At 41.3% G+C, this 72,089-nt stretch overlaps 2 protein-coding genes, 2 long non-coding RNA genes and 1 other non-coding gene across 5 annotated transcripts; all 5 read right to left on the reverse strand.

Moving 5' to 3' along the window:
- Window positions 1-435: 435 nt before the first annotated feature.
- LOC143522367 (uncharacterized) lies at window positions 436-6,364 on the reverse strand. Its single transcript, XM_077016101.1, has 9 exons — window positions 5,927-6,364; window positions 4,229-4,402; window positions 3,912-4,070; window positions 2,867-3,010; window positions 2,270-2,386; window positions 1,394-1,528; window positions 1,157-1,300; window positions 880-1,006; window positions 436-617 (listed from the first exon to the last, which is right to left on the reverse strand). Exons 1-9 carry the CDS (start codon window positions 6,080-6,082, stop codon window positions 436-438), a joined length of 1,338 nt encoding a protein of 445 aa, XP_076872216.1. The 5' UTR covers window positions 6,083-6,364.
- Window positions 6,365-15,214: 8,850 nt separating this feature from the next.
- Window positions 15,215-18,592, reverse strand: LOC143522513 (uncharacterized). Its single transcript, XM_077016226.1, has 3 exons — window positions 18,487-18,592; window positions 17,054-17,116; window positions 15,215-16,864 (listed from the first exon to the last, which is right to left on the reverse strand). Exons 1-3 carry the CDS (start codon window positions 18,518-18,520, stop codon window positions 15,465-15,467), a joined length of 1,497 nt encoding a protein of 498 aa, XP_076872341.1. The 5' UTR covers window positions 18,521-18,592; the 3' UTR covers window positions 15,215-15,464.
- A 9,751-nt stretch (window positions 18,593-28,343) lies between these two features.
- Window positions 28,344-29,919, reverse strand: LOC143522514 (uncharacterized). The gene is made up of 3 exons (XR_013133036.1): window positions 29,705-29,919; window positions 28,489-28,684; window positions 28,344-28,412 (listed from the first exon to the last, which is right to left on the reverse strand). It is a non-coding gene; the product is annotated as an uncharacterized LOC143522514 (long non-coding RNA).
- A 16,824-nt stretch (window positions 29,920-46,743) lies between these two features.
- LOC143523675 (small nucleolar RNA SNORD88) lies at window positions 46,744-46,834 on the reverse strand. The gene has a single exon (XR_013133421.1). It is a non-coding gene; the product is annotated as a small nucleolar RNA SNORD88 (small nucleolar RNA).
- Window positions 46,835-69,507: 22,673 nt separating this feature from the next.
- Window positions 69,508-71,660, reverse strand: LOC143523308 (uncharacterized). Its single transcript, XR_013133282.1, has 2 exons — window positions 70,202-71,660; window positions 69,508-69,959 (listed from the first exon to the last, which is right to left on the reverse strand). It is a non-coding gene; the product is annotated as an uncharacterized LOC143523308 (long non-coding RNA).
- Between the last annotated feature and the right edge of the window lie 429 nt (window positions 71,661-72,089).

A 72,089-nucleotide genomic window follows, 5' to 3' on the forward strand; every position in this document is an offset into this window, starting at 1 on the left:
GAAGGAAGTTTAGAGGCCTCAATTTTTCCTAAACTGAGCTTGTCATCATGTGGGAGTAGCGTTTCAGGCAAGCCTGCTGGTTCTCGTTTCCGAGAGTAAATATGCACTATTTACTGAAATTCGTACTATTTTATTATTCAGAACATTCCTCTATTGTTAGAATTAATATTAGTTATACATTTTTATATATTAGATATTATATTTTTATATATTATATATATATTAGACTTGCCTTTATTTAAAAATTCTGTATATTTACATATTTCAGTATAAGAATGTCTAGAAATCCAGTTTGCAATCTGCAATCTAGAAATAAACTGTACCAAAATCATACCATTGCAAGCACTGTTTTTATTATACAATAAAAAAAGAACAATAATAAAATGACAATTCTGGCGTCCACATCTGAAGCTGTGGAATTGATGTGGACGGTGCTCACGGCTTGAGGGCAGGCAGTTTGAGGGCGGGCAGTTTGGTGCTAGGCGACAGGGCCGGGAGGGGCGGAGAAAGGCCTTGGCCACGAAGCTTCAGCCTCTCGATCTTGGGTCGCCGTAACTGGATCTTCTGCTCGGTCTTGTCCTCCGAGGTCAGCTGCGTAACTGCCCTCTCTGCCATTGCTGTGGTCACAGGGTGACAACGAATCAAAAAGTAAGATACTGGAAGGGGGGAGTTTTTATATAAGCAGCCTTTGACTGTTACGCTGCTAATAATACAGCCATATAAATAGCACCTTCCAGTGTTGAAAAGACATCCTTGAATTATGCCGCTAATACAAAGTATGAGAAAGTCTTAGTATGTGTAGGATGAGAGAAATGTTAGTTGTAAGAACTACATTGGTCATAACAAAACAGCTGTCTGCCCCCATTTTTTTCCACTTACTCTTGTGGTGGGTGGAGCTCTTGGACAAGGTCCCTCTGGCTTGAGTCTGGACGGCACGCGTTTGCTTCTTGACGTGATCCTGGGCCAACCGCTGCTCATTGATCTCCCTGATCAGCAAGAAGTTCTCCTGCGTGGCGAGCAAAAGCAGACGGTCACTCCTACTCAGACACAGACTACCACGTGCAGTAACTAAAATACGTCTTAGAAAGTCGTTGGAGATCATCCCATTTAAGAAACAGGACTGGGAAGCCAACACTAAAGGAGAAGTCGGCGCTACCTCCGCGAGCTTGTCATAGCGTGATTTGTGCTTTTGTTCATTTTCAGCCAGCTTCCTGGTCAGGGATGCCACCTTCTTCTCGAGATAATCCCTCTGCCTGCGGAACTCAGACTGGACGTCTGCACTGACTTTCTCCTCCTGGCACTGTAAACAAAAACCAGACATGAATGGTCTGAGCTGTGTGTGTGTGTGTTGTGTGTTGTGTGTTGTGTGTTGTGTGTTGTGTGTTCATCTCACCACATCAGACCCTTGAACATGATGTTCATACAGCTTGCGGACAGTTTCCTTTAACTTCTTTGGTTCTTGTAATACCCTAATGCAGTTAATGATGTCCGTCTTTATCCTGCAGCCCAGGGTCTCGCCGTTCTTGACCTGGAAAATCAAAGCTATTATAGGCAGGGTTTGGTCTGCATGTGTGTGTGTATGTGTGTGTATGTGTGTGTGTGTGTGTGTGTGTGTGTGGTGGGGGGAATTGTGAAGTACTTTCTTGCATATATAACGTATTACATCAATAAAAATAACAAAGGCAAATCTCTAAGTCTGAATTAGGAAATTAACATGGAAACAAGGCCAAACACAGAAACAGAAGCACCACTCTAACTTATTGCCCTGGGTTACCCACACACACACACACACACACACACATATACACACACACATACACACACATGCACACACATATACACACATATACACACATATACACACATATACACACACACACACACACACACAAACACAAGCACACACACACACACATCCAGTATGGTCCAAATTAAGCCTGCAAAACATTTTTACAGCATGCAAGAGTCCCAAGCAAGATGAATGCAGGTGTGTGGCACCGGACACCTGGGTTTAACTGCGGTGTGACATCCTGGGAGGCGTGGCAGCACTCCCCCTGGGAGGCGTGGCTACACTCCCCCTGGGAGGCGTGGCTACACTCCCCCTGGGAGGCGTGGCAGCACTCCCCCTGGGAGGCGTGGCTACACTCCCCCTGGGAGGCGTGGCTACACTCCCCCTGGGAGGCGTGGCAGCACTCCCCCTGGGAGGCGTGGCTACACTCCCCCTGGGAGGCGTGGCTACACTCCCCCTGGGAGGCGTGGCTACACTCACCTTCTGCCTCTCTGTGTTCAATTCCTTTTCTTTGGCTTTCAGTATCCGCTTGAGTTCATCATTGCTCACATGTAGCTGGATGTTCTGCAACTTGTACTGCTTCAACGCAGCCGTCATCTAACAAAAACACCAAAAACAGCCTCATTAACACTTACTACTCATTAACACACCACGTCCCTCATTAACACTTACTACTCATTAATACACCACGTCCCTCATTAACACTTACTACTCATTAACACACCACGTCCCTCATTAACACTTACTACTCATTAATACACCACGTCCCTCATGAACACTTACTACTCATTAAAACACCACGTCCCTCATTAACACTTACTACTCATTAATACACCACGTCTGCTATATTCAAATACTATGTGTAAATTTTTGCATAAATGCATGTTAATTATTTTCTGGTTCTGTGGAAGTCATATACTGTAATGGTTTCCAATAAGGTGTCTGAAGTAAGGGTGCTTGAAGATTCTCCCAAAAAGAGAATTACTTTAATTAAATGACGTTAATTAAATGCAGTGACTCTCACAGAGACCTGGACAAGATCCATTCAGTTTGTGTATAATGAAACACAGTTCCTACCTCCCGGATCTTTTTCTCCGTCTCTTTGAGGTAAATCTCTCTCGGCTCGATTTGGGTCTTCAGATGTTTAAGGTTTTCATCCAGTTCAATCTTAGTCTTCTCCAGGTCCTGGTACTTCCATTCCAAGTCCTGAATGTGTGTTTCCTGCAGGGAACAGAACCCCCTCTCATCTACTGCCCAATACAGTACACAGCTCACTTCTGAATATCTTGTGGTTAGCTTAATAAAAGACACCACATTAGTAAACCACATTTTTGTAATGCATGTACAATATGTGCTTTTTATCCTCAAAATAAATATGCCACTGATTTACATCAATAAAACTAGATTTGCATTTCCTGAAGGAAATGCTAGAGGGTTTGAAAGATGATGCCAACGGTCACATTCTTGAAATCTTAAATCTTAAACCTGGGTTACTAAAAAATCTATTGATATATTTTATATCTAAATTCTGTGATACTATCAATAACTTTCCTCTGTATACTCCGTGCGAGCTTAAATGCAACGAAATTTCATTCTGTGTACACCTGTGTACAATGAATGACAATAAAGATTGTCTAAGTCTAAGTGCGGTGTATGTATGTGTGTGTCTGTGTGTATGTGGAGTTTGTATGAGAGGTGTGTGTGTGTGTGTGTCTGTGAGAGATGTATGTATGTATGTGTGGAGTGGGTATGAGAGAGATGTGTGTGTGTGTGTGTGTGTGTGTGTGTGTGTGTGTGTGTGTGTGTGTGTGTGTGTGTGTGTGTGTGTGTGTGTGTGTATGTATGCGTGTGTGTGGTGCCTGAACGAGCACAGAGGCAAATTGTGAAAAACCCAATTCTGATTTTGAGAAAGTTACAAAGCCAATCGACTATAAAAATCACAGCACAGGTCTCGGAGCCAAGACCTTTGGAGGTCTGTTCGTTAAGCGCTTCCGGCTGTATTAATTGCTTTTCAAGCCCTCTAGTAACAGCCAGGTCCTCAACAAATAATGGCAAACAGTTGTGGTGCACACTAAAATGTCAGTAGCTTTGCTGGCCTTGTGGTGCCTGCACGACCCCCCACCTTGTCCTGGATGATCATGTCCTTCTCCTGGATCTCCGACTTCAGGGCCACGATGTCCTTGTCCCGTGACTGGACATCCTCCTGCAGCTTCTGCTTATACTCCATTAGTTGACTGATCTCCAGGTTCTTGTTCTTGATTTTGTTCTCCAGGTCAATAATCTGCACCATTCACATCAACAGAGAGACACAGAGGCACGTCAAGCCGTGGCTCACGCAAAGAAAGGCCAGAAATTCCCCTCGGCCTTTAAAACAAAAACGAGTGGGGATGCGTGATGGAAACAATATACGAGCGCAGGGTTGTGAAAGACGCCACCAACCTTGACCTTTCTGTATGCCGCCGTGTCCACGAGATAGTAGTGCTTCTCTTCCTCCTCGCGCAGCCTGCACTCGTACTGGGCGCGCATTTCCTCCAGCTCAAAGTTGCTTTCCGCCTCCATTTGATTTTTAGTCTCCTCAAACTCGCGCTCCTGCTGCTGCAACTTGTCACGGCACTGGGGAGAAGAGAGAAACACCCTGCTGGTACCATGGCACAAACTAAGCAGTCGGCAGTCAAGGGACCCTCCAAGTGTTACACATTTTCCTAAGGGTCTGTTCTTCTTGGAGACCTTGATCTTGAATGATCACATGACAGTACTAAACTCCGAAGTAAACATACATGCTGGACGAACCTTTCGGGACCCTCAGTGTATACGATAGTTGGATTTGTAGCCCAATGAGGGCTCTATATACCAAAGCAAACACAACCAAAGTGTATATTGTCTCTGCTGCTAATTGCTCTACGGACCACTCAGCAGAACACTTGGGGCAAAGCGGAAACACTCACTCATTACCAACACAGACTTGAAAGCACTCCTGCACAGTACAATACATTACCCAGAGCTCTCTATTCAACTAAAACCACTTAGACTAACAGATGTTTATTTTCAACACTGACACAATGTGGCACACATCTCCAAAACGAATATTACAGCGTAGCATCACCTTCATGTAGTGACTTGGACATTTTTTTCAACATTACTTAATCACATTTAAAATAGTTTTATTAGATGCAGCACAATATAACAAAAAAAGATGCCTTAATTGTCAAATTTGATCAAGCCAGTCCAAATATATTCACATTTAAATTTTTTAAATGCAATTAACCTAAAACAAAAGGAAATCTTGTGATCAAGAAATGTGCTCTAGTTTCAGCACGTAGCTAGTATTTCTTTTCCGTGATCATGGTTCATCGGACCAACACGTTGTCTTGGGACCCTTAAAAAACTACCTTAAACTGTACAGACTGGGATTAAACTTCAGGAAACAATAAACAAGAATATAATGTAACCGTCCACGTATCTATTAATATCTTTTGAACAGCCCAGCGATGTTTTTGAACGGTCCAAACGCGAAGTAAACGGGATGAGAGAAAGCGCTCATTCAATTGCCATACTGTATTACCAAAACTGTGGGAAGAAGCTCCTACAAACCGATGAAAACAGCGATTTATTACAGCGCGCTTGATCACCGACCGCTTAGACAGCGAGCGGAGGAAAATGGCCACGGCTCAATCATCATCATGCGGGGAAATCCAAGTAACTACTTCATGTGATACATTATTACATTACAGATGTCACATATCCGATTACAATAACGCACCCAGCAGAGCTGCAAGCCAAACACGGAGTCTGAACGTTTTCGCAACTAGGTGGACGGTTCAAGAAAACGTGAGACGGGCCGGGTTGCCAGGTCCTACAAAAATATCCCGCCCTCCAGCAGCCTAAACTAGCCCAAAGCCAAAAGTTGTTGACGGCTGGGTGGCGAGTGTTTAAAATGGAGACAAATTAAGTATTATATCGCGATCGATTCTTTGTGTTGACTTGTAACTCCCGCGGTGGCCCAACTCAAAAGTACCCCAAAAAACCGCATCCCGCGACCCCAGAATTTTTGGCGTGAAAACCGCGAACCTGGCAACTATAGAGACGGGAGACAGACGTGGCCGTGCGGCCGAGCCGTCGGCACCACAGCGCCCTCACCTGGTCCAACTCGTGCGTCGTCTCCTCCAGCTCGGCCTCGAACATCTGCTGCATCTCCTCCAGGGCTCGGTGCTTGCTGGCCTCCAGCTGCTGCAGCTCCTTCTCGTAGGTCTGAGACCTCACCAGCACATCCCGGAACATTGTCTTGTAGTCCATAATCAACTTAAGGTTGTTTGTTCTGAATGAACAATATCAATGAACAATATCAATGAACAATATCAATGAACAATATCAATGATCGATGTTCTTACACACGTTATGGCGCGTATATGAGTCATCTGACTAGCTAGCGAACTTATATAGGTTAATCAGTTTACAGTTACCAAGGCGATAGTTACCCTAACAACGACCTCACAAATACTCGCGTGGAATCTCTACGTAATCCCTCGTTTATCACGTGAGAGACGTTCCAATTACAACTGCTAGTTAGAGTGTGAGTTAGAGTGTGTGCAGGCATGAAAAATGATCAAAACTCTCCTGGATAAACTGCTGTAAAATCCTTAGGCCTTCATGTAGAAGCTCCATTTAAATTTTTAATGGGAGAGAATCTTGTCCTTTCTGGCACGCCGGGATATCTAATCATTTGATCAATTCGTTTTAGAGTTATGAGCATTTGTTTGGCACTAGGCACAGAAAACTGCCCCATTAGCTCCCATGTTAATTTATCAAAATCCGAATTGCCTTTTTCACAATTTACCTCTGTGTTTAACTCGTCATAAATCAGTCATTTTTGGGTCAAACCACACACAATTACATGAAAATCATCAGCAAGCGGACCTCTCTCATACAATCTCTTCGGTTAAGCGATAAGTTAAATATGTCCCGAACTACGACCGTTTGTTCGGAGGGTGCAAATCACATTAAACAAGCCTTCTTCACTCAGAATAGCAGAGATTAGTTAGAGCAGAGGTGCCCAAGCTTTTGTTAACCAAGATCTACTTTTGAAGTTGATGGCATGCCGAGATCTACCAAGTCAAACACAAGGGCCGGGCAATTAAACAAGGAACCCCAATCACAGTTCAAATGTAGTTGTTTTTTTATTTGCACAGGTGGAGAATAAGCAGTAAATCCAACAAATGAGGAAATGATCAATGCATCAAAAATAGGTTGTGAAAACAGAACAAGAATCTCACAAGAACTTCACACCATCTTTATCTTAGCCACATACACGCCAAAACTACAGAAAATAGCAGTCAAAAACTCCATAAAAGGCTGGTCAGTCAAAAAACCCAAATCTAAATAAAAAACAAGTAATTCCAAGATTAACACACACACACACACACACACACACACACACACACACACACACACACACACACACACACACACACACACACACCAGGGTTGCCAACCTTTTAAGATCACTTGGAGTGAGATTTGATCTTTTGGGTGGGTGGGTAAAATGGAGACACAAATTAAGTATTATATCGCGATCGATAGTTCGCCAGTGGTTGGCGAACTAGTAACTCATTGTATCATAGATATGGATCAGAGGTAAATAAACTAGATTTTTTTCAGCGTGAGAAATCGGATGTGTGTCAAATGCGTGTGTCTCACGCTCAATGCGTGAGAGTTGGCAACCCTACACACACATACACACAATAACTCTAGAAAATATAACTTCAAAGCAGGAAGGAGGAGAAGATAAGTCCAATATTTATTGGCCTCCACAAATGCTTCTTTGAAAACTCTTTAAAACATTTCTTTCGCTTTGCCAGAACTCGGCTCACACGGTAAGACTCTACCGTGGCAGTTTTACTCCTATGACCAGGTGTCGTGAACACTGCCTGCTTTGCTGCCAGCTGTCTCCTCACTCCATTTACCTTCTCAGTTCGTACAGCTGATTTCACCGGGAAATCGTTAGTATACCTCTTGTGAACTGTGAGAAAATGTTGTTCCAAATTCCCTTTCTTCGGTATGGCCACAGTAGCATTACAGATCAGACATACCGACTTTGAATAAGTAAAAAAGTAGTAATTTTCCCACTCGGGATGAAAGTGATAATTTTTAGCTTTTTTGGCTTCTGCCATTATCTCTTCGGCTGCCACCATTCTGGTTTCTTCGTGTTCGCGCTTTAGAGTCCCTGGTTACAACCTAGCAACCGTGGCAAACCATACCCAGCATTCATCAGAAAAGCAGAAAAGGTTGTGTAAATAATTAATTTTTGTATCTTATTATTATGAAAATAGATACTGGCCTCTCATGAACGATGGTTTGATTAGTGTTTTTTTTTTTTTGTCAGAGCCTTAAATACATTGGCCAGGACGATCCCCGACCCCGAAATGGCGGAGATGCTCCGCGAGGGGGCAGTACGGATATGGAGGGAGTGACACCCTCCTCCTGCGTACATCGAATCCTGGCAGTGGGGTCAGCCTCTGAAGGCTGTATACATGTAACTGCTCTTTAACAAATTGTTAAATAGCCTGAGACTCCAAATCATAAAACATCCTCATCTGATCTGTACAAAATATTTCAACTAGCTTGTGCAAATGTCTTCAGTGATAACACCTGCTTGGCCCCATCAGCCATACTTACCACCAAAACTGCGTCCATCGCTGTAGTTGTCATATCCTCCAAAGCCGCCGCCCCCACCCTGGTGGCCATAACCAGAACCTCCACCAAATCCTCCACGTCCACCACCATAACCTGGTCCACCACCATAGTTCCCACCTGAGGACATACAAAGGAATGTGTCGGTTTTAAACTTAATTGCCCAGTTTCCGAGACTTGGACATGAAAGGCTTAAATCAGTCCACTTTTCTCAATAAAGATGGACACATCAACATGACCCCAGTACTCCCTTGTGAAAATAAATGCCCTTACCATCTCCTCCAAACCCATTGTAGCCATCACCTCCATAGCTTCTGCTGCCTCCGTAGCCTCCTGTACAAAGCAGTATAGTGTTGGTTGCGTTCTTTCTGTCTGAGGAATGCAGACGTAGGGGTGGGAAACTTGCTTTCCTACCTCTTCCAAAGTGAGACTGTATCACTATCGGCTGCAGACATGCACTCTGCTTTAATGGTAGAAGAAGAGCTCCCGTCCCCATCTGCAAACATTTCTGCAGTCATATGTGACCACAGTTACCTGCCCACCTGCTTTGGTGGTCTTGTGGACAATGCCCTGGTCTACATTTCAGGGTTTGTTGTCTGAAAAATTCTGAAAAAACTGTCCTGTGAGGTGTGCCGTGCAAGCCTTGTCAAAGCTGCTGTACCCTCATCCTTTGACCAGAGCTACCACCTGCCTCAACTTAAAAACAATGGTGGTCTGATGATCCCCTCAGATGGAACAGTGAAGGTGGTCAGAGCAGCAGAGCGTGTGATACGCCAAAAATCAACAGGTGTCAGTGTGTCCTTTGTCAACCAGTTCGTTCGGGCTGAGATTGGTTCTGAAGATGTGTTTTTACTCGGGGAGCACATTGCCGAAACCCAATTCGAAATCGAGAACCATAATTTCATGCTCCTGTCATTTGTTGTCTCTGTATTTCACAATTTAAGGCTGCACCACATCGCAAAATTAACTACCCTGGAGATACAGAGTGCCAGCACATGCAAGAAATTGTGCAAAACAGTTATTTTTTCAAATAATGTATCATGAATGGAATGTTCTTGGGGAGGGGCTTATAGAATATAATGGGGTGTAACTAGGCAGAGGGGGGACGAGCCTGGGAGAGCAGGCTCGTAATGTATGTGATGACGGGATCTATGTGACTTTGCAGTCACCGATCTTTAAACTCTGATTAAGAGGACTCAATTTAATACTGTTTTATTTCTTTCCATGAACGCAGGTTGTAAATATGTATATAGCTGTAGGTGTCTCAAATAAATGTGCAAAGGAAAATTGCACAGTAGGGGGCGAGAACGAGTCCAGAGATAGTTTGTGAGGTATAAATCAGCTCAGCTGTTCCAGAGTCTGATGCACAGTCTATCAGAGCTACAATCCCGGCAGCAGACTCATCTGGATTCTCCATGAAATCAAATATTTTGATGGTGATCCCACATTCTGGACTGAAATATTGAACAGCGAGGGGAAACATCTTCCTGTTGCTTTTATTTGATGCATCTGTGTGTAATGAGAATGGTCAGGATTTATCTGATGTTAGGGCCTTCACAACGTCACTCACTGCCTTTGGAGCAAGGACATCTTTAACCACTGCCTCTGCCTTTGTTCTCCCTAAATTTTGAATCTGAAAGAATATTTTGAAAGAATATTTTGATGTAGTTTATGTGCACAGTCAGCACTGTTGTAACTGAGGTTGTGACTGTGTGGTGCTGCGGTAACCTGGAGAGAATGAGTGAGATGACAAATTCTTAATTAAATTGAATCAGACCATTCAAACAGTTAAACAGAGGTTTAGATTTAATCTATTGACATGATTTGTTCTTTCAATAGTAGTTTCAATAGGAAACTGAATCAGTAATAACAATGTTCTGTACCATATCAGTGTCAATATTTTACAAACCTTTCAATTTGCCTTAAATTCATCTTAATTTGCCTTAAATGATGCTATACAGTCATCAATGTGCCTCTTCCCACTCACATTTGCATCTCTACATAAGCTTTCGTTTCTGGGGACATGGTGGAGTGTGTAGCAGAAGACATTTTTTTGTGGGACGGGTGTGTGGCGTGACGTCTGTTGCTAGGAAACGGTGATGGCACCACCACCACGGAGGATCCACCACCATTTTGCTGGCCTTAGTATTTCCTGTTTTTTTCTTTTATGCTGAATTGTTACATTTATTGGTGATGTGTGTGTGACAGAGATGAGTATTGGACACTTGAAAATACTCTTTTGGGCCGACGCCAGTCACCATGCCAATGACAACAATTTACACAGAAGAACAATTTAGACCTGTAAGGGATAATGTCCATTTTGGTGTAGGCATATCTGGTTAGGCAGGAGGTGGCTGGCCCAGGATGGATCTCTGGAAAAGGCTTGTCTCTCCTCATCTGTGTTCCTCGAGAAAATAAAACAGGGAAAATTAGCTCTGTATAAGGACATACACAGGACAGATTAGATTATAAACATTTCTGGAGTGTGGCAGCAACTCCGGCATTAAGTCAGGTATTCATCAGTGGCCCTGTGCCTGCAGGGGGCTGCAATATGTTCTCAAGGCTACTGGCATTAAATGTTTGGCTGCAGAAAACCTGCAGGTCAAATGAACTGAACTTCATTGACAACTTCAATCTGTTTTTTGGGAAGAGAGAATTCTTCAATCGAGATGGACTGCAAACTAACAAGAGGGGTGTCAATCTCCTGTCAGAAAACTTTATTTTCTCTCTGTGTAACTTCTCTGTTTCAACTGGTGAAGAAATGTCAGCGTTAACACCCAAGGACACCGTCGCCACTACAGAGACACAACATCCTCCCCCCACAGAGGATGCCGAGTAATTAGATGGGAGCCATGTGCTGTATCAGCTGCCAGAAACACCACAACCGAATAGACAATCCACACCATCCTCCATCTCATCATCACCTCACCTGAACTTCCCAGAAACCATGGAGAAGCTTGTATCTGTAGGGACAAGACTGACACTTTCACTGTCAGCGAGTCCTCAGGTACAGCGGCAAATCACTTCAACTTCTCCCCCACAGTCCTTAATAAACAAATCTCCCCCACAACCTCAAAGTAAAAAACAAGCTCATAATCCACCAAATAGACAGCTCCGCTCGCGAGCTCATCACCAGCAGGAGCTCCACCCACCCTCCACCACCGTAAAGGAAAATTTACATCTTTTGGGTCCGTGCTGCTACAGTGTTGATATCAGCGGTACATATTTTCAAAACAAGCATGGACCCTGTGTCCCAATTATCTCTCCCATTCCAGTTCTGATCAGAAGCAGAAAGAACAAGGAGTTTAGGTCAGATACTGTGAATACATCCAACCTACAGTATGTTGGAAGTATCTCAGTCTCTGAACCAAAATGTACAGGTTATTAAGTTAGCTCTACTAAATGTCAGATCTATTACAAACAAGTCTTATCTAATTAATGATTTAACTACATCTTATGGGCTTGATTTCATGCTTTTAACAGAGACATGGTTAAATTCATATAGTGCTGATATTGTGCTAACTGAGTCGGCTCCACCAAACTTTAACTTTTTAAATGTTTCTCACAATGGCAAGAAAGGGGGAGGTGTAGCAATGCTGTTTAATGATACTTTCCAATGCAAACAGTTACCACTTGGCGATTTCACATCTTTTGAATATTTGAGTGCAATTTTAAAAGGGGTACAAAGAATATTACTAGTAACTGTCTACAGGCCTCCTGGGTACAATGCGAATTTTATTGATGATTTCACAGATATGTTATCTTTTATTTCTACTGAATTTGATCATTTTGTTATTGCTGGTGATTTTAACATTCATATTGATAATCACCATTGATAGTTATGCCAAAGAATTCTATGATGTACTTGAATCTTTTGAACTTTCTCAGCATGTGTCTGGAAGCACGCACTGCCATGGTCACACTTTGGATGTGGTTATCTCAAAGGGTCTTAACATTTCAGCCTGTATTAAGGATGTTGCATTGTCTGATCACTACTGTGTATTTTTTGAAATGTGGATTTCAATCCATAGCAATGCCAGGCAGGTTAGGTTAAAGAAAAGACAGATAAATGAAAGGACAGCTGCACTTTTTGTTACCAAAGTGTGCTCTGCACCTTGCCAACTATCAGGCTCTGTTGATACTCTGCTGGATAGTTTCAACTCAAAAACTGCCAGTATTTTGGATCAGATTGCACCAGTTAGAGTTAAAACCATGCAATGTAAGCAGAAAGCTCCATGGAGAAATGATCCTGCAGTTCAGCACCAAAAAAGAGAATGCAGAAAGGCTGAACTCAGATGGCGTAAAACCAACCTTCACGTACAAAGATTTTCAAAGATAGGCTGCGTGATTACAATAAAATAATGTGCAAAGCTCGACAATCCTTCTTCTCTAGCATTATTAACAATAGCAAAGTGCTTTTCACTATGGTTGACAGACTAACAAACCCACCTACATATATGACCCCTGAGCTAGTTTCAATTGAGAGATGTAATGAGTTTGCAAAATTCTTTAATACTAAAATCCATAATATCAGACAAGCCATCTGTACGCCTACATCCACCAATGAGCCAATTTTCTCTCCAAAACCGGAGTTGTATAATCCAGGTTCAGAAAGTAAAAGTCCTCACCAGGATTTTGCTCAGGCTTCCTGGATTGTGTTGATTCCACTAATTTTACATGGATTGCACTAATTAAAAAAATCTATCAAGCTTGAGCAAAATCCTGGTGAGGATTTTTACTTTCTGAACCTGGATTATACAACTCTGTCCAAAACCACGCAAAATGTTCAACATGTCCCAGTTTAGTACTATTAACGAAGAAGGTTTAATTGATACAGTGAGTCATCTCAAATCATCCACTTGCAGCCTTGATAATGGTAATGACCAACCAAGTTTTTAAAGAATGTCTTTTCCGCAATATCAATGAACATTCTTCAAATAGTGTGACAGAAATGATTGATTATTGACTAATCATCATTGATTAGATCATGTTTAGTTATTATAAGAGATCATTATGAACTTTATGATTTAGGACATGTCCATTCTGACTAAGCAGAAGGACTACAATAATGAAGTAGTGTGTTTCAGTGTAATCATGTACTTATGTTCAGTTCATATTATGCATGTGTGCTATACTGTGACCCAGGTCAGGGAGAGTGCTGAGCGTAAGAGCACTCTGTTAACTGGTAGTCACTAGGCTACTAGTCTTGGGTCATTTAGCTTTCTCTGTGTTCAACTGATACATCAGTTGCTTCCGCTAACTCTAGGGAAGTCCATATTAGGAGATACACACATGTGAGACAAAGTAGCCTGCTGGACGCTTATGTTTTGGAACATGCTGTGCTAAAGATAACCTGCTGTTAGAACTGCTGAATTGTGTTTAAGATTGTATATAAGCAGGGGGACTGCCCCCCTGCCTTCAGAGTTGTCATGCTTGAATGAGACTCTCGTGTCTGTGTCTGTCTTTGTCCTATTTATATATATTTATATTTTTGTAATAAATTAATCATTTAACCACGTCTGAGTCCTCATCCATTTCCAGAAAATTTCTACGACAATAGTAAATTCTTCACTCATGTCAGGTGTATTTCCGAGTGCATTAAAAACTGCAGTTGTGAAGCCTATCTTGAAAAAGAAAACTCTAGATGCAAACTTGTTGAATAATTATAGACCAATTTTTAATCTACCCTTCAAGGTAATTATGCACTTTCTGTCCACAAATAGCTGTCTAGACCAATTTCAGTCTGGCTTCCGACCTAATCATAGTACTGAGACTGCACTCATTAGGGTTATCAATGACATTCGGGTAAATACAGACTCAGGAAACATGTCTGTTCTACTACTGCTCGATCTCAGCGCTGCCTTTGACACCATTGACCACAAAATTCTCATAGATAGACTTGAGAACTGGGTTGGACTCTCAGGAACTGTCCTAAAATGGTTCATACCTTATGGGGTAGTCTGCGAGATTAAGCACTAGATCTGGAATTTTCTGTCTTGAGGCCTTAGGGCCCAGGAGGAGAACTTCTGTCTTGTTCTCATTAAGTTGGAGGAAGTTTAGAGACATCCAGCTTTTAATATCTCTTACACAGGCCTCAATTTTTCCTAAATTGAGCTTGTCGTCATGTGGGAGTAGCGTTTCAGGCAAGCCTGCTGGTTCTCGTTTCCGAGAGTAAATATGCACTATTTACTGAAATTCGTACTATTTTATTATTTAGAACATTCCTTTATTGTTAGAATTAATATTAATTATACATTTTTATATATTAGATATTATATTTTTATATATTATATATAAATTAGACTTGCCTTTATTTATAAATTCTGTATATTTACATATTTCAGTATAAGAATGTCTAGAAATCCAGTTTGCAATCTGCAATCTAGAAATAAACTGTACCAAAATCATACCATTGCAAGCACTGTTTTTATTATACAATAAAAAAAGAACAATAATAAAAAGACAATTCTGGCGTCCACATCTGAAGCTGTGGAATTGATGTGGACGGTGCTCACGGCTTGAGAGCGGGCAGTTTGAGGGCGGGCAGTTTGGTGCTAGGCGACAGGGCCGGGAGGGGCGGAGAAAGGCCTTGGCCACGAAGCTTCAGCCTCTCGATCTTGGGTCGCCGTAACTGGATCTTCTGCTCGGTCTTGTCCTCCGAGGTCAGCTGCGTAACTGCCCTCTCTGCCATTGCTGTGGTCACAGGGTGACAACGAATCAAAAAGTAAGATACTGGAAGGGGGGAGTTTTTATATAAGCAGCCTTTGACTGTTACGCTGCTAATAATACAGCCATATAAATAGCACCTTCCAGTGTTGAAAAGACATCCTTGAATTATGCCGCTAATACAAAGTATGAGAAAGTCTTAGTATGTGTAGGATGAGAGAAATGTTAGTTGTAAGAACTACATTGGTCATAACAAAGCAGCTGTCTGCCCCCATTTTTTTCCACTTACTCTTGCGTATAGAAGGTGAAGTCACTCCTGGAGTTACTGATTCCTGGTCTTTAGGCCCATGCGGTTCATGAAGCCCATTAAAGACCAGTCATCTCTGGTAGGGGAGGTGTTGTGCTGCAGGCTCTTAAGGGGGACCCCGTTGGCTTCATTCTGCTGCAATGTGGTCAACCTCGTGGTCTCTGTCTCCTCCACCTTCTGCTGCAGTGTGATGGACATTGTGGTCTCTTTCTCCTCCACCTTCTGCTGCAGTGTGGTGGACTTTGTGGTGTCTTTCTCTTCTCCCTGATTGGGAACAACAATGATGGAGCAGTCAGTGGCTGAAGTGGTCTTGCTGTGTGACTTTGGAAAGGGCCGCGTCCTGATGCGTCGGACCAACTGATTCTGGAGATTTTTTCTCAGTCTGTTCTTCAATTTTCTTGTGAAGGCCACGATCTTGGAAATATTTGGCCTACCCCGAACAGCTCGGTTTGAGAGATGCAGTTGCTTCGAGCATATTGGAAGCTCTCCTGCCGGAGAGGGTGTAGCTCTCTCCTGTGCTGTGTTTTTTTGAGTGCTCTCCTCATGCATGCCTCCCAGGCCAGGTGAGTCCTTTACCGCACAAGTTCTCCATGATGTTGGTGTCTGCAGGTTCTTGCCTTTTTTGTCACCTGAGTCACCTTTACTTGGTTTGGGTCCAAGCTCATGGAAAACCTGGATGGACTGCGCCAATTGTTGAACAAGTTTCTTTCTACTTGTCTGGCTCACCTCAGTGGGCCCAGCGTTTGTGGCAGCGGATGTTCCTGAGGTGACCTGTTTCCTGTTTTTTCCCTTTCCCTGGATGGTCCTGGCAACAGCCTGTTCAGCATCTGCCCTCTTTTTTTTACTCTCATTCTTATTATTGGCACCTTTCTCTTTCTTTCTCTTACTAATCTGCCTCTTCCCTGCATCTTTCCTCTCATGTTCTACTGGACTCTTACTCTCACATCTCAAATCTTCTCTGTTGTTCTCTTGGCTGCTGGCCTTCCTCTTCCTCTTGCTGTGTGCATGTGATGATTCAGGGTCTCCCACCATCACTGACGTCTTAGGGACTCCGAGTTCTGTGACGTCCTTTCCTGTGGTCCAGTCATTGTCTTTATGACCTAATCTCTTATGTTGAGGTGAATTGCAGGACCCTTCTTCCTCTATCATCTTTCTGAGTCTGGCTTCAAAGTTCCCAGGATCATACACATCAAAACTTATTTTACGCTTTGCCTGGTCTGTCCTGCTCTCCTCCTGTTTCCTGAGTGGGACAAAAGTGCTCTGTGGGCTGGGCATGGTCTGGAGCTGCTGACTCTGGCCAAAGGCTGAGTGGGGGAGTCCTCCTAGAACCATCAGGTTTGGTTGTGGGTAATTCCCATAATACGTCCACGGAGACACCAGTGGGGGAACCACACCTCCAAATGTTGGGATGTGTCCTATCCAACAGAAATACTGGCATTGTAATATTGTGTTTTCACAAATTTAAGGTGGATGCATTGTTGAATACAAACGTATATACTTTAAAACATTTACATTGAAAGTTAGCATCTTAGGATATGTGTTTCTTAGTCAGTTTTGATCTTTGTAATGTTATTATTAAGGCTTCGTAAGAAATGTTAACCTACCAGCAGCTCTGACAGGATGGACTGGAATGTTCTGGACAGGGTTACCCATGAATAGTCCATTTCCTGTTCACAAATTATATTGATTCTTAAATTATATCCAGTCATCTTACAACAGTTCTCAGGACACTTATTTTTTTTAATAGATAAGAATTACTATTTGCAGGGTTGCCAACTCTCACGCATTGAGCGTGAGACACACGCATTTAACCGTCTTCACACGCTCTCACGCCACACATCCGATTTCTCACGCTGAAAAAAAATCTAGTTTATTTACCTCTGAACAGTCCTGCACGGATCCGTTTTTTGAGACCCGCACCCACCCATATCCGCAGAGTACAGCACCCACCCACCCGCGAACCCGTGGTTCAAAGTTAAATCTGTACCCGCCCGGACCCGTTAATATTTTACCCATTACCCACCCGTACCCGTGAAAAATCACACAAATCGAAAGTATTGCTATAGAGCACTTTATTTTACAATGCGCCTCTGAAAAAACGTCAGTACAACACAAAATAAAATCTAATGTTGCGGTGCAGGAACAGTAGGCTATTCCTATCTAAAAGTAGCAACTGGTAAAACGCAAGAAAATGTATGTAGCCAACCGGTGCCATAACACAATGCAAAACGAGAGGGAACAAATGCCAGTATAACAACTAAATAAAATCGCATAGGTTCACAGTGGTAGTAGTTTCCTATCTGCTGTGGTGGGAGCAGCACGCTAAGTTCTCTCTCCTCATTTTTCTTTGTTCTAGCACGGCCACCCATTTAGCTTTGAAACCACCAAGCAAGCTACAATAAATGCCCGGTACTGCGTTATAACCAGCCTCTGCTCATGTTTCCGCTGGAAAAGAACCGAAGTTTGGGTATTACCCCAGAACGGGTGAAGAGTAAAGTTCAGCCCGCTCTGGCCAACGGAGCTACGGTATAAGTAAGCTCCCCTGAGCTTCGCCACCACCATCGGGAGGCGCTAATCAGGCAAAAGGTAACACTATGTTCATTACGTAGCAAATAAAAGCCTACTAAAAATGACCACATATTCATGTGCTACCCACCCGTATTTAACTTACCCGCCCGCATACCCACCCGTAAAATTGCGGTATGTGTAAAACCCACCCGTTTCAGCATATTACCCGACCCGGTGCAGGACTCTACCTCTGATCCATATGATTCAATGAGTTACTAGTTCGCTCTGGCGCCAACCACTGGCGATCGATCGATCGCGATATAATACTTAATTTGTATCCGTTTTACACCCCGCCCGGTGACAATTTAACCCGCCACCCGTCAACAACTTACGTTCGCAACCCCGTCAATAATTTACACTCGACCCCCCCTCCAAGTTCAAATCTCACTCCAAGTGAAGTTCAGAAGTTGGCAACCCTGTATTTGTCATTTTACAAAAGAAGAATACGTGAAATGGAGTCTCACTATACCTGTGTACAAAAGGTGGTTGTCATCAAAACTCATATCGAAAACACAATCTTAATCAAAAGTACAAACTTTTGAGGTGAGAAAGTTCTGTTTGTAGATATACACGTGTGAATAACATTTATATGGCGCGTTTTTGACGCAACAATTGATTTCGAACTAAATGTAGGCTTACTGTTGTCATAGTAATTTATCAACAGAACAGTGCTCAAGTGTTCTATTGATTAATTACCATGGCAACAGTAAGCCTACATTTAGTTCGAAATCATTTTTTGTTACAAAATAAATGAAGAAAATTCAAGACATTCATAATGAATATGCTTTAATACGGACTGTGTCTTCCGCCAAAAAGTAGTTCCACAACAAGTGAACTGAACAGTTCCCTGGCCTACCTAAAAAATAAAATAATGATTAACTACAAGACAGCTGCTGATACTGTAAAGCTCACCCTTTGTAGTGCAGATAGAGCCATATAACTGCCTAAGTATTAAGTTTAAGCTCAGCCTTTTCAAATGTTCCCAAATTGACCTTAAAGTCATTTTGTAAGAGCCAGTCCATGAAACACTTTGTAGCCCACTTTGTCAAATTCTATTTTGTTCATTTCGAGCCAGTTCCAGTGCGTTCAGTTGTTCTCACAAACGCTAGAACACTTAGAACACTTCTAAACCAATCAGATTGTGAGGTCGGAACTAATTTGTATAAAATCCCTATAGCGCACGGCCTCGAGTGGATTATTCTTTTTATAAAATACAAAATACAATATAACAAAATGCTCCAATGTTTAATGATATGAAGTTGATTTGTGTGTGCAGTAAATAATTCTTATAGTTCTTCTGTGAAGTAGTTAGGGTAGTTTGGTTATGGTTTCCATCTCACGACATTTAAAGAGTAAACAATTAACATTTCTACTGCGCGTGATTTAGAGACTCTGGTGCTCAACCGGTGTGACGCTCTTCTTTGCTGGTACGGCAGTGGTGCTTGACTCTGGGAACCTTATTCTGAGGGGGCGTTTCACTGGCCAATTCCCTATTAAACAAACTAAATAAATTATTCTATAAGAGGAACAGTGAGTAAGTGCACGAGTGAATTGTAAATAGTTTAATATTTGCCCATGTAGCTGGTGATTTTAGTAGACATGGCTGTGTCATTTCTGTTAGCTTGTAGCATCAATATTTTGATAGCTAGCTAACTAGCAAAAATAATTTCAAAGTTACCAACATTGTCAGCTCAAACTGAAAAATGTTTGTAAATTGTTCTTAGACAATATATTAAAACATTGCTTAGCATAATACAATTTTTTTAGCACCCCGTTTAACAAAAATATCCCCTCAATTGTATTTTCATGTTTCACTATGCTTTCGACAAGGACTTACAACCAGAAATTGCAATGCTTTGTTTCAGTGTGTTAGTGTATTAGACTGGAGAGACTACCATTAACTTCTGTTGTGACTTCATCATTCCATCTGTAACTAGGAGTTACGTTTATTCTGGCAGCACTTCACGCCACATGTCCCTGCTGTCCATGGTGCTGAAACCTCAATCTCCACAAACAATCTGGCTCTAGTCAGTCATCTTACATCTTACAGTCATCACCACACATTGCACTTCTCCCTGAGATTCTTCTCTCAATACAGCTTGCTTTTGTCCATATCACAGTATGACAATAACACAATCCCTCTCAGGACTTCTCACACCCTCAGGTGTTCTTGAGTCTTTGCATTCTGCCTTTAATGCCCAAGGCTCACAGACATTGGAAAACTACATTTTACATCACATCACAGATGTAATTAACAGCATTTCCATGATCACCTTTAGGTTGACTCTCTGTTGAGGGCCTATATACCAACAAATTTTTATCTTCGAGAGGGACCTCAGCAGTTAGTCTTACTGATCAATGTTGTCAAAACATCACAAAATGTAGCAATTGCTGAATGTACAATGTGTAGAATCATTTTATTCTTGTTATATGAACACGTAGGCTAAACGATTGCATCAGATCAAAGACATACATACCCAGAGATCTTGTCATTATCAACCTCTTCTCCAAATTATGAATATAAAAACATTTATGTTTTAAGTTGAATCAGTCAGCTGATCTAAGGCTGGCTTAATTGGGTAGTGTATGGGGCCTAGGATGTGGTTGTTATGAAAATATTTTTTTCTTCATTATAGCTCTGAACTCTGGAATATTGGTGTGCTGCAGGAAGTAATTCAAGGCTGGTGTCCCTTGTTTTGGAATGTGGTTTTCCTTCTGCAAGTGGTTCGTCATCTGTTCAGGAATTCATGCAGCAAACTGTGGTTGTAGTGGACTGATGCATGTGTGCATTTTCCTGGTGCTTGAAAACAGAACAAATCACACCACCACCACTCCAGACCCAATCAGGGAGGGGTTCAACTCATATATGGGTTTAGCTCATTCAACACATAGATGTTAACATGACAACACTCTGACAACAATATTAGAGAATTAGAGACATACATAAAAGAAGAAGTGATGTGAATGATAAATAATTCTAATCTTATTCTTAAGAGCCCTACACTTCTTGATGGTCAATAATAGTAGTCCAGGACTGTGGAAATACAGCCATAGCAGGGGGGAATTCGGGGTGGTGAGAGGAGCCAGGGCAGTGGGTTGATCCTTCCTCATAACTGGGTAGGCAGGAGGTGGCTGGCTTAGGGGGGATAGCAGGAAAGGCTTGTCTCTCCGCGTCTCAATATTTCTCAAGGGCAGCCAATTGGAAAAGAAACAGGGGCGATTAGCTGTGCATGGGACTATATGTGGGACAGAGGACATTTAAACATTTCTAGAGTGTGACAGCAACTCCAGCATTAAATTATTACAGCCCAGCTAAAAGGGCAGAACCAGAAATTAACACAGACGTGGGAGCATCCTGAGACATTGGCATCCATCCACTACACTGTCAACCAACTGCTAAACTAAATAAGTAAATGTTAAACCTAGACTTAAAGATTGAGACTGTGTCACAGTCCAGTTAGTTGGGGGATCTTATTAGAAAAGGCTCTTCTACTTGCTGTTACCTTATTAATTATTGGAACTAATAAGAAGCCAGCATGTGATCATAGTAGATGTGGGGGTTCATAGTCCAGTAGGATGCCAAGATTTTGGGCTACTGAGCCAGGTGTAATGGGGTAGTCTGCCAGATTTAGCATTAGATCTGGTATTTTCTGTCTTGCGGCCTTTGGGCTCAGAAGGAGAACCTCAGTTTTGTCACTATTAAGTTGGAGGAAGTTTAGCGACATCCAGCAGTTAACATCTCTTACGCAGGCCTCAATTTTTCCTAATGTGGATTTGTCCTCATGTTTGGCTGAAATGCAAAGTTGGGTGTCATCTGCATAGCAGTGAAAATTGACACCATGTTTGCTTATAACTATGCCCAATGGTAGCATATATAACGTAAATAATAGTGGATAATAGAGATGTGAGTTGCCAGGTTATTTTTTTTACTTGAGTTGAAGGTTGCTTTTTTTCTAATTTTTTCAGAGTGAGGTTATGCTTTTGCAAATAATAAAATAATAATTTAAAGGCTTTTAACATATTTTACCCAGGGGTGCCAATATTTCTGGAGGGCGATGTATCAAATATGGGATATTGTCACAATTTGTGACAAAATCATCCTTCAAAAGTTATTCATGTAGATTATTTTCAAAAACCTTTGCTTATGCACATTACATGACTGACTGGTTGGCCCATGAATAATTGTTTACAAGGAAAATAGTGAATCCCTCAAATTATATACTGGATACATTCAACCTAAGACATGTTAACCTGTAACTCACTAATAATGGTTACATGAGTAACACTGAAAGTAAACCAGAAGACAATATGACTCCCTTGCAATTAAAAAACAAAACGATGTTCCTGATTCACTTCTTGTTAAGGCTCCTTATTCTGTCCAGCTGTCTGTGGTCTCTACTCCAGGGAGAAGCACTGGAGACCTACATGATGGAGAGTAAGAAAGAGGCAGAAAAGCAAAATAAAGACCAAACACGGTTCAGTGTTTTTCTGAGAAATGAGTGATGTGTTAGGGTTACACAAATCTCAAAAGATGAAACATCAGATGACCTGAAAACGCCATCCGTATTGATGGAAATACCCTTAAACTCTCTGCTTACCCCTGTTTGCTGCAAAACACACACAGAGTAAAAATAAGTAAAAATGCCTTTAGAATTAATTTTACAAAAAACTCACGAATAAGTCTAAATGCAATCAGGCAGGAGGAAGCACTAATATATAATAATAAGCACTAATATAATAATAAGAGGAAGCAAAAATATTCTGTACTGATGACGCTGTGCTGAATTACCAGAGGACATGATGATGAGTCTGATTAATGAGACAAGCTAGTTAAAACCATTTATAGTCCAGACTCTTAGTTACCTTAATGGCATTTGATATAGAAGAGATGATGTTGCACCACGTGACCAGCGTGAATGGTCCATGTAAGGTTCTCTTTATGTCAAGGAACTTGAAGGTGCAGATCTTCTCTACTGAGAACCCCACAGGTTCATCAGGTCCCTCGTCACACAGCAATATTTCCCTGAGGCATATTAAGTAGCAGTTCTTCATCTTACATCTCATGAGACCTGCCTCATCATTTTATAAAGTTTGTTGTCTAAAGAGGTACATTCACAAGCACTACACTGGCTAGTGGGGAGCAGTGGATGCACCATTTTTTTCTTGCGTGAGACACAGTAACATTTTGTCAAAGCTACGAGCTAAACAGAAGAACTGCTTTGCTGTTGGCTGGTCAGAGGTCCAACATGCTACTGCACTGGTGTCTTTATACTTTGTTTTCCAAATAGTTGTAAGTAAGTGTGTCATACAGTGGGGAAAATAAGTATTTAGTCAGTCACCAATTGTGCAAGTTCTCCCACTTAAAAAGATGAGAGAGGCCTGTAATTGACATCATAGGTAGACCTCAACTATGAGAGACAAAATGTGAAAAAAAATTGAGAAAATCATTTTGTCTGACTTTTAAAGAATTTATTTGCAAATATATTTGCAAACTGTATTTATTGTGTATGTAATGTGTAACAGTGTCCTGTGTCATAACTACATCTCTGCTGTTTGTAACAAACCAAACTGTGAAAATCGGGTAAAGATTCGCAGAGTTGTGATTATTATAGTTATATTATACTCAGGGCTCTCAAGTTTTGAATTCTTTTCAGAGTGTGAGAGTGGGTGGCGAACGTAAGTTGTTGAGCGGGGCGGGGGGGGGGGGGGGGTGGTGAACATTGTTGTTGTATTTCGCGATCGATCGCCAGTGGAGGGCGACATATATATATGGATCAGAGGTAAATAAACTAGATTTTTTTTTTCGCCGTGTGAAATCTGAAGTGTGGCGTGAGAGCGTGTGAAGACGGTAAGATGCGTATGTCACACGCTCAATGCGTGAGACTTGAGAACACTGTTATACTCCTTTTTCAGTACAAATATATGTACTTGGAGCGCAAGGGAGACCCATCCAATATGGCGGCCACCTGTTACGTCAGCGCCAATAGGCGGTGTCAGTCCGTGAAGCGTCTATGTATATTATGTCTATGGCACCATCCACCACTGGACATACAAGCACACACACATTCATGCACACACACTCACACAACTCTTTTTTTGAACATCAAGAGACACACACAGTCACACATGTACAAATGTATTGGCCTTCAAATGTACTTAAGTACTGAAAGTAAAAGTAAAGGCTCTAATATTTAGCACTATGAACTGCATGAAAAACGATGGTAAAACTAATCAGCTCTTAGGGCGCACTCACACGGGTCATTCACAGTAAAAAAAAAAGTGTCTCTTGGTCTCTGATGGGTTGGCCACCCCTTTTCATCATTTACCTCTTGCCCCTTGGCAATATATTTGGCTCATATAATATTGATTTACACTGCTACGCAGATGATACCAGCTCTACTTATCTGGTAAACCAGGCACCTGTTCCCACGCTCATCCCTTTCAAACTGTCTATCTGAAATAAAAACCTGTTTTGCATCTAATTTCCTAAAACTTATATAGTGATAAAACTGAAATGTTGCTCTGTGGTTCAAAATCTACAATATCTAAAGTTCACAGTTTCTCCATGCCAATTGAGTCTGGGTGTCATCCTAGATAGCACTTTATACTTTCACTCGCACATCAGTAATATAACCCAGTCTGCATATTTTCATCTGTGTAACATCAACCGTCTATGCCCCTCCCTCACCCCCCATACTGCATCTATACTTGTTCATAACCTTGTTACCTCCCGTATTGACTACTGCAATTCTCTCCTGTTTGGCCTTCTGTATAAGTCCCTCCATAAGATTCAGCTGGTTCAGAATACAGCTGCTCGTATTATTTCTAAAACTCCTTCATTCCAACACATTACAACAACTCCACTTCAACAACTCCACTGGCTTCCTGTTAAATATAGAATACATTTCAAAATCTGTCTCTTTACATTCAAGGCCATCCATAATCTTGTCCCCCCATATCTGTCAAATCTTCTCAATATTGCATCTTCCTCCCTCTCGCTCAGATCCTCCTCTTCCACTCATCTCTCTGTGCCTCCTGCTCGTATGAGTACCATGGGAAGCAGCTTTCAGTCGCTCTGCTCCCAAACCCTGGAACTCCCTCCCACCTGACATCCATAAAAATTGATTCTCTTCCTCTTTTTAAATCTAGACTCAAAACTCACCTGTTCAAAATAGCCTATTCCCTGTGATTTACTTTATTGTCTATTGAGTGTTGTGAAAGGCGCTTTTAAATAAAATGTATTATTATTATTATGATGTATACAATGCTAATATCGGAATTATTTTAATATACACAAAGAAGCGGTTTGCTGCGAGATATTGTTAGGTTTCTCATTAAATGGCTTCAATAATATCTAAGTATAATCATGCTCTGGAGCTCTGTTCACTGAATTCCAAACACATGTTCCCATGAAGCTCAGCCAATCAGAATGAGCGCTCCAGGTCCTTCACTAACTCCGCCCCTCACTGTCTCTGCTCTTTGCAGGAGCTGGAGGAGAGCTTCCACATTAGCAGGATGGAGCAGATCGCCTTTGAATTCAATGTGCTGGTGTCTCTAGAGATGGTCCTCTACCTGCCCGAGAGCAGGTCACAACGCACTACCACCTGAGCCTTCCAGTCCCAGCCAGCCCAGCCAGAACTGACGCCCCCTTTGAGTGGGTGTGGTTTTGCAGACCGGCCTCAGGGAGGACTTCAGCACAACACTAAGTGCTTGTGGGTTAAATTGAACATTTGTTCTTGCTTTTTGTGTTTGTTTTTGGGTCTTATGCGAGGGTAATTAAATGACAGTAATATTAGCTAAAGCACTTAAATCAACTCCAAACACTCAAATAATAAGAGAGATTTCCTTAAACCTCTCTTTAAACATTATCTGTAGAACCAGCCTGCGCACCACGGACTTGTGCTAACGGGCCACCCAATGGAGGATGGGTTCCCTTTTGAGTCTTGGTCCTCCCAAGGTTTCTTCCTAATCCCCACCACCATAGGGAGTTTTTCCTTGCCACTGTCGCCTTGGCTTGCTCATTAGGGATCTGGACCCATACGATTGTAAAGCTGCTTTGTGACGTGTTGTGAAAGCTATATAAATAAATTTGACTTTGACTATACAACAAAAATAACTTCTATGTTTAATTTACAGTAGAACTATAATCCACACACTGAAACAGCATATATAATTTACTATAGCTATAAATTATTATACATCTAAGCATTCCTGCTTTTAACCTATTAATGGTGATTATGTGTATAATTTTATGCAATGTATGTTTTTTTTTTTTAATAGTTTGTCACTTGTACTACATCACTGTCCCACTAGTGGGCAGTATTTGACAGGGAGCTGTGTTGAGACCAGAGACCGTATGTATATATATATATATATATATATATATATATATATATATACATATACTCTCAGAGGGCCTAAAAATATTCTTAAAACATAAATATATATAATATAATTTATCCAATTTTATTTAATCCACTTACAGTTTGACAATCGACATCTAAACAATTAGAAAAATATAAGCAAATACATTATTCACCCGTGTCAATCCAGAATTAGACAGATGATGTAATGTGAATTATGGTGATTTATTTATTTATTTTTTCTCTAACCTTAAAATGATCCCTTTAAGGTCACGGGTCGGCAACCCGCGGCTCCGGAGCCGCATGCAGCTCTTTATCCCTCTGATGCGGCTCAGCTTTTGAATAGAATTAATGAGTATTTAATTAACGTATATTATTTTTGAGACTTTAAAAAATGTTCGGGTGGAATTTCACAAATGTCCGGTATTTACTTTCGCTTTGCTTGAGTGACATGTCATCGTCACTGAAATAAATTTCCAATTATTTTGCTTTTGTGGCTCAGAGTCAAAAAGGTTGCCGACCCCTGCTTTAGGTCATGCTAGTCTGTAAATATTGGCTGCAATGTTAAGGTACAGTGCAATATGATTAATTGTATAAAATGCTTTCACTTTTATATGTAAAATTGACACAACACAATACAACATTATGTATTTCTTAACTTTTACTGTATTTGTAAAAAAAATTAATGAATACAATAGTAATACAATTGACAGAATAAATTGAAATTGTTTTAATTGTTCATGAGTTCATGTCTTCATTATGATTTTCTATTGCTTGGTCATAGAGAGGTATTTTGGCATGTAAGTGTTAAAGAAAAACATGTCACACCTCCTTTTCACCTCTTCTAATACACTGCTATCTCTCTAAACTCACTGCACAAAGATATCATCATGGGCACAGATAACTAAATCACACCACTGCATACCAGTAATCAATAACTGGAATTGGATTTGCCAATAATAACAATGGCTCTCCTTCAATTTGTGTAGGCCTTGTGCCACTTTGAGGAATTTGCAGTCTACATAGCTTTGTGCATTTGGGCACTTAATTTCAACAAGCCCAAATGATGGACGCTCAAGTGTGTCATATACAAGTCCATCAGGTGATGCACCCAGCCAAGATGCATCTGGATGAATCACTAGCCCACACTTGGTCAAGTTCAAGTTTTTCAGAACTGCATAGTCCTTTAAGGCCCGTTTCCATTTCAAGTCCTCTCTTCATGTGTGCTGTTTGTCGTGTCCCTCGGATTATCCTTTCTGCCAGGCTTTCTGCAGCACCTGGACCTCTAACGTGGCTCACCTCTCTGAAATGTGAGGCAGTCACTCTTTCTCTCCTAAGTGAATTCCACTCAGGTGTAGCACTTTGGGATCTTGTTGCCTCCTCAATAAGGTGTGACTGTGACAAGGTCACAGAAAGTGAGCTTAGGTGTAGCTGTTCTTGGTGTGTTGGCACAAATGAATATTCAGGTGGGCTTAGATGGTAACATTCTAGTGGCAGACTCGGGAATGGGGGTGCATCCTCATGTATGACAACACTGTCAGATGGAGGTGGTGGTTGTTGATAGGACAGTACACTGCCAACTTGTACCTTCCCAAAGATGGAGTCCACAAGTGGCTTGTCAGGCGAGATGTTCATTGTGCAGATGAGTGGAAGAGAATCTGCTTTCATTCCAGCGTAGACTGGTCCAGGATTGAGGGTGGCCGGGTGTGGGAGCTCACCGCTGTAGCCCTTGAAAAGTGTACTTCTGAAATAAAAGAAGAGTGAATAACATTTATTTTTACACATTGTAATCTGTTCACCAGCACAACTGATTGTGAATCACATATCACATGTCATCTGAAGTACAACGAGGCTAAATTAAATCTTGAAGAGAACAGGGTCTTATCAGATGATCAAAAGCATTCATTTTTTTTACCACACACTGTAATCTGCCTATTAAATTTGGTACTACATACCTAACTCCACTGGCTGTAGTAGCACCTGGTTTTGGCTTTAGGACAACCATGGCATCCACGGGTCCAGGCTTCACCCCCTATTAATTTAAAAGATGGTGTTAGTAAAGTGACTGTGATACATTAACTAACATTAAATAATGAAATAAGACAAACCATTGTTGGTGGTTTATGCCACTTCTGTTCTGTCTGTGTGCATGAAAGGACAGGAGGGATCGACAGACATGCCAGATTCAGAATAATGAGCAGTCTGGAAAAGCAATGCAACCAAGTGTTTGCAGATTCCGCAACTAGCAACACAAGAGCAGTTGCTCTTAATGAGCACAACTGGCATTGAATCACGTAATGTCATCTGAAATACACAAGAGGCAAAATTTAATATCTTGAAAAGAAGACTTCAGCAATGTCAATAGGCGCAATATCTGTCCCATCATGTTGGTAGTGGTGAATGTCACTTGTCTATTGTCTCATGTAACATTTGTGCTGTTTTGCATCACTCTTAAAACACTTGGCTATACTGTCTTTCTATTCTACAGTGTTGTGCATGGTTCAATTTACTAGTTCACTGAGCAACTATAAACTAAATATATTTTAGATTTAAACTTCATTTTCACTCCAGATGAAATGCTTACACATAGGAGTGAAACAGGCCTACTTATATTTATATTATTTTGTTGTTTCCACCACCAACAACAGAACAGTGCAGGTTTTACTTCAACTGCTTCTTGAAGAGTGTTATCAGAATATGTTAATAGGTATAAGTGTTGCAGCCATATGTTAATAAAGAAGTTAAGATGAAAGATTTGAAAGACAGATTGACAGATTTTAGAAAATGCAGTTTGAAGAATAGCTGAGGTGGACTATATTCTGCTTTTGAGTCATAGAGGTAGATAACAATAGCTCGAACTGTAAAATAAACTCCCATTTGTTTACTATAGGCAAAATAGACTGCTAATGATTCCCACTCAGCTACTCTGCATTTGGCTACCATTGTAAGCTTTGAAAACCAATGCCTATGGTTATCACAGCTTACGTGAAGTAAGAGCAAGGATAAAAGATTGAACTTGTGTTGAACTCACTTTTGAACTTGTTCAACAGAACTTTGAACGTGACACTGAACAGAACTCGTGTCATTTTAACCAGTCCTACTCTCAGCTGGTGTGGCGTATCTGTTTTCTTCATAGATCTGTAGCAGTGAGCCCTCACTGTTATCTCGTTAGCCTTACTTTTGCCTGATACTTCCATCAGAAATACAAACATGTTTTAAAAAGGCATTTCTAGTACTAGGACAGGTTGGTTCGTTACTAAAAACAACATCACTTCATTAGACTGCCACCTCAGGCTAGCTAGCTAACTAGCGTCGGCCACTTACCTTCAAAATTGCAGAGGTAGGATGAAACGTAGAACTTGAAACCCTTTTCAAGTTGACTCTGTGTCGTTGTACTTGATGCTCTGACAATACGACGCACATCGTTGACGGTAAATTTCGGGAACTCCAACAGGCACCTTGTGAATTTAGACTCGGCCATGACATCGACACTTCCGCATACCAACCGGAAATACGGTACCATCCTGACACCAACGAGGAAGTGGTGCGTGCACCTAGGCCAATCAGGGCAAAACCAGTTTCAAATGACAGCAAAATTGACCAATCATATCTTCCCTCTTAGTGGGCGGGCTTAACTGTATGATAATTTCTGCCCGCTGTGGCGACGCTAGCTGTCGTTAGCGTTATTATTTATTTATTATTTACTTTTTTGTACATATGCTACTCAACTTGTTTAACTCTGATTCCTTGTATTACCACTTGTGCCTTGTTTTTGTTTGTAAGCGATTATTGTAAATAAAGGTAAAAAAACAAAAAGGTTATTGTAGCAGCCTGGCTGAGTTGGTGTTTTGGTTAGAATAACAGGAAATTGTGATATCACGTGATACTCAACTTTGGAACGTTTGGTTTAGAATGTTTGGTTGGGAAGGTGGAATGTTTGGATTCAGTTTTGATGCTGAAAAGCTCAAAACAAGTCGCACGACATTTTGCTGAGAATTACAAACCTAAATAATCTAACAAATCTTTCTATTTTTTCTAGATCTTTCTCTCTTTCTATTCTTTCTATTTTTCAGGTGGAGAATGAGTTTTTACCCCAGGACAACTGACCAGCCAAGGCCTGGACAGGAACAGAACCACTTCAAAGACACACCAGGTTTTACCACTCATGGTGAGAAAAATACATTTTCATATACTGTACATCATTTTATACTTCTATGTAAGACAGTATATTAATTCTTATGAGTATGGATTTCCATAGGCTTATTCATAATAATTAAAAGTTAAATATACCCATTTATATAGTAGGTTTCTAAGGTTCAGAAAAATAACATGTTTATTTATTCTAGTGATGACTGTCAAGCTCTTTATTTCATGTGTACAGGATAATGTAATTAATGGAGCATGGGTTATTTCTTTGATTTCTTTGACTCAGCACAATTTTCATAAATCCCACCATGTTACATATATGTATTAACATTGTCCATGTGGCCATGGAAAAAGCAAATAAAAATATTTTTTTTTAAAAAAGAAACAGATTTCTAACATGACATCACATTCTTAAGCATTCTCCCCACATTCTAATGGCATCACATGGCACCATAGCCCTTGTTATAATCACTTGTTCATTGGGAAACACTTACAAGGCATTTGAGCCTCACTGGGAGGCGTGCTGGGTTTCACTTTACCTGCTGTGGGATTTTCAGGTGTGCCCTACAACCCCCAAGCGACAGTGATCCACACGGATCCCTGTGGACCAGCACCCTTCCCTCACAGAAGGACGGCGGGACCCTCAGATGTCGGCCATGTTAACATCCCTGTAGAAGGACCACTCCACACTGGTACTGTGTAACACTGAAGATTACATGCGTATTCAACAAACCAAATAATCATGCATGATGAAGTAGAAATAAACATTTATTACATTTGTTTGTAAGGACTGGCAGAGGTGCAGAACCATCAGCTTTCTGCACATGACCTGACCAGTAAAACATCAGTTTTATCAGAAAATATGACATCACATATTCTTCAACATTGTAATGAATTCACATGGCACTGTAGCCCTGTGATATGTTTGGTGTAGAGTAGAGCACTTTAGAGTGGGCACCTTGACGACCCACATACAGTGTGGGTGTACTGTGACACTCTTTATCTGCTAGGCGGTTGTGTTTAGTCTAAGGTGATAATGCTTCGAATCATTGTTATACCAGCATAGTATAATACTGATAATACATGTATATGGATTACAGATGTCATTTTTCACTATTTTAGTACACCCCCAAACAATCTAAACAAAACATTGTCATGCTGCTTTGCTGGTTTCTGATACCTCATCTGGACTGTCTAGCAGTGTCAAGCAGAGGCGAGATGTGCTAGCCATGAGCAGAGCTAGGAGGTACTGTAGTTTGGCTCTTCAGTATCTACCAGTATCAGAATTAAAATAATTCTGAATTGTGCCAAAATAATTAAATTAGTGCTGTCAATTCCAGGTGCCGCGATTAAAAGTCCTCACCAGGATTTTGCTCTGGCTTCCTGGATTGTGTTGATTCCACTAATTTTACCTGAATTGCTAATTAGAAAATCTAGCAAGCTTGAGCAAAATCCTGGTGAGGACTTTTAATCGCGGCACCTGGAATTAACAGCACTAAATTAAATTGAATCAAATTGTATTGAAATGTAAGATTTCATGATGCAATGAACTAAAAGAATCATAACTAAGCTAAACTAAAACTGGGTCACACATATACTGAAGCTCTGATAAATGTCTTCCTGCTTCTGGGCTCACGGATGCCCTGCTTTCAGTTATTCAGTACTACTTCATTGTGCTGCCATTACATGAATTGTAGCAAGATGCATATGAGAAGTTGCCGTTCTCGGTCCATCTTGCTTGAATCATATTTCAGTGGCACTTTCAGATAAAGAAACATATGCAACGTAGTACTAAGGCACTGAGAAATGTTATGGTGAGGTAATTTCTGCTAATGTCCTTATTCACCCATGCAGGTGAAGTTGGCTCCAGCAGGTGTTCTAAACTGCCTGTGCTCACTTCACGCACGAGAGTGACCAGGTCAGGACTGATGAGGCCTTCTCCGCCCACCATCACAATGTTGCCTCCACTCCCCAAACCTGCTGGCCGAGAGCCACTCCGTGCCTTCAGGCCTGCCAAAGGTGAGCTCACTCTTTTGCTCTCCTGGAAATGGCATCCAAACCATTTGTTGCAGCAACTACAACAAAAAAAGTAAAAAAAAAAAAAAAAGTATTAAAAAAGCAAAAACTGCTTTGAAAGCCCTATAGGGGAGACCGGGTATGGTTGTAACATGGGGAGAGTTGTAACACCATCAGTTCCACTGATCACGGATAAGATAGGAGTCATATGATCATTTCAGTATTTACCCAATTCCTCCCTGATCCCACATGGTGAATATCAAGGCTGTAAACAGGCACATGCCGATTCCATCGAGAAAAAACTGAATGTATTTCATGTTCCATTCTTTACTTTAGCTGTGATATGTTTGGTGTAGAGTAGAGCACTTTAGAGTGGGCACCTTGACAGCCCACATACAGTGACACTCGTTATCTGCTAGGCGGTTGTGTTTAGTCTAAGGCAGGGGTCTCCAACCTTTTTGAGACTGGGAGCTACTTCTTGGATACAAATTATTGCGGAGGGTTACCAGATTAGAACGCATCAATCGAACGAAAAGTTGGTTGGGGGGGGGGGGGGGGGTGGCGAGGCGAACGAAAGTTGCGTGTAATAATAATAGTAGCAAAAACATGACGTGGCGACTCATGACGTGGGTGACCCCTGGTTTATTCAATATTGACGGCAGCCTAACTTTTTGATTGACAGCTAATTGAGCAATAGCAAACGAGAGAGAGTGTGTTATAGTGAATATATGTACATGCCGTTACTTGACAACGCGTTCGCGGAGTGATACAGAGAACGAGAATACCGTGCTGTTATCACACATATCTGCAGGGTTAGAACACTTCTCAACCAGTCGGATTGTGAACTAACTGTTGTATAATTGGCGAATAATCATTTAGTGTTAGAAGGGGAGGGACAACTGTGAATTTTGATTGGACATGAATTTAAGTAGATTTCTCGATGGGACCAATTAGGTTTACAAATTTATATGTAATTCATTGGCCCTTTGGCGAGCTATTCGGAAAGGGGTGGCGAGCTACTGGTAGCTCGCGAGCGACGTGTTGGAGACCCCTGGTCTAAGGTTATAATGCTTCGAATCATTGTTATACCAGCATAGTATAATACTGATAATACATGTATATGGATTACAGATGTCATTTATCACTATTTTAGTACACCCCCAAACAATATAAACAAAACATTGTCATGCTGCTTTGCTGGCTTCTGATACCTCATCTGGACTGCTGCCAAAGCATATATCTATTAATCTTTGTAATCTATGTAACATGGCTTCTTTAAGTATTGGGTATCACCTGGCCAGCGTTAAGCAGTGGTATGCAGCAGCAGTCTGTGTGATATAAGGAGTTTGTGCTTTGTACCTACTTCTGTTGGCAAGGACAATGTGAGCTTACAAGCAAGACTAGACTTGAATGTTTTATTGCAGTCAGTTGATTGTGCCAGCACCCTACTCCCCAGAATGCCAATCCCACATGCCAAAATATCCATTATCATAATCTATTATTATTTAAAATGCAGTATGATCTGCAGGTCTTAATTTCATATGCTGGTCTGAAGATTGAACGTGTCCTCTACAGTTCTGTCTGTGTTTCATGTCCAGGTTCAGTGGAGCCTCCCCAGCTCCACTCTCCAGGGTGGAGGAGAGAGAGAGTGGGGAGACTTCACGGGAGCAGCAGACATCTTCAACCCTTGCTCCCAGACATCTTCGAAGCAGCTAACCCCAGTGATGCTGGTAGAGGTGACTTATTGATGTTGGCTTTACTTTATATGTCATTGAAATACCTGTACAAAATGTAGAATTTATAATGTTGCATCATTTGTTTTGTGTTAAAATATTGCTAAATACGATATTTGGGAACAAGGAGATCAGTTAGTCAGAAACTTCACTCAGGTGTCAAGTGAGCGGAGCTAAACTCATGAGCATGGATGCCCTTTCCCACGCAGGTTTGCCCAAATCCAGCCGCTTGCTACCTGGGAACCCCCCCGGGTATTTCCTACTGCCCTCCTACCCTCTGGCCACTCTTCCGGGAGTGCAGCGAGATACAAGCCCTCGGCGCAGAGACCCGGGCCCGTGGAGGGACAGTACTGGTGAGTGCATGGCTACGTTGCTAAGAACGTGCTAGGCACACACAGTGAGGCATGGCTGGTTATTTGGGTGCCCGCTTAAGTTAAGTTGGTCTTGCACTAAGCTTGTCTTGCACTTGTTCCCACGTCAGTGGTAAATTGATGAGCAGATCTAATTTTGTGGTCATATATTCTATATGAATTTAATTTTAACCAACAAATGTGCATATACGTAGATCATTTATAGTCACCACTTGTCAAATGTACAAAATACTTAAATTCAAATTTGATGATCTTCATCTGACATGGTTTCACTCAGTAATGGAACAGTGTCTAGCAGAGGCGAGATGTGCTAGCCATTAGCAGAGCTAGGCTAATGTATCTACCAGTATCAGAATTAAAATAATTCTGAATTGTGCCAAAATAATTAAATTGAATCAAATTGTATTGAAATGTAAGATTTCATGATGCAATAAACTAAAAGAATCACAACTAAGCTAAACTAAAACTGGGTCACACATATACTGAAGCTCTGATAAATGTCTTCCTGCTTCTGGGCTCACGGATGCCCTGCTTTCAGTTATTCAGTAGCTACTACTTCATTGTGCTGCCATTACATGAATTGTAGCAAGATGCATATGAGAAGTTGCCGTTCTCGGTCCATCTTGCTTGAATCATATTTCAGTGGTACTTTCAGATAAAGAAACATATGCAACGTAGTACTAAGGCACTGAGAAATGTTATGGTGAGGTAATTTCTGCTAATGTCCTTATTCACCCATGCAGGTGAAGTTGGCTCCAGCAGGTGTTCTAAACTGCCTGTGCTCACTTCACGCACGAGAGGGACCTCGTCAGGACTGATGAGACCTTCTCCGCCCACCTCCCCAGTGGAAGCCCTGCAGGAGGAGAAGCCTGGCAGGAACCTCCACCTGGACCTCGCCCTCATACATGACCCAGATGAGGAGCCAGTGGACAAGGAGGAGGTCAGTAGGAACATATATCATGTTGTACATAGTTGGAGTATCTCAGTCTCAGATGCATTAGTTTAACTAGTAAGTAAGTAAGTTTATTTATAAAGCACATTTTTTATGACGGAGTCAACCAAAGTGCTGTATAGAGGCTAAAAAGTACAATATATGCCCAACTCATAAAAAAAACATGTAGAATTTTACATAGCATAAAACATTTAAAATACATACAAATACACCAACTGATTACACCAACTGATACAACATAACTGATAGATTTCTTTGGTTGCTGCCTGCAAATGTTACTCAAGTGTTGTACTTTCTGGATTTTAATGCATAAACACAGCATTGGTCCTAATATAAGCTGACAAACCTAACGTCTACATAATAAAGGCCCTGTAGCATCCCAGTATTAAATCTGACCATGCATGCGATATGCTTTGCTTAGGTGTCCAAATATGATGAGATGATGTTTCCTTCTGCTGATGCTACATTTGCGTTTATCTCAGTTGTTAAGGATATCAACATAGTCCTAGCACTATGAGAGGGAGCATTGTCTGGTTGAGAGTATCCATCTCCCTTTGGGTATATGGTGGCTGTGAATAAATAAATGAACCTAGTTAAGATATGAAGAGTTTGGTTCCAAAATGCTATATCCATTTTGATCAATTTGAGTAAAAATGTGTTTTCTTTAAGTGGTAGGCTGAAAACCACAGTTTTTTGTTTCAAACTATCAAATACCATACTAAGGTTAAAAAAACTCAAACGAATTAAATCAAGATTTTAATATTTAAAGATTTATTTTTAAAAAACAATTCATTTTTTCACAAAACGCAATAAATCCATGCCATGTTTTTTTCAAAATGTCTTATATATCCTTTGTCATTAATAGAAATTTTTTTTGACTGAAAATGTGCAAAATACAATAATAAATAACTGTAAATTATACATCTTAATATAATAGTTTGACCATTGGGCCTAAAAACACAAATTCATATAATATATAAATTAATATTATTATAATAACCCCGCTCCTAGCTTGGTTATGAACAACCCCCAGCAAACAGTGTTTGTACATGAGTCACAGAGCTAAATCTTTTCCACGTTTGATAATTTTGCGAGCTAAATGTGCGCACTTTAGCCAGTGCATTTCGCGGCGATGTAACGATTCTCGGTTAGGGGCTGGATAGTATTGTTGTATGTACTTGTACTTGACGGATATAGTGGGTATGGGCAGTTGCACTTGGGCTGACAGACTCTTTATTTTTCAGATGATGAACTCCCTGCGCCTCTTGCGTAAAAGAGTGGCTAAGAAGCGGGCTAAGGTGAATGCGAGTGGCAGAGAAGCAATGTTGCCTCCACTCACCAAACCTGCTGGCCGAGAGCCACTCCGTGCCTTCAGGCCTGCCAAAGGTGAGCTCACTCTTTTGCTCTCCTGGAAATGGCATCCAAACCATTTGTTGCAGCAACAACAACAAAAAAAGTAAAAGAAAAAAGTATTAAAAAAGTAAAAACTGCTTTGAAAGCCCTATACTACAAACAAAAAGCCCCTGCTGATCCTCTTGTACATTGCTATACCTGCACCCATTAACATTGTTTTTCTGCACCATGAAGAAACCACTATGAAACCAGAAGTTATATTTGAGATTTTTGATAGAGTATGTGTTAATATGTATTGGGCTTTTCAGGATCTCAAGTGCAAAGCACCAGGGCGTCCCCTGCTGACGACATGTCTGAAGGAGTAATTGGCAGAGGTTGGAATTGGTTTGCTGTTAACACTGCATTACACAACACAATGTTTTAAATCTAGTTCTCCATGTTGAATAATGTTTTGCTGTCTTCAGGCTGATTTGAACCAAAGTTGAGCTGATAGCCCTAAAAGTCCTAGTCAGTTTGTTTGGGTACTTCTGGTAAAGTGTGAGTGTGAGTGTCTTTTGTTTTATGGTGTCTGGTAGTTGAGTGCCTGTCATGCATTTATAGCAGTTAACACTTATTGGGACACTTGTAAAGCTGCATGGGGCAACAACTGTTGTAAAAAGCGCTATATAAATACATTTTGATTGATTGATTGATTGGTATTCCTCTCTAGATGAACTCAAACCAGGAACTCCCCGGAAGGATCCCTACTCGCAGCAGACTTTACGGCCCTTCTCCAAACCAGACCTCGCTCTCGCTCAGAGCTTCAGTCTGCTTAGTTCTGATGACTGGTAAGTCACACCTGCAAAATTCTGAAGCATTTGGCTAGGGCAGGTTAAACAGCAAGTCATTTATGGTGTTCTGCATATATGGTAAGTATGCATGTATTTAGTGAAGTTTTTTCCTCTTTGTCCCTTTTCTTGTAGCATTTTTTCTTGCAGTAGCCGATGGTTACAGTGTGTGTCTATGTCCAATATCTTTATACAGGGAGAAGAAAATTGAAGGGTTGATGTTAATCCGTAGATTGGCTCAGCATCACTCTGATGTGCTTGGCAGCAGGCGTCATGATGTCTGCATTGTTCTTATTCAAGAGGTAAGCCACTAGATTTGCTGACTGTGTATCGGTCTGAATTCTAAAATTGGCAGACACCATGAGCATGTACATATTACAGGTGATGTTGCTGACAAAGTCAAGTCAGAGTTAGCATAGCACTTTGAAATTCCTTTTTTATAAAAACATTTCTCATCTAATTGAAATTCAGATGGCATAGCTAACTGTAATTAGTGATTAAGGTATTTCCGCCTACATAACACATTGCAGTGGTGGATTATACTTATTACGATGGCGGTGGCAGTGTTGGATGTGGCTGAAACGAGCTGGAACGTCGTCTTTCCTGCAGGTGCTGCACCTGCGCTCTGCCGTGTCCCGCATGGCGGTGGTGTCCTTGAGGGAGTTGTACTCCAGCCTGCAGAAAGGGATGGACCAGGAAGTGGAGGCTACAGCTAAGGTCCTCCTCCACAAAGCAGCGGAGTCCAATGCCTTCATCAGGCAGGACGTGGACACAGCTCTGGACAGCATGGTGCAGAACTGCACCCCCATTCGGAGCATGAACGCCCTTCTCGCTGGAGGACTCTGGTCAGTTAGCCTGCAGTGAGCTTTAAACTGAGGCTTTCAGATAATTTTTACTTCTCCATTGTTCTTTCAAAATATTGCCCTGGCCTATATCAATCAGGGTGGCCGCGGGTCCTTAAAAAGTCTTAAATGGTATTAAGTTTAATTTTTGTCAAATAAGGCCTTGAAAAGTCTTATTTTGTCTTAAATTTTCAACCAAAATATCTTAAAATTGCGGAGCTAAATTTAGGGAGGAATAATTCCGTCAGCCATGTGTTGAAATTCGGGGGCGGATATCGGTAGATTCCAAATAAAATTAAATAAAATTCCAAATAAAATTAAAGCCAACTCGCAAGATCATACACGTTAAAATAAAGCACAAAAACTAATAATCAGTTAGTTTTTGTGCTTTATTTTAACGTGTATGTTCTTGCGAGTTGGTTTTAATTTTATTTGGAAAACAGTATTAAAAAGTCTTAAAATGTCTAAATTTTCACTTGGTCAAACCTGTAGACACCCTGTCAATATTTTTAGTTATTTATCCTCTTGTTTATTCTTTTTATTGTGTTCCATCTCCGCTCTGCTGATCCAAACTGCCCTTCACACCACTTAAAGAATAGGCTAGTTAGCTAGCTCACAGAGGACATGCAAACATTTTCTGTTTAAAAATTACAGATGTACAATAACTGGTGCAAACTAAGCCATCAAATAGAATATGATCATTTGGTTGTGCACTTAGATCATACATAAGGGTATTAAGTTTCTTTTTAGAAGCTAAAAGTTGTACTGTATACATTGATTGGATGGATTAATAGTTATTACCTTCTTTTTTTTGAATGCCCTAATTTCTTTCCTTCTGTTTTCCTCAAAAGTCATCTGAATGCTGCAGTAAGAAAGTGTGCTGCTCGGCACTTGGCTACTTTGGTAGAGAAGATTGGTGCAGAGCGAATTATTCCTGCAGTCTCCAAGTTGGCACAGGACTCTTCCCAAGAAACCAGGTTAGTACTGGGATCAGAACGAGGATTCTACAAGGCTTATTCAGTTTCCCAGATAGTAATAAATGGTCGGTGTGCTGTGAGTTACGGGTCTCTCACTCACGGTTCTCTCCTGTTTTGGGGTCTGTTCTTCGTCTCAGGCGCTTGGGCCGGCGTATGCTGCTGTTCCTGTCCTCCCACCATGACTTTGATAAGATGGTGGAAAAGTACATCCCTGCCAAAGACCTGGCAACCATCAGGGACACTGTCCACACTCTGAAATCCAAGGTAGCGATTCATGTTTGGATACATGATGAGGATTTTTTATCCCATTCAGCCACTATGCCCCATGTTTACTCACTAAACAAAGCTTATTCACAAAACTTTTAGGTGAAACAGACTGCAATAAAAAAAAAACCATCTAAACTGTGATGGTAGACATATATTGTAAACAAATAATAAAGTACAGGGCAGTGCGTGGCACCACACATTGTATTTACAGTAAGGCATGCACAGTGTAGTCCCAGACCCAGTAGTTAAAGGACAGAGCATAGTTCAAAATAAACCGGCTTGAAACCTTTGGGATAGAATCAAAGTATGAAGCAATATGTGGACTTCAATATCATCACTCCATGTTTTGTGGTGATTTGTACGTGTGTATTCCCAGGAGAGGACAAAGTTGTCTAGGATTCCAAGATATAAGATGTGTCTCCCTCGTCTGGAGCAGCAAGAAGCTCCAGCCGCACAGGTGGAGCATCAGAACACGCAGCGAATGAAGCGCAGCCTTAGACACACGGTGAGGGACGTGAGCCCAGACGACGCGGCACCTCTGAAAGGTAACGGCTGACTTCGGCGAATGCTCCCCTCCTGTTTCTTGAGAACCTTACATTACCGCTTACCCGTGAACCTCTTTCCCATCAGACCTGCAGCTGAACAGTAGTCTTCCAGCACAGACTAAGACCGGTGTCATCCTGGATGATTTGCCCTCAAGCTCCAGAAACGCACGCACCCCCAGAAGTCCCGTCAAAAGTTTGAGTCCTCCGCTTCATCCCAGCCCCCCCACGGCTGTCCCTACTAAAAACATGCTGCCACGACGCAGACGAGGTACCAGACTGATCAGAGCATGTCCGTCCCTTTCAAACAGTTCTGATGAGTGTTGCCTGCTCTTCAGCACTTCATGTGTGATCACTGCACTTGCATGTAAATTGCTTTGCTGTTAACACTGCATTACACAACAATGTTTTAAATCTAGTTCACCACATTGAATAATGTTTTTCTGTCAGCCTTCAAGCTGATTTGACCAAAGTTGAGCTGGTAGCCCTAAAAGTCCTAGTCAGTTTGTTTGGGTTCTGGTATTCTTCTCTAGATGAACTCAAACCAGGACCTCCCAGGAAGGATCCCCACGAGCAGCAGACTTTACGGACCTTCTCCGATCCAGACCTCGCTCTCGCTCAGAGCTTCAGTCTGCTTAGCTCTGATGACTGGTAAGTCACACCTGCAAAATTCTGAAGCATTTGGCTAGGGCAGGTTAAACAGCAAGTCATTTATGGTGTTCTGCATATATGGTAAGTATGCATGTATTTAGTGAAGTTTTTTCCTCTTTGTCCATTTTCTTGTAGCATTTTTTTCTTTCAGTAGCCGATGGTTACAGTGTGTGTCTATGTTCAATATCTTCATACAGGGAGAAGAAAATTGAAGGGTTGATGTTCATCCGTAGATTGGCTCAGCATCACTCTGATGTGCTTGGCAGCAGGCGTCATGATGTCTGCATTGTTCTTATTCAAGAGGTAAGCCACTAGATTTGCTGACTGTGTATCGGTCTGAATTCTAAAATTGGAGGACACCATCAGCATGTACATATTACAGGTGATGTTGCTGACAAAGTCAAGTCAGCGTTAGCAAAGTACTTTGAAATTCATTTTTTATAAAAACATTTCTCATCTAATTGAAATTCAGATGGCATATCTAACTGTAATTAGTGATTAAGGTATTTCCGCCTACATAACACATTGCAGTGGAGGATTATACTTATTACGATGGCGGTGGCAGTGTTGGATGTGACTGAAACGAGCTGGAACGTTGTCTTTCCTGCAGGTGCAGAACCTGCGCTCTGCCGTGTCTCGCATGGCGGTGGTGTCCTTGAGGGAGTTGTACTCCAGCCTGCAGAAAGGGATGGACCAGGAAGTGGAGGCTACAGCTAAGGTCCTCCTTCACAAAGCAGCGGAGTCCAATGCCTTCATCAGGCAGGACGTGGACACAGCTCTGGACAGCATGGTGCAGAACTGCACCCCCATTCGGAGCATGAACGCCCTTCTCGCTGGAGGACTCTGGTCAGTTAGCCTGCAGTGAGCTTTAAACTGTGGCTTTCAGATAGCAACAACAGTCACAAGAAGCTAACAAAGCACTGATTTTGGCTGCTGTTTTTACTTTTCCATTGTTATTTCAAAATATTGCCCTGGCCTATATCAATATTTTTAGTTATTTATCCTGTTAAATATTATTTTTATTGCATTCCACCTCCTCTCTTCTGATCCAAACTGCCCTTCACACCGCTTAAAGAATAGGCTAGTTATCTAGCTTACAGAGGACATGCAAACATTTTCTGTTTAAAAAATACAGATGTACACTAACTGGTGCAAACTAAGCCATCGAATAGAATATGATAATTTGATTGTGCACTTAGATCATACATATGGGTATTAAGTTTCTTTATAGAAGCTAAAAGTTGTAGGCCTACTGTATACATTGATTGGATGGATTAATAGTTATTACCTTCTTTTTTTGAATGCCCTAATTTTTTTCCTTCTGTTTTCCTCAAAAGTCATCTGAATGCTGCAGTAAGAAAGTGTACTGCTCTGCACTTGGCTACTTTGGTAGAGAAAATTGGCGCTGGCCGCTTATTGTCTGGGGCGAAAGACGTCATAGCGAGAATTATCCCTGCAGTCTCCAAGTTGGCACAGGACGCTTCCCAAGAAACCAGGTTAGTACTGGGATCAGAACGAGAATTCTACAAAGCTTATTCAGTTTCCCAGATACTAATCTTTTGCTGATTCTTTTAGTCTCCTAGTCTGATACGCTGAAGTCAGCAAATGCTGCTAAATTGTAGAGTAATAGAAGCACTATCGTGTTTTCTACACACAGATGGCCTTGTAAAATTGTGACCTGGTAAGATAAATGGTCGGTGTGCTGTGAGTTACGGGTCTCTCACTCACGGTTCTCTCCTGTTTTGGGGTCTGTTCTTCGTCTCAGGCGCTTGGGCCGGCGTATGCTGCTGTTCCTGTCCTCCCACCATGACTTTGATAAGATGGTGGAAAAGTACATCCCTGCCAAAGACCTGGCAACCATCAGGAACACTGTCCTCACTCTGAAATCCAAGGTAGCGATTCATGTTTGGATACATGATGAGGATTTTTTTTTTATGCCATTCAGCCACTATGCCCCATGTTTACTCACTAAACAAAGCTTATTCACAAAACTTTTAGGTGAAACAGACTGCAATAAAAAAACCATCTAAACTGTGATGGTAGACATATATTGTAAACAAATAATAAAGTACAGGGCAGTGCGTGGCACCACACATTGTATTTACAGTAAGGCATGCACAGTGTAGTCCCAGACCCAGTAGTTAAAGGACAGAGCATGGTTCAAAATGAACCGGCTTGAAACCTTTGGGATAGAATCAAAGTATGAAGCAATATGTGGACTTCAATATCATCACTCCATGTTTTGTGGTGATTCGTACGTGTGTATTCCCAGGAGAGGACAAAGGTGTCTAGGAATGCGAAGATATAAGATGCGTCAGCCTCGTCTGGAGCAGCAAGAAGCTCCAGCCGCACAGGTGGAGCGTCAGAACACGCAACGAATGAAGCGTAGCCTTAGGCACACGGTCAGGGACGTGAGCCCAGACGACGCGGCACCTCTGAAAGGTAACGGCTGATTTCGGCGAACGCTCCCCTCTTGTATCTTGAGAACCTTACCTTACCGCTTACCCGTGAACTCTATCCCAGCTGTGGAGTCATGCGTACCTCCTCCTCAGTTTGCCAGCAGGTGAATATTTAAACAGTTAATCAAAACAACAACAACAAAAAAGTGCATCCTGATTGGAACTGCTTTGATGTTTGCAATTTTTGATGGTGTTGATGTTGGTTTGATTTGATTGCAGCCTTGTTCATTTTCTGTTTGGACACTATAACCCAATCCTTGTGTTTTCTCTCTTGTGTGTGTTCAGCAAAGACAGCAGCAGAGCACACATCCACAGCATTGCAGACAAGACAGAGTACGTCAAGCAGCTCAAGGCCCTGCTGGGTTCAAAAGACTTCAGCGAGCCCATCAAGGGCATTGATCAGCTGGTGGCCCACTGCGAGGACAACCCATATATGGTCGTGGGCAACATGTTCCTGGTAACACATTTGAACTGAATTGATTTTTAATGTTTTCAGCAGCTTTCAGAAGTGATCTGTATGGGGGGTCATACGTTGGAGAACATTAAATGCTGGCACATCTGAAGAAATGTCAAAAGCTCAGATGCTTCAGAGTAGAAAATATTACAACAATCAGTTTTAACTATTACAGTGGAGGGCAGTCGTGTCCATTGTTAGTGTGAGCTTGTTTTACAATGTATGTGAAGATTTCACCCAAGCGTATCCTTGAAATTGCATTAAACCAAAGAATCCAAGTGAATGACTTATGAAAAAATCAGTCGGTTGAAATGAAAGGGCTTGAAATCAAATCAGCTCCAGGGCTTAACGGCACTGATATGGTGAGTGCCTGATGAATGCATGGGCGGCTTGCTCTATACCTCTCTTCCTCTGCTACAGGTATTTGATGCTTTCAAAGCACGACTGCAAGGTTAACCTCTATGCCTTGGAGGCCTTACAGAAGATAATCACACTGCTCAGAGACAACCTGGTCCAAGTGGTCTACATCTTAGTCCCAGCTATAGTGGACAATCACCTCAATTCCAAGAATAACGCCATCTACATGGCAACAATAGCTGCCATTCAAGCTCTCATCAATAACCTTGGTGGGTTCTTTTCTCTCTTTACAAAACATCTTGAAGGACACATGCCACTGGGCTTTAGAAAAACAACAACAACAATGATTGTGTTCTGTTTTACCTTTGTATCTTTTGATGAAAGGTTGCTAGGTTGGGGAAAAGGTTCACACAAATCAGTAAAAGAATGTTCTTGCTCTTTGGCTAGATGTTTGTGGTGCAGATCAAATGGAAATCTCCTTTCATATTAAGGCACAGTCCAATATAAAGAAAAAAATATTTCTGTAAGACTGACAGGAGATCTTGCATTATCTGACAGCAGATAGTTAAATAATGGAGTTTACAGTGGATGTGCTTAGGCTCTTTTGTTCAATATACAGTGTCTAATCTTTTGTGGTTGTGTATACAGAAATATTCTACAAATTCAAATACATTATCAAAAAACAATTCTTTCAGAAAGTAATTCCACTGATATGCTAAGAGATGCCAGAGATAAAAAAAAGATAAAAGATATTTACCAGAAATACTATAATTCCTATATTAATTAATAATATTTATAATATTGATAATAATCATTCCAGAGAGTTACCATAGTTACCAAATACTGTCACTTTAGTTGAATTAAATCTTTCTAGGTTAAAAAAATGCTTCTGTAATAACCCAGTGCTGTCCAGGGTTGATTTATTTATCTTTGTTCCTTTTAAATATTCTTTTTATAGAGCTGGTTAGGGAACTCTACCCCTGCAAGCCACAACTGGTTGAGCAGAAGGTGCTTCCTCTGCTCTGGTACCTCCTGGGGACCTCCAGCAACAGTGGTACGGTCCACGGGAGGGGTAGAAGCGTGAGAGGGGCCACTGTCCACCTATGCCAAGCCCTTCATGCCCACATGGGTCCGGCGCTGCTGGACTGCGCTGCTTCCCAACCTTCCAATATCCGCAAGAGCCTAAGAGAGTTTGTGAAGAACCTCCCGATCAACTGAGAGCTGCAAGCCAGACCTCCAGACCAAAATAAAGCCCAACATGGATTCTACTTGAAGATGGAGATGTTTGTGTATTTCTTACTGTGCCTGCACTTTAAATGAAAGAGAGAGGAAGAAAGTCAAACGTTTTTAACATTTTGAATTAGCAGAAAGCTAAATCCTTAAACTCAGAAGGCCTTTTAAATAAGGAGCACAGATTTTAGCGAATCACATCAGGTTTAACATGCCTAGGAGCTCTGCTCTTTTTGCACTTTGAAATACTAACACATCATGATAACTGTTGTCATGGTGACTATAGATATATATTGTTCTATGATTGTTATTTTCTGTTGACATATCCTGAGGTAACTGTGCAGAATGTAATTTATCACATGCACAAGGAACAAGGATCTATAGTCTTTTTGTTGTTTGGTATGTGTAATGTGACTTTTCAATGAGGAGTCTTAAAAAATGAAAAAGCTACGACTCACAAAATTACTTTTGTATTCTATAGCCAGGGCTTAATTTGAGCCGGATCCTGCCGGAACAGGATCCAGGAACTCTTTCATTTTGAAGGGTGTGTTCCGGGAACTGTCTGCCTCGATCCAGTAACTTTCAAGCCTACTAATTATAAGTTATGAAGAAATCTGTATGCACTTCTGCACTTATAAAACACATGTAAATAATTTAAAAGTAATTTATATATACAAATTGGCTTGTTATTTTAACATTTGTGTGCCTAAGCGTTTTGTGATCTGGTGACATTGTGATTTTGTTTTGCGATCCGGTGACATTGTTGGCCTCTGACCCCTTGTCTCATGCCGCTGTTTGCGTTCTGGCATCGTTTGATTTTCAAAGTAAGCACTGTGTATAGCTAATAAGTGTAATGGCACAGTATTAACTTAACTCATTCTGTCAATAAAAGCTTGTTACTCCTATGATTGCAATTATATTTTTGTATGTGATAAAAACAATTGACAAACACATATAAAAACCAGAGGGCAGCAGATCATGTGAAAATATAATATTTGTGTAATTCTCAACTTTTGGCCATGACTGTAGACCAGGATAATGACACTACAGAATTTCTTCACAGAGCCTCAGCCATGGGAGTCAAGAGCACACCACCTGAAACAAAATTCAAGACAAAATGAGTCCCGCCTGTATATTTACAAAGTACGGTGATAAAGCTATTGAATCAGTTTCTTTAACATCCCCCCCCCCCATCAGACTCCACCATGTCAAGAGTAGAGGTGCACTTTTCTCGCCACAGACATTCAGAGCCCAGTGCAAAATCATCACAGGAGGAAACCTTCAGACTCCAGATTCAAGACTTAGTCAATCACGTACCTCATCCCCAGGATGCATGGACGATGTCCCCTGAAAGAGAAAACAATTGTCTTAGATTAACAGTCATGGCCTTTTATTCTGAATTGGTCTTATGCTTGTTTCCCGTGTTAGACATCTGTGACCACTGAATTCTGTAACCAGAGACCACCATGCATGTGTCGTCAAGAAATAAGGTAGGGTCAAATCCTGTTAACTGCACATGGGTACTCAATCGTTGATTGTAGTTTATAAGGAAATTAAAGCTCATTTCAAAATGAATTATTTATTTAGTGTGTATTTCTTGATTAAGATATGTGCTTGTATATATATTCTTAGATATTTGTTAATGACATATTTGGCATTCTTAGCGAGGAGCAAAGTAAATTTTTCATTGTATCTAAGGAAACCTGTTCCCTCTGTGCATGACAAACTCTGAATTTGAAAAGATTAGGTAGGCCTAAATGACATTTTCACGCATGCAGACAATTGTGTTTTACGTTGCATGAAAAAAATCTGTTGATTCTAAAGCTTTTGGTTAAACGTCAGCTTATTATTCATTTCTTATTTTCTACTAACAAATGCCTAGGGTGGTTCGTACGTTTGATAAACATTTCTTTTCTGACAAGAAGTAGCACTATCCAACTCCAATATTTATGAGTCTCTTGAACAGAAGTTGATGGTCACCAATACCGGTGCATCACCGGTTAAGGATGCCCTCGCCGGAATACCGAAAGGGTTCGCCCTGAAATATTAATAATCCCCTCAGTCTCTGCCATGTCATTAGTACACTGTAAAAAAAAACATTTTTTTACAGATATTTACTGTAAATAAATACAGTATTTTTCTGTCTTTTTCATAATAAGAGAATATACCTGTAAAATACAGGAAAATGACTTTTTTTAAGAAAACTCCTTTAAATATACAGTCAAAGTCTGTAAATTTAAATTACAAGAATTTCTTGTTTTATAACAGGATTGTATATTTTTTTAAGGGTCTTGAGTTTTAATTTAGTAGTTATCAGTGTAAAAATACAGTTTTCAGTGTAAAAACACAGAACAATGCCTTTTGTAACTTCACAGTAATTTTCCATTTTCAAACAGTAAATTCATGGCATATTAAAATTGCATGTTATCAAAGAAATTATACTTAACCAAAAACAGCAGCCTAACATCTACATTTGACCAAAGCTGGAATTATAATGAATTAAGATTTGAAGTAAAATATTATGTTAAATTTCCCATTTCCAATTGTCTAAATATACATAATAACTCTGCTACCAAACCAGCTGTAAATTGAATCACATACACTAAGTACTGAACAACAGCCTTTTATTTGAAATGACATTTAAAGCAACAAGTTTAGAACGCAATACTGCTCCACTCTGCACAAGCAAGTGAATAAAATATTTGGTCCCTCAATCCTCAATCCCGGGCAATCAAGGGCTTTTCGTGAGAAGACGCAAAGATATAAGGCATTAGGAGATTTTTTTCAGAAAGGCCCATAAAAAAAAACTTTGCAATATATAGCAATAAGTTTGCAGAAGGGGGGGGGGGGGGGGGGGGGGGGGGTCAGAGAAAGAGAAGGAGAGAGAGAGAGAGAAGAGATCGACCCATCCTTACATTCATCCATCAGGAAACAGATCAGCAAACAGTTCTGTGTGGTGATTGGACAGAATCGTGGGTGCCTGGTCTGTTCAGCCAATGAATGCCGAGAATCACTAGTTTGAATTTGAGCGCCAGGTGCCTGGAGACGTTACGTTCCGTTATTCACGGAATCGCAGGTAAAGACGAGCCCGACTGAAGCACCGAAGCACAGAAACACCAGTTCACGCCAAGTGTCTGTGTTCAATATCAACTGAAGGTACGTCTTAGTTTTATTATTTTTTTCAAAAATCGCTGCTTTGCCGGGAGTGTTTAATTATTTTATTATGAGTAGCATTCTGACAAGTTGTTGTCTGACAGTTGTGTTATAGTAGTTTTGGTTTCCAACAGGTTTTAGCCAGTTTATTTTAATCTGTTCATGGCGTTTTTTACCACATTATTTAATGGTTGTTTATTTTCAAAACGCCCAATCTTAACGTCTTCACGTTCTCATGTTCGTCCTGGAATTACAAGAGGCTCGTATTTGTTAAGGTAATACAGGAGAACTGTTCAGTCAGACAGTTGTGAAACGAAGTAGTTTCAATTTCAAGCATTTTCAAGTACTTTAGCCTAAATTCAATCACTTTTCAAACCTGAAACACAAAGCAACATTAAAATTCATCAGGTAAATGTTTCTTCCCGTTTTTGAGGGGTCTTGCTTTATAACTACCAGGTTCTCGAGGTTGAAAAGATTTATATTAAATGGGATTCTAAAATATAAACAATAATGTGAACTAACAGCACTAGTTATCTTATATCATTCTCAGTTTATTGTGTAGTATGGACTGTAGCAGCACGTGCCAATTAAAAGGTTCAGATTAGGATTGCTTTGGAAAAATGTTTCTTTGTTTCATTTACACACCCAGTAGAAAATCAACAACTTGAAAAATTTAGCTACACTGAATATGCTTCTACAACGAGAACTTTTAATTGGCTAATACAAAGCACAAGGGCCAATCACAGAATCTAATACTTCAATAATCGTTACAGATCATAAAAGGGCTTACACACAGTTGTTTAAGGCATTTTCAACAGTAACAGTAAGATGGTAAGGGTGCTGAAATTATTTTAAGAATTGCACCTAGCTATATGAAATGATCACATCAAATATCTCATAGAACAACATCACTTCATTATCACTGTGCACTTGTGTTCAGTCCCAGTTCACTCACTGTTAGCTGTCACTACATAACAGTTTATCATTAACTTTATCAAAAAAGATGTCGTATTAGGACACATCCAGAAGGAAGAAAATTCCATAACTCCAGGTTTTGAACATTATGGCAGTTTCTCTCAATGATCTTGTTAGGCATCTGTCACATAGGGCTACGCCCCCTCTCCTACCTGTCACTCCAGTTTCCCTGTTCCTCGTGTCTGTAGTTCCTTGCCGGTTAGTCCCGCCCAGCTTGTCTGTTTCTATGGTTTCCCATTGTCTTCCACACCCTTGTCATCAGTGTTGTCACCTGGTCCTAGTCTAGTCCTGTGTATTTATAGTCCTTGTATTTCCCATGTCTGGTTATCGGTTGTTTTGTGCATTCATGTTCCTTGTGATCTCTAACGTTCGTAGTTTTCTGTTTCATGTCTCGTTGTTTTCCCCATGATCTCCGTGTGTTCCTGCCTGGTCCGTGAGTCCTCCTAGTTGTGTTTGTAATTCATGTCCGGATTGCCTGCCCGTTTTGACCCGCGCCTGTTACCTTGACCACGTCTTTGGAATTCCTTAGAATAAATCTCGCTCTCCTCGGCGTTTGTGTCCGCCTCCCTGTTCTGCCTCACACAGATCGTTACAGCATCATTAAACCAGTGCCCACTGCCGCATCTGTGAAAAGAGAAAATCAAATGTTTCTGTTTTAACCTGTAGGCTATATAGTAATTCTGGGACATTGTGTGCACTTTTTAATCAATTTAGAATGCATAACATTGTAACGTAAAATGCAAAACAATTCTGAAATCACAATAACCCCAAATATCAGACAGTTTTGTTTGACATCCAGGAAGATACGAGGCATGTTGGTCAGAATTGGGCCTGATTTTGGCAGCTGTGTATGGTTTTGACTCGTACCTACATTTTTACAGGGCTTGCAGCTGTAGAGTTCTTGCCCCATTATTCAGTTTCTAAAGTGAACCCATCCATTTCTGACCAGGCTTTTATTAGGGTTCACACACATAGTGTGGGAAACCTATTGTAATTGCTCGAATTTTTCTTCTTTTTTCTTATTATTATTTTTCTACTGATAAAACGCATACTGCAGCCTAGACCGTAAGGCCCAGAGACACCAAACTTGGCAGAATGGTGTAGTCTCTTTGGAGTTTGTGATTGCTTAAAGTGGAACAACTTTCAAAAGTGACTGCACATAAGCTCATCATGGGACCATTTAAAAGTCATACAAATGTTTGTATACATAACCAGAAAACAGCTGTTTATCAAGTTAAGTAGTGAAATAGTATTACTCATACTGGTGCCTTGATCTCGTGTGCACATACTAGTCTTGAAAGAGGAGTTAGCAAAGAACATAGTAGAGGTGAAACAAGTGTAGATAGGGTGATGTGTCTGAAGATAGAAGTAGAAGGTCTGACATTGAATGTTGAAGTTTTGGAAGGATCTAGATGAAGTGAAAGTATTCCCAGTGAGGAGAGAGTGGTGATTGTAACAGACCTATATGGACATGGTGAAGGAAACAGATGATGAGGAAGCAATGGGTAGGTTTGGTGTCAAGGAAAGGAACCAGGAAGGACAGATGGTGGTGGATTCTGCCAAGAGGATGGAAATGGCTGTAGTCAACACTTATTTCCAAAAAGGAACATAGGGTGACCTATGAGAGTGGAGGGAGGAGTACACAAGTAGACTACATTCTGTGTAGAAGACAAAACACGACAGAGATTGGAGACTATAAGATTGTGACAGGAGAGAGCGTGGCCAAACAGCATCGTATGGTGGTGTGTAGAATGATGTCAAAAAAACGTCAAACCAGAGAAGACCAAATGGTGGAAACTGAAGAAGGAAGGAATGTGGTAAAGAGTTAATAGAGGAGCTGTTAAAGGTGCTGGCTTAGACTTGTTAAGGATAGGAATTGTAATGTTTTAACAAGTGAGGAGAGTGTGATGAGAAGATGGAAGGAGTACTTTGAGGAGCTAATGAATGAAGAAAATGAAATGGAACAAAGAGTAGAGTTTGGAAAGTTTTGGAGGGGATGAAGAAGGGAAGGCAGATGGACCTGATGACATACCAGGAGAGATAGCAGTGAGGTCTTTGACTCAACTATTCAATGGTACGGTTGAGAGTGAGAAAATGCCAGAGGAATGGAGGAGAGGTGTGCTGGTACCCATTTTTAAGAACAAGGGTGATGTACAGAGTTGTAACAACTACAATGGAATTAAGTTGATGAGCCACACATTGAAGATCTGGGAGAGAGTTGTAGAAGCTAGACTTAGACAAGAGGGAACTATTTGTGAGCAGCAGGGTGTCATGCCAAGAAAGAGCACCACAGATGCCAACTTTGCTTTGAGGATGGACAAGTACCGGTAGGGTCAGAAAGAATTCCACTGAGTGCTGTCTGCTTTTAGAGCTTGTCAAAGCAAGCTATGAACAAAAGGGAAAGATCTGACTTATTTTTATATTCCCTCATTCCGTACATGGAAAAAACAATACCACACTGGCAAAGGGTACTGGTTTGCGTTATTTTTAAGGAGGCTGCCGGTCTAATTAATTTACATTTCAACACTTTAACATTGTTGGATATCCTGATATCGATGTGAAACACAATAAATTAAGATTCAAATACAGAAATGTAATGTCTCTCTGAACAGCAGCATGTTAATTTGTTTTGTTTTTTACTGTGTAATGAATCCAGAATAATTCCAAATATTTTGCAGGTTTATTCAACAATAGATGAAATCTAAAATTAGATAACACGTGTACAAGTAATAATAGTGCAAACATTTTGTGCAAGGCTGTGTTCTCTCAACATTTAGTAATAATAAATAATAATAAAACATAAGTAAATAATAGAAAAATAAGGTTAAAGAATAAAATACAAACAAAAGCTCTCGTTTCTGGTAATAGCACAAACTTTTTATAGCTAGAGCTCAGCATCACAAAAGCAACATAGCCAACATAAAAGCACAAAAACTTGCAGTTTTTTCTAAAAGTTAGGTATACTCTGTAAAATGCTGTTTGTCTGTACAACCTAAAAAAAGACATTAGAAGTATTTATTTAAAGTTGATTAAACACTTGGCCTGGCTGTGCTCATTTTAACTATGTTTATACTTTCGAGTAGGGTGACCAGATGTCCCGCTTTGTGCGGGACAGTCCCGCTATTTCATTACTTTTCACGTGTCCCGCAAATTGAGACATTGTCCCGCATTGTTATAGCCTGCCAGACACCGGTTTTGAAATGCGTGTTTTTTTTTTTTTATCAATGTCTGTGTGTGTGGGAAAAGCGGTGATGGCTGTCATCAGGGGCGGGGCGGGCTGAATGCAGGCGTAGGGCACGCCCACCAACACAAACCAGTGCAAATCAGGGGTGGGTTTCCCGAAATGTTCGTAGTGCTAAGTACTTCGTAACCTCGTATGAAACGTACGAGGTTAAGAAGTACTTAGCGCTACGAATGTTTCGGGAAACCCACACCAGGTCAGAACAGCACCTACATGCAGCTATGGAGGACAGGGAGGAAAACAGGACTCGATCTAAAAAACGAAAATGTAGCTATAACAGAGACTGGGAAACTATTTACCCCTGGGTGAAACCAGTGCAAGGTGACTCTTGTAAAGTTTTTTGTGACGTTTGTTTGAGTCATTTTTCCGTTTCACACGGAGGTGAATATGATGTGAAAAGACACAGACAATGCGAGACTTCCCAGTCTATGCATACGTTCCTGCTAAAACCCAAACTAGATTCAAGGGTAGATAAAGTAACAGCAGCTGAACTAGCGTTTACCACACTGTGAAACACTCCCTATCATACAGGTCAGAATTTATTTTTTTAATTTTTATTAAGTTTCATTTATTTATATATATAAACACATTATTATTTGCAGTTTTATGTGCTAAAGGGGCAGAATAGAGATGTTTAATTTATTATTTAAAAAAATAAATTACACACTATTTTATCTCGATGCATTGGTGTCCCACATTGTCCCACACAAACATAGTTTGTCCCACATCTGGTAAATTGGAATCTGGTCACCCTACTTTCGAGACTGACCGTAGCGCGCGACTCCGCACAACTCGCGTCACATTCTTTGCAATGTTGTCCATAAGATATGTGGTAGTTATAAAGAAACACCCCTCAAAAACGGGAAGGAACATTTACCTGACCAATTTTAATGTTGCTTTGTGTTTCAGGTTTGAAAAGTGCTGGAATTTAGGCTAAAGTACTTGAAAATGGTTGAAATTGAAACTACCTCGTTTCACAACTGTCTGACTAAACAGTTCTCCTGTATTACGTTAACAAATACGAGCCTCTTGTAATTCCAGGACGAAACATGAGAACGTGAAGACGTTAAGATTGGGCGTTTTGAAAAAAATAAACAACCATTAAATAATGTGATAAAAAACGCCATGAACAGATTAAAATAAACTGGTTAAAACACGTTAGAAACCAAAACTACTAAAACACAACTGTCAGACAACAACTTGTCGTCAGAATGCTACTCATAATAAAATAATTAAACACTCCCAGCAAAGCAGCGATTTTTGAAAAAAATAATAAAACTAAGACGTACCTTCAGTTGATATTGAACACAGACACTTGGCGTGATCTGGTGTTTCTGTGTTTCGGTGCTTCAGTCGGGCTCGTCTTTACCTGCGATTCCGTGAATAACGGAACGGAACGTCTCCAGGCACCTGGCGCTCAAATTCAAACTAGTGATTCTCGGCATTCATTGGCTGAACAGACCAGGCACCCACGATTCTGTCCAATCACCACACAGAACTGTTTGCTGATCTGTTTCCTGATGGATGAATGTATGGATGGGTCGATCTCTCTCTCTCTCTCTTTTTCTTCTTCCTCACATCCAACCTGTGGAGCATAACCACTGGCAACATTCAATGTCAGACCTTCTACTTCTATCTTCAGACACATCACCCTATCTACACGTGTTTCACCTCTACGATGTTCTTTGCTAACTCCTCTTTCAAGACTAGTATGTGCACACAAATCAAGGCACCAGTATGAGTAATACTATTTCACTACTTAACTTGATAAACAGCTATTTTTTCTGGTTATGTATACAAACATTTGTATGACTTTTAAATGGTCCCATGATGAGCTTATGTGCAGTCACTTTTGAAAGTTGTTCCACTTTAAGCAATCACAAACTCCAATAAAAGCCTGGTCAGAAATGGATGGGTTTACTTTAGAAACTGAATAATGGGGCAAGAACTCTACAACTGCAAGCCCTGTAAAAATGTCAAAAAAACCATACACAGCTGCCAAAATCAGGCCCAATTCTGACCAACATGCCTCGTATCTTCCTGGATGTCAAACAAAACTGTCTGATATTTAGGGTTATTGTGATTTCAGAATTGTTTTGCATTTTACGTTACAATGTTATGCATTCTAAATTGATTAAAAAGTGCACACGATGTCCCAGAATTACTACATGATCCGGACAATCCGGACATGAATTACAAACACAACTAGTAGGACTCTCGGACCAGGCAGGAACACACGGAGATCATGGGGAAAACAACGAGACATGAAACGGAAAACTACGAACGTTAAAGATCACAAGGAACATGAATGCACAAAACAACCGATAACCAGACATGGGAAATACAAGGACTATAAATACACAGGACTAGACTAGGACCAGGTGACAACACTGATGACAAGGGCGTGGAAGACAATGGGAAACCATAGAAACAGACAAGCTGGGCGGGACTAACGGGCAAGGAACTACAGACACAAGGAACAGGAAAACTGGAGTGACAGGTAGGAGAGGGGGCGTAGCCCTACGTGACAGATGCCTAACAAGATCATTGAGAGAAACTGCCATAATGTTCAAAACCTGGAGTTATGGAATTTTCTTCCTTCTGGATGTGTCCTAATACGACATCTTTTTTGATAAAGTTAATGATAAACTGTTATGTAGTGACAGCTAACAGTGAGTGAACTGGGACTGAACACAAGTGCACAGTGATAATGAAGTGATGTTGTTCTATGAGATATTTGATGTGATCGTTTCATATAGCTAGGTGCAATTCTTAAAATAATTTCAGCACCTTTACCATCTTACTGTTACTGTTGAAAATGCCTTAAACAACTGTGTGTAAGCCCTTTTATGATCTGTAACGATTATTGAAGTATTAGATTCTGTGATTGGCCCTTGTGCTTTGTATTAGCCAATTTAAAGTTCTCGTTGTAGAAGCATATTCAGTGTAGCTAAATTTTTCAAGTTGTTGATTTTCTACTGGGTTTCTAAATGAAACAAAGAAACATTTTTCCCAAGCAATCCTAATCTGAATCTTTTAATTGGCACGTGCTGCTACAGTACATACTTGTGACGCTGGCGTGCCGGAGGAAGGAGGAGACACGACGAGCGTCTTGGAGTGATACACAGAACGTTTATTAAACAAAAACACGCAAAGCCCAGCACAGATGGTGCAAGCACGCCGACGCGAATGCTTGCACGGGCATGAACTTTAGACAAAGACGAGCACAAGACACTGCGCGAACGCACATTAAATAGGTGATTAACACAGACCCTCGTGATCTCGAGACAAGGCACAGGTGAGACTACGAACACGCTCACAGACAACCCACACCCACGGAAGTACATATATGGACACAACGACACGCAGACAACGTAACGGCACGCCCACAGGGAAGGGTCCGGAGCTGTTCCGTAACAGAACCCCCCGCCAGGGGCTCGCTACTCCCGGAGCTTCCCGCGCAGCCGGATAGCCCCGAACCAACACCGACGGGCAGGTCCGGAGCCGCCGGGATCACGAGCCTCCGAGAGCCATCACCCCCGACGGCGGGAACCGCCGTGCGCAGCTCTAGAACACCCTCCCTGGGAAGACGGGAAAATACATTAAACAATGGCACGCTGACAAACACACACACTGGCACATGAAACACAAGAGGAACGAACGAGAAAAGGAAATTAGGGAGACACAGGGGAACAGACGAACATATAGGGACAGACAGCCATGGGACCGCTCCTCCCGCTAGCAAGCTTGCAGCCAGCGGCGCAAATCCCCCTGGGGCAGCGGGATAGACCGGAGGCGTGATCCCTCCGGTCGGGACAGTTCCCCCAGCACACGCAGCGCTGGGTGTTGCTCCGTGCGCACTTGCGCCCTCCTGCGGTGATCGCGGCGTTTCTGCCGCTCCTCCAGGCGCCACCGGAGGAGCCCTCTTTCGCCGCACGCTGGCGGTCCTACGAGGCGGCGGTCGTGCAGCTTTTCTGGGCACCACCGGAGGTCTTCCCCGTCGCCCTGTGTTGGCTGCTGTACGAGGCGGCGTTTTAGCCGCTCCTCTGGGCACCACTGGAGGTCGTGTCTTTTGCCGCAAACCGGTGGCGGTTCGAGGAGTCCCTGTCGGAGCCCTCGACCTCCACTCCTGGCCGCTGGCAAAGCCAGTCTCCCCTCGTACCTCTCGGGGTAGCGGCTTCTCGTCCCCTGCTGTCTCCATCTCCTCTTCCTCGGAGAGCTCCTGGTCCACAGCCATTGGCTCCTCGGAGTCAGGATAGCGCGACCAGCTCATCTCGCTCCCCTCCAAGGGAGCACAAGGGACCTTCTCTCTGTCTGGGCACCCCTTCTCCAACCTAACGGTCTCTTCGGAGCAGACAGAGAGGCCGTCTTCCTCCTCACCGTAGGGTGCGGTGGGCACCGACCACTCTGACGGCGTTGGGCTGACGCCTTCTTTCCCACCGTAGCAGACGGTGGGAACGGAGTACTCAGACGGCGGAGGGCTGACGTCATCCTCGCTCCCGTCGTAGCAGACGGTGGGAGCAGAATACACAGACGATGGAGGGCTGACGTCTTCCTCTCTCCTGCCGTAGCAGACAGTAGGAGTGGAGTACACGGATGGCGTGTAGCAGGCTCTGTCGCCTGTCTCCTCTTCTCCCGACTCTTCACTCTCTGTGTCGAGCTTGGGAGGGGTCGCCGCTACCATACCCGCGTACGCCACCAGAGGGCCCTCTTCGCCCTCATCACCGCTTGCCGGGGGGGAGGACTCCCTTCTCAATGCGCGGAGACCCTCTCGCCATGCAGCTTCAAAGAAGGGGTCCTCTCTCGTATCCTCCTCAGGGTACGCCGGGGGTGGAGAGCAGTGATTCCCCTCCCACACCCTCTGTGCGGCCAGCCGGAAAACTTCGGCCCCTTCCTCACTTTCGGCCGCCAGAGCCTGATGCAGCAGGTACGCACAAACCGGATCCTGCTGCTTCACCCCTACTGGGACGGGGGTGTCGAGGTGGCGTGCAGGGGAAGAAGAGTGGTGGTGTTTCGCCTTCTTCTTCCCTTTCTTACGCGCAGATGTGTAACCCGGCATCCTTACGGCTCGTCTTTCTGTGACGCTGGCGTGCCGGAGGAAGGAGGAGACACGACGAACGTCTTGGAGTGACACACAGAACGTTTATTAAACAAAAACACGCAAAGCCCAGCACAGATGGTGCAAGCACGCCGACGCGGATGCTTGCACGGGCATGAACTTTAGACAAAGACGAGCACAAGACACTGCGCGAACGCACATTAAATAGGTGATTAACACAGACCCTCGTGATCTCGAGACAAGGCACAGGTGAGACTACGAACACGCTCACAGACAACCCACACCCACAGAAGTACATATATGGACACAACGACACGCAGACAACGTAACGGCACGCCCACAGGGAAGGGTCCGGAGCTGTTCCGTAACAATACTACACAATAAACTGAGAATGATATAAGATAACTAGTGCTGTTAGTTGACATTATTGTTTATATTTTAGAATCCCATTTAATATAAATCTTTTCAACTTTGAGAACATTGTAAAAATCCATAGTAACCATCTTTTTGTGTTTTTTATATTTTTTTAGTCAGTTCAGTTGTCATGATTGTTGAAGTTCAACTGTCAAAATAAAGAGATTGAAAGTATGTATTATGGCTGAGCTTTTATTATTGCTTTTATTGTTTTGGTTAATGTTTTTACATTATTTTAAATGTTGTTTGTTAATTTATGTAAGTACACCATTCTTTTATCTGCTGAAATAAAAGGTAACTGTAAAATGTTCATGTAAGCTGGAATTTAAAGACCAAAATAACCACAAAAATATTTGTTTACAGACATGTATTGTAATACTGGTAGTTTTAACAGAAACTTAAGATGTTAATACATCCCAAGCACCGTAAATTATTAGGAAAGAGTAGCATATTTATTGGACCATTGGATGTTAAATTAAACACATAACTTTTGAAACTACTTTTATATAGGGTTAAAAATATATAATTTTACATTATTTTTGTGTATTTAAAAAACAGAATCCAATTATTTTAATGTTGAAATCTCATTGATAAACAGTACATTGTAAGAGTTTGTGTGTTGATCAACCAACATTTAACAGTTATCCACTGTAAGTTTATAGGATATGAACATATATTCACAGATTACCTCTGTACTTTGACAAGTTTATTTGTAGATTGTTTAAATAATACCATGAAGTAACCTAATTATGCTGTTATTTTAACATTCTAGCTGTGTTTTCTTACAACGAAAATTTGTAATTTTACTCAAATTTGGCTGTGAAATTACAAAGAATAAATACAGGGGAAATCTGTAATTTTACAGTAATTCATTGAATTATGTGTGGTATTTTACTGTAATTTTACGGTAACTGTTTGGCAACTTTTGCTGCCGGACATGTTACCCTTTTTTTTTATGACTTTTTTTTTTTAACAGTGTAGAGCAGGCGTACTCAACTAAATTTGTCCGCGGTCCAATTTTGGCAGATACCTGTGACCTGAGGTCCGGTGCGGCGGGGGTGGCGAACGTAAGTTGTTGAGCGGGGGGGGACGGTGCGCGAACGGTGGAGGCGTTTATACTTTCGCGAGCGTCACTGCAGTGTTCTCCGAAACGATAGGCGTTTTGTCCGAAACGATATGTGGTAGAAACACCCCTCAAAACAGGGGAATGAACATTTACCTGACCAATTTTAATGTTGCTATATGTTTCAGGTTTGAAAAGTGCTGGAATTTAGGTTAAAGTACTTTAAAATGCTTGAAATTGTAACTACTTGTAAACAACTTGTTTGTTGTTTCACAACAAATAGCTGTCTGACTGAATAGTTCTCTTGTATTAGGTTCTTGTAATTCCAGGACGAAACATGAGAGAACGTGAAGACGTGAAGATTGGGCGTTTTTTAAATAAACAACCATTACATAATGTGATAAAAAGCGAATTATTTCGAGTATATGTATAAATATTTAACTTAATTATGTTTAACATGCTGGGAAATATTGAAATGGACCTTGAAAGTGACGTACAAGTGCTTTAATTCCACCTTATAAAGGTGTATGAACCCTGAAAACGTGACTTTGTTCATTGCGCTGAAGCGCGGCGCGAAGTTACAAAAGTCGAGAGGTGCACGACCTCGCGAACCGACAGCGCGCGAGGCACTCGCGCACACGCGGAGCCACAGCGATTACGTCATTTTCGCCGCGCGGACCCTCGCGCCGCTCGCGAAGCGTCACCAGGCAGGCTTGTTGTGGGGGGGGGGCGAACGTAACACTCGTGACGGAGTGTTTTTTCAATAGCCCTGAAATAAATGCTACGGTTTTGTTTTGGTCCGTATCCAGTTAATCAGGAATGAGATTGGGTCCGGACAGGACTGCGTTCGGGTCCGGATCCGGACCGCGGTCCGCCAGTTGAGTACCCGTGGTGTAGAGCATGGGTTAAAGTTCTCCGTCACTACGACGGATTTCCGTCATTTGATTTTTTGGGGGGAAAATTCCGTCAAATCATAATAAACCACACACGCGCGTGTTCTGTTTTGTGGCCGAAATATGATCCTGTCACTGGCGCTCATCAGCGCTGGATGGATGACGGCTGTGTCATTTGATTGACTTGCGGGTCATTGCGCATTGAACAATTCTCTTTTATCACGTTAACAAATACGAGCCTCTTGTAATTCCAGGACGAAACATGAGAGAACGTGAAGACGTTAAGATTGGGCATTTTGAAATACCACCATTAAATAATGTGATAAAAAAGCGAATTATTTAGAATCATTTCGAGTACATGTATAACTATTTAACTTTATTAAGATTAACGTGCTGGGAAATATTGAAATGGACCTTGAAAGTGACGTACAAGTGCTTGAATTTCACCTTGTAAATGTGTATGAACTCCGCAAATATGACTTCACCGCCGTCATCCATCCAGCGCTGATGAGCGCCAGTGAGAGAATCATATATATGTATATAATCGCACGCCGAAAATGACGCAATCGCGGTAGCTCCACCCGTGCGCGAGAGCCTCGCGCGCTGGCGATTCGCGAGGTCGTGCACCTCTCGAATTTTGTAACTTCGCACGCGCCGCGCTTCAACGCAATGAACTAATCATTAAGTATTCATTTGTTCATTCATTTTGAATATTATAATGTCATGTCCATACTATAAAGTGACTACATTTAAATTTTTATTTGAATTTGTAGTGAAATCTAGAAGTTATGGTTATTTATACTGAAGAATCTCTCCACCGATGACATACATTTCTTCATTTAGCTTTAATACAGTCTGAGAAAATAGGCGCATTTCTTCCATTTAAAATGTTAACTTTTTTATTTCTAAACCAACATGGATGGTGTTGTTCTGCTGGTATTTAAAAGCTCTATCCAGTGGTGTGATTTAATTTGCCATTTTTGGATATTTAATTTTTTTGTAACATACCTACTTAAATCAGGTAATCTTACGGCAAACAAGAGAGCTTCATACCTTTTAAAACTCACCAGGATTCACTAAATTTGATTAGATCTTTAAATAATTTTATGGAAGAGGACCCCCAGATAACTTATATCTAGACATATATAGAGACATTTATGTACATTTATTGCTCAGGTGTTGCATTTTGCTGCTTCATAAATTCTTTCTTCTCTCCTTACACAGGCTGTTTAGATAAATATACAAGGCCTTGTCCCAACTACACCACATTGTGAGTAATTGCTGGCATTGTCTTTTGCCAGGACAAATTTTCAGTCAAATGAAGATTTCTTGCTTTAACCCATGGTGTAGAGACGCACTTTTGTCACAATGTACTTTTGGAGCCCAGTGCAAAACATCACGAGAAACTTTATTGGTATATGCACAGTAAAGAAACGTGTTGCTCTGTACAACAAAATAGTAATAAAGCAAGTAATGAAGGATAAAATAAGCATGCAACATTATGATAAGTATTCATAAATGGAAATGTAAACTAAACAGAAATATAAACTGCTAAGAAGTTTATGTACATACAGTCATTGTGCAGTAGCGAGCTACATTGCTTGTTGTCAGACTGGTATGAAAACCCAATAGACTCAGCACACTTACAAATTGTCTAAACACACCTGGCACTGCCACATAATCTCCTTTCTGCATTTGCCACATGTGAACCTTTTACAAAAACCACAACGCTTAGTGGCACGGTTACTCTTGCAGCCACACTTAACCTGGCACAATGCCCTTTTCCCTGTGTCAGGTGTGGGTTGTTGCTGCTGAAACTCTACCTTGGACACCTCCTTGGCTTCCATATGAGACTGTGCAAGTTCTGTTGCAAGCTTCACCAAGAACTCGGACCGTCTCTCTTTTACCCCAGTGCATGCTTGAAAAAGCACATGTGCATTCAGGCATGAAATGTCAATCATGTTATAAAACACAGCGACTGGCCAACGCCGTGTTCCTGAACGTACACTGTACTTTCGCACCATTTGGTCCATGACATCCACACCACATTTTAGGCTGTTGTAGTCTGTGATTGTGTTTGGCTTTTTTTTTCGGGTGTCTCCAATCTCCACCGTACTGTGCATGCTACTGAGGATGCAGACAGTCTTTTTCCGTCTGGGCGCGTAAACGGTCAGCGTGGCACCAGAGGTTGAAAACACCTGTGTACTAAATTCCTCACGGCCCAAATTCTTTTTGACAGAGTCTGGAAGCTCACGACGAATCTTGTTTACTGTGCCAAGGAGGGTGGTCTTCCGGCCCAGCAACTGCCTTGCTAGTGACAGTGAGGTGAAAAAATTGTCTGTGGTAACAGTTCTTCCTTGGTCCATAAATGGTTCCATAAGCTTCATCACCACATTTTCCGATAGTCTTTCCCCGACGGGACGACTGGAGTCTTTGCCAAGATATGGGATGATGTTGCATACATACTTGGATTTCAGGTCACATGCCACCCAGAACTTTATCCCAAACTTGTCGGGTTTTGTTGCAATGTACTGAAGAAAAGAGCAACGGGTCTTAGTTGGAAAAAGTTGCTCATCTATGGTGATATGCCTTCCTGGGTTGTAACAAGTGATGCAATTGGCAGCGAAAGACCCCCAAACATTAGAGATTGCAGCAAACCGGTCAGTTGCAGCTCGTTCACTGCGTGTGTACTTGTCGTCAAAGTGAAGGTGCTGCATGATGTTCTGGAAGCGGTTTCGCGACATAATCTTGGTGATTAAGGGCACTCCCAGTGTTGTAGACCATGAGTCATGCACCGCTGGAAGGCGCACAACACCTCGCAGGATGAGGATTGCAATGAACGCCTTTAGCTCAGCGAGGGACATGAACCAGTTTTCTTGCTGTGTCTGGCGTGCATGCTGGACAGTCCACCCCTGTATGATCCGAAGCATTTCAATAGAAACGAAACAGAGGAAACTCTGTAAGCGACTCGATACTTTCCGTAGGGCAAACGCAGTTGGCTCTCCATTCGTGGGATTGCATTTACTTGGGCTTGGATGCACTCCGTCATGTCTTCCGATCTGTTCTTCATGCCACACTGTGCCGTCTTTTGCAGTCTCTGTCAGCCGCCCGTGTGTCTCCACGCGACCCCTCTTTACTGGTGATGAAGTCTCCTCATCTACAGGACCATATGTTTGAGATTTGATTAGTGAAAGGTTGAAATAATGTGAAATTGACAAACATAATATTTGAAACGTAGCCGGCGATTGGCGGGTTCACACACAAATAGGCATTTTGGCCTTAATGGGGGGGGGTGTGTGCATAAATAAATTAATGTGCACAAAAAGATTCAATTGAGGCACTAAAGGCCCAAAACGATCAAAATGTGTATTGGGAAATTGAGTCAGATCAAAGAACTAAATCACATGCTGAGATCAGCAGTGTGTGTGTGTGTGTGTGTGGGGGGGGTCTTATGTATGTACTATTCAGTCAGTTCCAGTATTTGGCCAGTAAATGGAGCCCATGTAATACCATACTGATATTACAGTAATGAAATAAGACATTTTAGTGAAATAAAAGGTTCATTTCTGGTCAAGCAGTGCACCTTTTGTTATGAGATCTAATTGCAGTTATTTATCTCATTGACCTGACTCATACAAGACCCTTTATTTGTCTGTATTCTGCATAACAGGATTGCAGCATGAGTTTTTATGATTTCTTAGGTTTTTGGACAATGCAGCGACAGGCCAATTTGAACCAAACTTGGCATACCTGAAGGACCTGTCTATAAAAGGCTTTGAAATTGGGAGTTGATCAACATGTTTATATGAATTATAGCAATATAGGTCATATATGGCCTCAATGATATCATGGGAAAATGGACCCACCTGAAAATAAAAAAAATCCAACAATTTTTTTAAATAGTTTACCTACAGTGTCTACAGATTATGCCCATGCCACTCTTGCCATCATTGGATCAAATTCCTAGGACTAGTTCGAAAAGTGCCATTTTCAAACAATTGATGAATGTGACAAAACTGCGCCTTTTTTTAATAGGACTTGTAATTGCAAAGTTGTCAGGTGGACTGCAAGGAATCAAAAGAATCAAGTTTCATTTTCCTAAGCAAAGATTTGGAAAAGTTATGCATGATTCACAAATAGTGCCATCTAGTGGCCAAATTTTTCAAAACTGCACAGTGTGACAGTCCTGAGATGTGTGTGAACCCTAAATTGCAAAAATAGGTTTCCCCACACTACGTGTGTGAACCCCAATTATAATTCCAAAACATCTCAAGTATGCCACCTTGGAAGTAATGTAGGATTGTTTTCACACAGCAATACGTGGCATATATATATATATATATAAATAGTTTATCTTTTGAAAAAATGTCAATAGGTAAAGATATTTCTACATAAATTTATACAATAAACCCTCAACTACTTGAAATAGAATAATATTCGAGTAATTTTAACTTATCCAGATGGTACTTTTTGCAGTGTCTCTTCCAAAAACACAACCGCCATAACTGACAAACAAAAATAGGAAATCTTACCAGAAGAGATTTCAGAGTCACTACTCGGATCAAGAGTTATTTCTCCTCCATCGGAGTCACAAGGGTCGACATGGTTGAGGACCACGTCCAAAGCCTGCTGTGTTCTGCAAACCTTTGCCATCTTTGCTTCTAAGTCAACAGAGTAAGTGAAATATAGCAACATGGATTTTTATCCACATGTAGGTGGATACATACATAATAGTCATAATAGTTCACACTACCACCCATCACACCCATACCTGTTCACTGTTACCTGGTACCGGCATATTTCGATCTAATGGCTGCAACAACATTTAAAAATATATATAGAACCCATCTCAGTTACCTCCATTGTGTATATTTATAATATTGTAATATAGTACTATAGTGAGAAACCTTTAATCTATTTTATTTCACTATTTCTTCTCCATCGGAGTCAATGGATCAACACAGTTCACACAATCACCCATCCCCCCCGTTTAGCATTACCTAGTAGTGGCTGCATGTACATAAAGGATGGCTTTTATTAGACCTTTATTCTATTTTATTTCACTTAGCATGTAGCCAGATATTTATTAAAGTCTATGCACTTTATTAACAAGTTTCCTATGTCTGCAGTCATCTCTCTCCATTATTAAACTGACAACGACATTATTTGAACTATAATTCTAAAACATCTCAAGTCTGCCTCCTTTGTACTAATTTTGGATTGTTCTCACTGCAAAAGGAGACATGCTGATTGGTCAAAAATAGCTAAAGTTCTGATTTTTTCTTAAAGGGTTTTTTTTCTTCTCCATCTGAGTCAATGTATCAACAGTTCCCACAATCACCCATCCCCCCGTTTAGCATTACCAAGTAGTGGCTGCATGTACATAACAAAGGATGGCCTAAACATTTGGCCTGCGGGCCGGAGTTTGGACACCTCTGCATTAGGCCATCACGCCCATTAGTGCAGTTTTCATTAGCCTGCAGCAAATTCTGAAAATACTATTGAATATGGCCCGCATAAGGAGCATGAGCTCAACTCTGCCTGGCCTAATGGGATGCAAATTACCCCAGCACTGCCATTTGGCACTCTCTGCTAGAAGGAGTCGTATGAAAATGCTGGTAGTTCCAGTGTTAAAAGATTACAGTACCTTTAACAGTCACTACTACGACAAATTAACAGAATTGTTGTGCATTTGTCAACGTACCAGAGGTGTCACACGTCGAAAAGGCTCTGACAATACGGCTTTTAGCAACGGCAAACATCAACTACGGAATAGAATAGAAAAACCGGTAACGTCTAAACAAATGCTTACCAATTGCTGCAGCGCTTCAACAGCTACTTGCAAGGAGCACCTTTCCTGCTCAGAAGAAAGATTGAAATGTGGCCAAGACAGGCCAAGATGGTGGTTTTATATTGTGAGTTCTCGAGGACCCTTAGGTATCCTGATGAGGCGCCTATTCAAAACATCAACGAGTGTATCAAAATAAGAGTTCACTGTCACGTCAAACGTTTGTTTGTTTTTGTTTCTGTTGCATGTTTTGTGTGTTGTAGTGTGATCACTGTTTTCAGAGTGTTTGTCTGTATATCTTACCTTGTAGGGACTTCTGCAAGTAAGGGCCTGAATAAATGGCATGTAGACATTTGTAATTAAACATTACATGCATCATACAAGTGATTCAAATAAAATAAGTATACATATTTATATAATATATACATATACAAATGATATATACTATATAATATATATTATATACATATATACAAGGCAAGGCAAAGTTTTTGCAGATGTTGGATGGGAGGACTTGGCAGTTTGGAAGGGTAAGTCCAGTGTGGATTAATACATATTTAGGTGTTCTTTAGGACTTTTAATTTTAACTTATTAAATTGTAACCTTGCTAATTGGGAAGATACATGGAGACATGTTCCAGAGAAGCTTCATGGAGTACTCATTGTGCAAGTTTCAGTGTGACAAAACTTCACATGCTTCACTCTGCTTGTACCCGAACATGACTGCCGTTTGTGCAGATGGCAACAGAAAACTCTATAGGTTTTGACAGTCAGCAGGGTAAAACTGCTTTATGCATAATAAATGTATGTAAAATGTATGCAACTGTAGGTATCGGGGGTGGACTGGCATACATTACTACCGGGGATTTCCCCGGTGGGCCAAGGGGAAGTATTGTTTCCATTCTAATGGGAGGTAAAAGTTAATATGCTTTACAAAACCCCTTAACCTGGGGGGTATTCCACGAAGCGAGCTAACTCAGTAAGCCGGGCTTTTTAAGACAAGCCTGGCTCATTTTGCTCAAATTCGGTTCCACGAAAGAGGCTAGACTTGAGCCTCGCTCAGTTACTACAGCAACATATACGTTTGAACTAACCTGCTCCGTACCAGGCTAGAGTTGAAGCTTAGCTTAGCGGGACCGCTTCTATTGGCTCAGCAGCGTGATGTCAGTCTCGCCATCCGGGAAACAAAATTGAGGAACAAGGTTCCGCTGCAATTCTATCCATTAAATTGCTGTGGATGTAGCATATCATATCATATATTTTTATACATTTAATGGAGTACTGTAATTATTAGTTTGGAATGATTGCAGGTCATTATTATCAAAATGTAATAATTATATTTCCAAATGCAATTTATATTTCGATCTTCAGAGTACATATTCATTGTTAATCAGCGAGGTTTTTGCACATTTTAATGTATTGGTTTAATCTTAACAAATTCAGGTCAGTGTAAAATGGAATACAGTGTCTAATCGCAGTTATGGTCAACAAACATACATTAGCATAAACACTATATCACAAAAATACAATTCTTTGTACCTGAGTATTAATAATAACTGAGTAATTTAGGTGAAGATACTTTTAGGTATATATTTATCCCCACACTTCCTCTTTTGTGTTCAAATTACAAGCAAATCATATCACTCCGCAATTCACATATGTTCAGTATAAATAATGTAAATGTGTGGTTAACTTAATGGTGCAAAAAGGAAATTGATACAGACAACTACCTTACCAAGATTTTCATACAGGTGATACAAATAATCCAAAATGTATGCTATAAAAGAACAGCTAACAGTGAAGGCTGAAGGCTGATTGACCATGGCATGCCCATTTGTAGAAAATCCAGTAGATGAGGGAGCGTGTATAGTGCACAGAGCATTCATGCTACCAGCTCCAAGGTCATTCCAGGACAGGACAGATCCACTGGGCTTTCCGGATGACTACTTATTTGAGCACTACAGGTTCAGAAGACACAGTATTATATATCTTTGTAAATTACTGGGGCCATATATTGAGAAGAACACTAGACGTAGTAGAGCTCTTACCAAACCCCAAACAGTCTGTATCGCTTTGCACTTCTTTGCCAGCGGCGCATTTCTGTACAGCGTTGGGTATGCAGAACATCTTAGTAAGGCGACGGTCTGCTGCGAAATTCGATAGGTTTGTCTTGCGCTTAAGCGTTTCCTTAATATATTCATTAAATTCCCTGGTCACAGAGGCATCCTTCCCATAAAAGAAGCTTTTTCAGAACAGCAGTAACTTGGAGTTAAATTTATATGACTTTAAAAGAGACTCTTATCCAGAGCACTTACCGAAGTGCTCTGTATTCATCTTGATCAACTATTTCATGCTAAAATTCATTCAATTCAAAACAAATTGAATTCTCCAGGATTTCCAAATGTCATTGGTGCTATAGACTGCACTCACATCAGGATAAAGGCTCCATCTGGACCCATGGAGGCAGACTATGTGAACTGAAAATCATTTCACAGCATCAATGTACAGGTACATGCAAGTTTTGCCCACCCAACAGAAATTGTAAAGCATGTCGCTCCATGGGTTTGAACAACTTTCACCCTTTGTCACTTTTGCCATTGTTCTAGATGGTTTGCACCAGCCAATTTCTATTCTCCAACATTGAAGCAAAATGGCCCGGCTCGGTGCACAATATTTCGTGCCTCCTCACTGGCACAGAGGTTTGCCGAAGGTAAGAATACTCCAACCACACAAAATAGTGCAGATTTGGCCTCAGTGTTTAACTCTACTCCTTATAATTGTAGGTGCTTTTCCTGGCTTACTGCTTGGGGATAGGGGTTACCCCTGCCAACCTTTTCTCCTTACCCCATATGCAGACTCTACAACAGATGCCGAGAGGAGGTTCAATCGTGCACATTCAAAGACAAGGGCATGCATTGAGATGGCATTTGGACAGTTAAAGAGCAGATTTAACTGCTTGCGCCATCTCAGAGTGACCCCTGAGAGAGCCTGTGACATTAAAGCAGCCTGTGCAGTTTTGCACAAGGTGGCAATACTGCAAAAAGGAGTAATGCCAAGAGTGCAGTTGGACTCTCCTGTCTGACCCCTGGATACCTCCCGGACTCTGCCCTCGCCTCTCGACCCTGGACCGCACTGACCACCGCTCCCACGCTACTGCTCTGCACCTGCCATACGTCACTGTGCTCATCGTGTGGCTAGTTACACAGAGTTATCCTAATAAAGATCGTGTTATTCCGCATCAGGATCCCTCTCAGCGTGTTCTATACGTTACAAAGACAGAAGTGTTACCGCCCGGTCTAGGTCAGACGGTAACAGCGAATTAATGTTGGAGTGATTGAGGAGTGAAATATAAAGGGGAACCGACAACACGTTCAATAACATGTATTTGGACCACATGAAAATGCAGAAAATGCAAGATGTAACAAGCATTGGCTTAGCACCACTGACTTCAGGTAGGCCACGCTGAAAACGGGAAAAGAAAACTACCTGGTGCTAAGCGACTTCTTTTAAACTTACACAACAACAACAACCAAGAAAATAAAAGAGAACACTACATAACAAACACAACTACGCAAAAACAGAAACACAGTCCACCACACACACACACAAGAACAAGGGGCAGTCTAACAAGTCTCGATTACGGTTAGCAGATGTGTATATATATCCAAAGTCATCCCCAAAACAGGGAGATCAAACGAGGAGAGCCTGCCACTCTCTCCTGCCGTCTTCACCCCCAGGAAGCCTTTTGTAGCTGTGGACTGGGACTGACTTGTCAGGCACCACCCAGAACCATGTGACCCCATCATCCCGGGCGCACCTGAAAGAGATTACAACACAACACACATTCCACAGCACATCACGCTCCCTCGGGAGAACAGCACAATCACACAGCAACAACTCATCACGCTCCCGTAAGAGAATAGTACAATGTGTACAGTAATAACTCATCTCGCTCCTGCAAGAGAATAGTACATATCAGGGTACATATCAGGACCTAACAGAAGTATAGTCAAGATTGAGAAGTATTTATTCATGTTGAACTGCATAACTACTACTCACTTGTTCTCTTGTAGAGGTGTGAGCTCTGGACATGGAGGTCTGAGGGTCTTCTCTCTGTTCTTCCATTTCCTTTAAACACAACACAAATCATGAGATCACACAGCACATTAACAGACAGATACATAGACACACACGACTTACAGCTGGCCTTTCTGAACAGGCAGAAATTTCTTTCTGGTTGCTAAAATATTTTATACAGTTATTTAAAATGGTGTTTTACCTTTTCCTGCATATTGGACTAATCAACTGTACTTACCATTCTGGAGTATATTTTTATATTTCACCTTGACCTGCTGCCACGTTCTCTTAACCCCGCTCATGTTACTTCTAAATCAGGAAATTATTAAATAACATTATTAATTTACTATAACACTTTTAAAATGCCAATGAATGGATTAAATTATATGCTCACGCATTTAGTCTGTCTGCAATATTTTGCCAGACAGCTTCTCTGACTTTATGAAAACAGGACGTGTTGCCATTCTTCGTAATAATGTATTTATATTCCTCATACAGACGTATAAGTAGCTCATGTTCAGCAGAAGAAGCAAAAAAGCTGCTCGTTCCTTCAGCTCTTTCGACATTTTCTTGCCTTTTCGAATATCGATTAGTGAGGCTGTGTAAATACTGTGTGCACGCGCATGATCGCCGATTACAAAAGCCTGGCTTGAATTAGCGGGAACAGGTTGCGTCTGGATTTCGTTAGTGGAACGGAACTAGACGGAAGTGAACTGTTTGGTTAACTCAAGCGAGGCTCACTCTAATAAGCGCCGCTTTCATAAGCTCGCTTCGTGGAACAGCCCCCTGTTCTTTGACCATCATGTGTGTTTATTTTTTCTGGTGAGGGAATGTGGGATTTACTGTTGAGGTTCAAAGATACCTGACTGACCCAATAGTTCCACGGTTTATCTCCACCTCTATCAGCTTGCACTGGAATTTTTATGTACACCAGTCTCCTCAGTGCTGTGTGAGGCTTGAAAAATTGTGTCCCAGCACAGTGGAACAAATCCTCTTTTTGAATAAAAACTGAAAACAAAGATGCTAATGTCCACAATCACTAAAATCACTAATAAATCAAACTTGTTTTTCCACAAGCACTTTTGTTATTTTTACATCCATACATAAACATTCACGATATACGTATACATATTAAAAAATGTGATTAATTTTAAAAAGTGTAAAAATAAGAACCCAAACCAGCTAGATATATAAGAAACAACAAATCACAACAAACCAAACAGATTTCCTTTATTGACTTATTGACAAAACGTGAAAAACTTTAATGAAACAATATGGAGTTAAAGGCTAAAAATGAATAAATAAAAGACGCTGCTTTCACTGTCCACCAGATGGCGATAATGTCCACTGCTTCATGAAGTTAACCTTTTTCCGGTACAATGGCCTAGGTGCACGCACCACTTCCTCGTTGGTGTCAGGATGCTACCGTATTTCCGGTTGGTATGCGGAAGTGTCGATGTCATGGCCGAGTCTAAATTCACAAGGTGCCTGTTGGAGTTCCCGAAATTTACCATCAACGATGTGCGTCGTATTGTCAGAGCATCAAGTACAACGACACAGAGTCAACTTGAAAAGGGTTTCAAGTTCTACGTTTCATCCTACCTCTGCAATTTTGAAGGTAAGTGGCTGACGCTAGTTAGCTAGCTAGCCTGAGGTGGCAGTCTAATGAAGTGATGTTGTTTTTAGTAACGAACCAACCTGTCCTAGTACTAGAAATGCCTTTTTAAAACATGTTTGTATTTCTGATGGAAGTATCAGGCAAAAGTAAGGCTAACGAGATAACAGTGAGGGCTCACTGCTACAGATCTATGAAGAAAACAGATACGCCACACCAGCTGAGAGTAGGACTGGTTAAAATGACACGAGTTCT

The sequence above is a fragment of the Brachyhypopomus gauderio genome, chromosome 9 (genome assembly GCF_052324685.1).
Source record: "Brachyhypopomus gauderio isolate BG-103 chromosome 9, BGAUD_0.2, whole genome shotgun sequence".
NCBI classification, from domain to species: Eukaryota; Metazoa; Chordata; class Actinopteri; order Gymnotiformes; family Hypopomidae; genus Brachyhypopomus; species Brachyhypopomus gauderio.

What these genes read in the sequence shown, in the direction of transcription:
- LOC143522367 (XM_077016101.1), bottom strand. Translation starts at nt 6,082, where the DNA reads ATGGACTACAAGACAATGTTCCGGGATGTGCTGGTGAGGTCTCAGACC. An exon ending in CGACGCACGAGTTGGACCAG is followed by an intron (nt 4,403 to 5,926) that starts GTGAGGGCGCTG and finishes TCTTCTCCCCAG; the next exon opens with TGCCGTGACAAGTTGCAGCA. An exon ending in GAGCTCCACCCACCACAAGA is followed by an intron (nt 618 to 879) that starts GTAAGTGGAAAA and finishes CTGTGACCACAG; the next exon opens with CAATGGCAGAGAGGGCAGTT.
- LOC143522513 (XM_077016226.1), bottom strand. Translation starts at nt 18,520, where the DNA reads ATGAGTTTTGATGACAACCACCTTTTGTACACAG. An exon ending in CAACCACCTTTTGTACACAG is followed by an intron (nt 17,117 to 18,486) that starts GTATAGTGAGAC and finishes ATTTGTGAACAG; the next exon opens with GAAATGGACTATTCATGGGT. An exon ending in CCATCCTGTCAGAGCTGCTG is followed by an intron (nt 16,865 to 17,053) that starts GTAGGTTAACAT and finishes TCTGTTGGATAG; the next exon opens with GACACATCCCAACATTTGGA.